We start from the raw sequence: 69,741 nt of genomic DNA, 5'->3' as shown, positions 1-69,741 counted from the left end.
CTAATTGAATCGCGTAATTTATATTGTTCCTCCATCGTCTCTTTTCATCGGTCACCAGGTGCTACTACGTTTTTCATACTGACTGATCTCGTGTTCGCGGGTTACTTTGGTCTCTGATTATTCGGGGAAAAAGCGAGACGATGAATTTTTCAGCGACTCGGAGCCATGCGATCGACGTATCCTCCATGCATCTTGGTAATTGACGATCGTCGAATCGATCGTACGCGACACCGACATATACCGTTATAAAGCGTCTCGGTCAATTAAGTTCGAACGCATCCATAATGAATCGCCTCTTATCGCGTTTATCGACTTTTTATAGCGGTACCACCGCTCGAAACCATTTATCTTGTTTAGATCTTCTTCATTAAGCATGATCACGGGTCCAACGCAGGAGAACCGATCGCGGGGGTTGTAGCTTCCCCAGAGACACCGTAAGGGGGCACAGGGGACGTCAACACAGTCAGGAACACTTATTTCGGTTTTCCTCATTAAGCACAATGACAGGGTTTGACAACGAGTGCGGCGATCTGGGAATACGCGCGCACTCCCCTTTGGATCGCCGCCGATGATGACGTTGACGGAGCGTGCGAGACGTGTCTCTTGGATCGAAGCCTAGAAACGTTCTCGGCGCCATGGACGATATTGAGATCGGTGTGAATCTCAGCCAACGGGGAAAGATAAACGAGCCGGTTGATCGTGATCGATTCGATTGAACGGTGCTGTTTGTTTTATTAGCCAACAGCCAAGATTATAGATGGTAAGAGTTGAATAATCATCTCGGTTTTTCGTACATACGGCTTCGTAAAAGCCAAAGCCAGAGGTTAGAAACATATGGTCACGTGTCTAAAATCTGTGGGGTTGGAAATATCGCGGTGGTGTTGATGGATACTGTAGGGGGTCGAAATTGCTTTCGTTAGCGACGATCTAAACAGCAGGCTCGACACGATTGTTCTCGTTAGCTGCAGTCTAATTATCTCCCGTTGAACAAGTCCACTATATTACGCTCCATTGTCTAAAAAGCGATTCTCTGAATTTTATCTTCCAACGACCTTCCCCGACCATTACGAAGGAGCTTGTACTTTCTTATTTTGAAGTGGCCACAAATTTCGCGCGCGTTATCGTTATCGCGAGGAGGTAGCGGGAAAATACGAGCAATTATCATATTATTTCCCCGTGCAGGAACAATGCGACGCGTCCGCGGTCTAGGAACAATGGCTCGACCGGAATAACAGTGGAATCGGTCTCTTAACGAGCGGCGACGATACCATCTAGCCGGTCTCGATAAGAAAAACACAAGAAGTGGCGTTTAACGGTATCCAACGGCGAGGTAGCGGCTGGTAATTACAATTTTTCTAGAAATCTAGCGGAAAATCCAGGAGACTTCGAATCGCCGAGTCTTTCGAGAGGGTGATAGAGAGGGAGAGAGAGAGAGAAAGAGAGAGAACTTCTCCGACGACGATCGGTGGCGTGTGCAAAAGGGGGACAGGGCGTAGTGTGGCGGGATGAAACGCGGGGACGATGAGGGAACGAGGGAGAGAGAGAAGTCATTATGATGCAGAAGAGCCAATTTTCTGGGCGGCTTGGCGCGATGCGACGCGATACGCCGCGATGCTGCGCGATTATCATAACAACCGACGATATTATTCCGTCGCCGGATTTACCGTGGGGGCGGACACCGTTCGCCGCTAGCAGCAGTCGAAACGGATTTCACCGATCGGCCGGCTGGCTCTGATGCACTTTTAATGGGTAGCCTGACCACCCTGGAAGATGGATGGCCTGAGAATCGTGTAATCCCGATTTCATCGCCACGATCGATCCTCCAAGGAATCGTCTCGCCCTTTCGTTATACCGTTCTCTCCTCTCATCGTCCATCCACAGACTTTTCTTCGCCTCCATCGGATCGTTTTTTCCGATTTTTGGAGGTCGAAGACGCATGCGGTCCACAGCGTCGGTTGATTTCGTTTGCAGCTAGTGTCCCGTACCGGGATAAAGGGACGATAATGATGGGGTTCAAGGACTGGTTAACGCAGATTAGCGGAGCAATTTGTCACGCTCCGACAGCCCGCCCTCGCGAACCCCCTCCCCGCGTCTATAACCCCCTACATCAGCCAACGGTGAGTTCCTTTCCTCTGTTTCTACGTCGTTTCACCCTCTTCGTCCTCTCCTACCGCGTTATCGGTACCCGGGATTCTTCCTCTTATCTGTCCGCCAGACTCCATTAAATTCGAAAGTCAACTGTGAAATTGGGATTCGGCGCGCGCGGACTCTCAATTCGATCATCGAAAGAAGATAAGCTTTCCGCGGCAGATGCCCGCTCGGATTAGATCGCTTGTTGTGGGAAAGAATTTAATAAACGTGCCAATTTCTACCGTCCTTGTTTCATTCTTGTCTATTATAAATTAGAATTTCTTCTAATCGTTATTCTCGTATCAATCGATCAGTGATACAAAATTTCCATCAATTACGTTCGATATCGAGGTTAGACATTAAGGATGGTGTTTACTTTTGTTGTACGTCCGATCGAATGGTTTCTGGGCTACGCGAGACGCGTTTATTATAAATAAGAACTTATCAATCACTTTTTACCTGTTAATCGATCGGCGGTACAAAACTTGGACGAATTAAGCTCGATATCAAGGTTAGACGCGAACAATGGAATTTGCTTTCTTTGAATGGCTGATTAAATGGTTTCAAGGCTACGCGAGACGCGTTTAAGCGGATCACGACGGAACGAGTCGCGCGAGAATGGTATTAGAGTCTTCTAACGTTGCCTCTGCATTAACTGCGCGACGTTTGACCGGTCTGGTTCCCGTGTTCCCAGTAAGGCGTCTACATCATCACTTTTGTCGGAATCCCCGTACACGCAAATAACTCTGAAACGAGCGAAATTGCAAGACGCATGGAGAACAAGCTATCCTTCTAGCGTCTAAAGTTAGAACGAGGAAGAAGCGAGACAGCACGCGTCACGAGGTTCGGTGAAGAGGAGGCAAGATGTACCCGGTTTACGAAGACGAAAAAATCACTTTCAAGATCATGGGATCTCGCGGGAGACGAGGTCCATATGTCGCTCGAAGAAAAAAGAGCGCCCGCTGGGCCATGTTTTGGCGAACGGTTACAAGGCGAGGAAGACCCGTTCGAGTAAGGAGGAAGCAATAAACATGCAGCTTTGCGGAGAAAAAGCCACCGGAGATTAGGAGACTTTGCGAGTCACTCGAACGCGACAGATTCTTTCCAATTAATCGGTCGCGACGATCTTTCAGACGAAATTTATGAAAGACGATGACGGTATATTATATCTGTCATAGACTGACGTATCGACATTGTCGAGTAGACGATATTCGTGACGACCAATATTCGTCAACTCTATTTAAACGAATCAAATCTCCCTCTTAATTTTCCATACTGGCAGCAACGATATATTTTCTAAGCATACCGATCATCGCACAACGACAAAACAATGTTACAGCTTTTCTTATTCTTTATCCACGAACGTCAAAGAAAACGTAAATATCCAGTCCGAATGGATATCCTAAAGCGGATAATTAATCACCTTCATGCACGCTGTCGGCCCGCCGATGTCGTCGGTGCTGAACACGATTGTGTACGACGCGTCCGCCAGTGAACTTGTTCGGGTCCAGGATATTCTCCACGGAGAATGCCAGGCATCGTTTGTTCGCCTGTACGGTGCTGGCAGTCGTAGTGATGCTGCCGGTCGACGTGCCCGTCGTTCGGGCTGCGTTTCCGGATGTACAGACAGTCATCACCGTGGAAGCAGCGGCGGCATGCGCGGATATGTACACAGGAGCCCCGTGGCCGGTGGTTTGTCCGCCAGTCTGAACACACGAGAAAGGATGCACGCCTCGATTCGCGAATGGGTTAAGGAACTGATCGGATCCGCCGCCCCTGGACGAAGGAGCTGTTAAATCTACCGGACTACTGGGGTTGCTTTCGTCCACTTCGTCTCGACAAACGTCCACTTCAACTTCCTCGTCCTCCTGATAGCTTCCGTTTCTATTTCCAGGATGCACTTCCTCCTCCTCTTCCTCTTGTTCCTCGTCGTCTTCTTCGTCCTCGACGATATTTCTCCTGACGGAGACGTTCCTCTCGTGTTCCCCGTCTTCCTCTTCCTCCTCATCCTGCTCCTCCTCTTCCTCGACTTCGGTGTCTATCCTCTTCTCTCTGGCCGATGACGCGTCCATCTCGTGGAACTGATCCTTGTCGACGGATCGCAGGATCGGCGAGGTCGACGGCGAGTGTTGCTGACGCACGTTGTCGTAGTGCACAAAAGGCTCGCTGGTGCGTACGTGGAGCAACACGTGCCTCCTTTCTTGAGGTGGTAGCGAGAGCCCGGCACGCATATCCGCTTCCTCCCGCGGTAGGACGACCGGTCCTAAAGGCGACACGGTCCTGCCTTCCTGCATCCTCCACATAACCCTCGCGGTTATTCCTCTTTACCTCACCTCTCGATCCTCCATTCCGTCTCGTTGCTAGAAAACACTTCTCCGGCGATTGTTTACGTGCACATCCGCGTCGATCTTTCAAACAGTGTGCAACATCCTGATTCTTCGAGGCATCACTTACACCGACGACGATAATATCACATTCTACTTTCTCAAGTGGATCATCACTAATTCCTCAACTGTCGTTTTACACACCGTTCCCGATCCTTTCGCGAAATACACCGACGGCTCCGGTTAGTATCACGCCTCGAGTTTGTCCACCGAACTGGCCCGCGCACCGCGAGGGACAACCAACGACGTTCACGGATGACCGTGTGGGAGCGAAAAAAGAGGTATCGTCGCGCCGGGGGTCCAAGCGATCAGCGTGGTCGGTCGCGCGATTAGCAGTGTCTTTGGTAGGCAGAAGCCGCACGCGTCCCGTAAAATCTGCTCTCGGGACTTCCACGTAGAGCCATGGTGGCTGAATAGGTGGTATATCGGCGTATTATTAGTAGCGAAGAACCGTCGTAGGAACGTCGTCGCAGCGGAAAGCAACGAACCCTCTGGTGGGGTGTTGTTCCGCCTCGAATAGGCGTGTCCAACCCCTGCTGGCTTACCAGAGTATTCCGGTATGGTTCGAGGGGCGTGCACGTCTGCGTTCCGCGGGGGTTGCGCGCACACACGTGCTACCCCTTGTTCGTGGTGGGTACCACGAGCGATCAGTGTTGGTTCGTATGTGTGTGTTATATGTGTGTGCGCGTGCGTGTGTTGGTTCACGTGCGCGCGAACGTACACGAATACGAAGACGTACTCAGACATCGGCATCGGGACTGAATGGATGGGCACGAACACGAAACGGAGCCGCGTGCAGACGTTTCGCGGCCCCACGAGCGAGCTTTCGCCAGATACTCGGGTATGTACACACAGAGTCTACCTTTCCTCCCTCTCCTACCGTCTATCCAGCCCACTCTCACCCCACTCTCAGTCCGTCCCGCGATCCGACCGGCTAAAGTGGTTTGTCTTTGATTTAACCACCACCGCCGCCGCCACCGCCGCTGCCGCTGCCGCCGCCGCCGCCGACGCTGTCGATGGAGGAACGCTTTTCCCTCCACGCACGTTGCCATCGTTCAACGTTTCCCGGAGAATGTGTGTGGAGGAGTTGCACGCTTTACTCGCTCTCGGTATTCGTGATCGTGAAACGCTGCCGGGTTTGTCGATGATCTTGGTGTGTTCACTGGCGGGGGCGGGGCGCGTGGTGCGCCTCCAGGATCGTTGTGTACAGTAATCGTGCCGGGAGTATAATCGTTCTGGCTATGGTGGGTATCTCCAACTCTATCTCTCTTCTCTCCTTCTGTACTCGTGCACGTATACACGGACGCGTACATATTATACAACGGAGACTCTGTTCCTTTCTCGTTCGCTCTTTCGTCTCTTCGTCCGTGATTCTTTGTTTGGCTCATGGTGGAAACGAGAGTAAACCAGAACCAATACTATACGGTTGGCTAGTCGACCAACCGGTCGACGGGTCGGTCGACCGACCAACCGACCGACGGATAAAGGAACCAGCTACTGCCGTTGCCGTTGCTACTGTCGCCCGTTCACGGTGTTCCGCTAGTGCTGTTGCTGGTGCTGGTGCTGTTGCTGCTACCGCCGCCGCTCTTAACTCGGCGCACGGATATTGTTTACCCGACCATTTAGGTAATTGCTGGCCTACCGCCCTGCCAGCCAATCGAACGTAACCGGCGGATGAGCCTGCAATACCGAGCCCTCCCTCTCCTCCAATCAACTCTCTCTTCCTTTGTCCTCTACGCACGCTGTCTCTGTCTCCTCTTCTGTCGCTATTTTTCATCCTTTTTCTCTCTCGATCCGCCGCATCATCGCGTTGTTCTACCTTGTTTGTCGTTCGATTCGCGTTCATGTTGCAAGCTTCCCTCCGATCATCATCGAATTAGCTTGGGCCCAATCGTTCGACGAGATTGACGCCGCTGCTCTGCCGGCGATGATCGATTCTTTCCACGAAATTGGAGAGACACTCGCGCTCCCGTGGCATCCTCCCACTCTCCTCCAACTCTGTCCACGATCGACCGGATCATTCGATGACCGATCAAGCGAGACGATCGCGATACGTTCTATTAATAGTTTGATCGACGACGATTGAAAGGTTACGCAAACGTTTCTCCGGAGCTAAGGGTCCAATTAATTGGCCCGAGGGATGTTCTGTTTGCCTTAAAATTGCGTAATTCCTGGAATCTGATATTGATCGCTCGTTACAGATTCTGGACGACGTGTCTCGTATTACAGATTCTTTTCAGAAAGCTTTCCTATTTACCAAACCCAAATGGATATTTAACAGTCTCGAAGAAGCATTCCTAAAGCGCGAGCTCGAGCTAAAAATCCGCAGATTTTTAAGCCCTTGGCAAATGCGTGAGATGAAATACATCTTGCTTTGAAACCGCTTTACTAATTAACCGTAAATACCGACGACAGACGAATATAATCATTCCATGGCAAACAGATATAAATTGGTCTATATCTAACCCCAACCTAACCTCAGTCTATAGGAAAATAGTTAAATAATTGAAACGTATATTCCCGAATCCTTGAGCGACGGAAACGAGAGCGGCTGAAAAGCTGGCTCCTCTGATCCGCCGTTAATAAGCTGTAATAATAGGTCGGGGGCAGGCGCGAGTCGGCGACCGCGTCGCGAATCGATAGCATAATGAAGCAGATCAAATATTTATAATCCTACGCGGTCGCTTTATCGGTCGAGTTTTACTTCGGCCGTACAGATGTTCCTGGCGGAACGGGAATCGCGTAATCGCATCGTTTTCGGCGCGTCGCTGGCGCATCGACGGATGGAACGACGAGAGCGATGGTTTTCCAGGCACTGGTAGTTGGCAGCCGCCGGACTAATTTTCGACGCGGCGCTCGCCGCGCTCGGCTAATGAGCATTATCGTAAATTTATTTCGGCCCGGCTCGCCCGGCCACCGCATAAGAACTAACAAATTAATTTAATTCGTAAATGACACGTACGGCGTGCACGGTGCATTTACTGCATTGAATGCCGGCGCGCCGGCTGCAGCTCAATTTGCAGCCGGCCACCAAAGCTTAATTAAAAATTTACACCGACAATGTAGCCGAGCAGCGGCCGCCGCTCACCGTTCCGCACGTGCCTACTCTCCTCGTTGCTCGGTTTAACTATCTCGCTGACAAAAGGCTTTCTTACGAATGTCGACGAATGGAGAAATACAAAGAGTGTTTGTGCATGGCGGAGAAACGAGGAAAGTGAGAGAGGAAGATGTGTCACGGTCGACGTGCGACTTTCAAACGCGTTTTATCATCGGATCATCATGTATGAAGGAATAGAAAAGAACAGGTTGTTATCCATCGAATAGGTTAGGGGACGAAAAGGGTTGCGAGGTCGCAGGTGAACACACTGCCGGATTACCCTACCTGGCAAAGTGATGTGGGTTTAGGCGAGCGTTCCTAATAGTTCTGAAACGGTGCACGAGTCGAGGAGCAAGCTAGGTTGATAGATAGATGGCTAGACCGGCAAAAGGAGGAGCGGAGCGAGAGGGTGGCATAGGGCGTGTGGGTGCTAGAGGAGGATAGATCGATAGACATCGGGTGAACCGGGACAAAGACCGAACGATACCGGTCGACGATCCGCCAGAGAAAGACGTAAATATAGAATAAGAGACGATAGGCGAAAGAGAGAAGGGACGATAGAAGGTAGAACTGGAGGAGAGTCGAGGGGCGGGGGGTAGTTTGGAACGGAGATCGAACAGACCAGCCGTGACCAATTTGCGCCCGTTCGTGCTCCCGATTCTGATCCCGATCCACGATTCGCTCACGTCCACATGCATACACACACACACACGCACACACACACCCATGCAAGCACAAACACATTCTACACTATTTCATCCTGGACATCCATATACACGTACATACACGTATTCGTATACACAAAGATAGAACGAAAACGTAGAGTCGGCCTCGATCTTCCCTACGAGCTGGCCCCTAGCAGGGCCAACGATGCCAAAAGATACTCGTCAGAGAGGAAAGTCGCGCTGTGTTGTCGCTCGTTGTACGCCGGCCACCCCAAAAGTTTCACGCCTATCTGGACCGACGGCACCACTTCTATTCGCGCCACGATAATTGGCCAATTAAAACCGGCCGAGAGCGTTCGAGTTACCTGGCATCCGATAATTATACGGTATCCTCGCGGTGGTTCGACCACGTATCCACGCGACCAAGGGGTGTCAGAAAGGGAGGCAGGGATCCGACCTCCTGGCGAAGGGAGGACTCCGAGCCGGAGGATGGATCCTGACGTGGAAGGAGGAGAAGCAAGAGGGAAACGGAGGCTGCCTACGAACGTAAGGTAAGGGGGTTGGGAATCGACTATTCCGATTACGTGGCTTCGGATTCTGCGACTCTCTTTCTCTCTGCCTGGTTCCTCTCGTTCTCTCTTCGCGCGTGTCCCACCCCTCTTGGCCCTCTCCAGGTCTTCCATCTCGACGTCCTGTCCTCTTCTACGTAAATCAATGCGGCCAGCACGCCCTCTCCTTAACCCTGTGACGCATGACTGGAATATTCCTCGGTTCTCCGCGTTCATCCGCGGTCTGTTTACCCGGACTCGTTCCCCAGGTATCGATATAATGGCGTTCGGCTTCGTGTTCGTGCCCGTTGATTCGATAAGAAGGGTAGCGGCTTGCTTGGTCGTGAACCAGTCTCTGGTCCACTTGATCGACAGCTCGTTAGCCGGCATGTTAATTGATTCGATTTCCTGCCGCGACGGCAAGAGAATTTCCTGGCTTCGTATGGGAATATCTTTTAGGATTTTTAGATTGTTTCGATCACAAAAAAAAAAAAAGAAAAAGAAAGAGCGCTCGAATCTGTATTTAAAGTTGTTTCACGCGGAAATATTGTACGAAGAATTATATCGCCATCTATAATAACGATGGGTTTCCAACACGGCAAACAGAATAGAATTATTTACTTGTTTATTTATAGCTGCGACTACAATACCACGTAATTCACCCTTATAGTCGTTTCATGCATAATTCGAGAATATTCGATCGCTTTCTCAAACGCAAATACCGGGCGTTCCTTAATGCCAATTGGCGCGAGCTCCTTTCGCGTTTGAAATACAATCGAATTCGGTTACACAGGAACGAATATTTAATTTTTTGTCGAACAACACCCTCCGAAAATGAAGAGCAAAACTAATAGAATTGTATCGGCCACGCGATCCGTGATCTATGTCTCATTAAGAATGTCCCAGTTTGATTCATTCCAGAGGCGAGTGATTGATCGTTTATCCCTAATTAGAGATCGGGGAAGTCGTGAAAAAGTAGATGAAATTACGCGTGACACGAGCGGAAATTAGGTTCGTGGCGAACAGAATGATGTATGATCGTTATACTTCAGTAACCTTAGCGACAACTACGTTAAGATACTCGCGGGCCGCTGCTCTATTTCCGATGGAACTTCTTCTACGAGGTAATTATCCTCTTAATTAGAAGCATAATTCCCCGTTGACGTTCCGTGTTCCTTTTGAAGAGGGACTCGAATAAAGAACTAAAAAAAAAAAAAGAAAAAAAGAAGAGGCAGAGGAAAAATGGTAGAAGCGAGAAAGGTGGAAGGTTTTTACCGTTTTTACAGTTTTTGACGTGTTGGTACTTTTGCGGTATCATTTTGCTCAAGCTCGTAATCAGCCGGCACAATGCGGTGACTTTTAATGCGTAATCGCGTAAGCGTTAATTGTTGGTGATTACCGGTTTACAATTAACATTTTCTATAGACTATTGAGCATCGATTGATGTTAATTACTAAGCCCCCCTTTGTTTAATAAAGCTCGTTTTCAAACGATTATTGCTGCGCACTCGACTGACATTATTAGCGGATAGAAACGTAATTGAAAACGCGCCCGCAAGAATCAGAAATTCCACCGATTGGTTAATACTTTTCTTCTGTTCCAACACCTCGAAAATAAAATTCCGTATCCTTCTAAAACTTCCTATTCGCGTTTCAACGAACGAGACGGATGACCATTTCCACGGTCCGCTGGGATAAGAAAAAAAGTCTCTTACCATACTGTTCACCGTACGATAACTCAAATTGGGTCGTCAAATCAAATCGATTAGTCGCTACGATTCAAGCTAATTATTATAACGCAGCTCGTGCACAAATTTTTCCAACGTTCGTGTCAATACCTGCCTCCGGATCTCTCAGCGACGATGTACATTCATGATAGACACGTAAACCTCTTTTTCAAAAAGCTCGATCGTAAATGGATGATTCCTAAATACCTCAAAAAACTTCTAAGTATCCGCAAAAGCGTTAAACCGTATCAACGTCCATTCGGCAAATCCAATCGGATCGAGTCGGAGGGATTAAGCGTATCCGGGACAGGTTGCGACAATTTACGCTTCCCCGCAGAGTCTCGGGCTAGCCAAAGATATTCCAGCGGCCGCGTACCCGGCGTAACGGGAACAATGCCCGTAACGGGGATCATAATGGACCTAATGACGACACAGCTTTCCGGATAATTCGATGTCAAGGCAGGAGGAGGACGATTTCCAAAGGACGCGCGTGCGAAGCGTCGAATAGGGCCCAAAGGAGGTGATTACGCGATGCCTCGTACTCGAATGGTGAACGGCTGGTAAAAGGGTCGCCAGTACATATATAATATATCGCATTAGACGCGGGGGAACGGAGCTCGGGTATCGCTTACGCGTTATTATTGCAGCGATACGACACGCTACGGTGTCACCCGTGACCTCCCATGGGGGCCGCGCACCATATCATATACAATATAGGTACCAACTGTCACACCATCGGCGAGAGGCCGGGGATCCCATGGAAACCGGCTAGGCGTGCTTTATGGTGCGTCAAATTAAAAGATTCCCTCCTTTGCGTTCCCTAACTGCGATCTGATCCACTTGCCCGACTAAACGGGACGAGGAGCGTGTCTTTACGATCTGCGTGCTGATGCTCGACGCAGATCGGCCCGCGGAAGTTCTTGCGCTCGTGATTGAGCCTTAATTCGCGCCCAATGGACCGGCAGCCGCGTGAAACTCGCCCAGAGAATTTTCTAATTCCATGGGACGGGATTTCTTAATCGTCTCCGATTGGGATGAGAGTGTAGCTATTGCGATCGTTGGATGAGCGCAAAGTGACCGAGAAGTGCAATTGCGAATTTCTCGAGAAAGATAGGCTCTTGAAAAAGAATGATATTATTTCTATACCATTCTGTATTATTCTACAACATAAATTCCGAACATCGAGCAAGAATCTTTATAAACTAAATTATACCCAAATGCCGTTCGAATCGAGGCAGCAACCTTTCCTGTTCAATCGTCTATGAGATACGACGATATTTCCAGATCTCCCACGTCGGTCGTTACCGCGATTTATCGACAGCTATGAGATATTCCAACGAATCTGTTAAATTTTTGTTGGCTCGTAAGGTGTCACGAGCATAGATATCGGACCGCGTAATGAATCGGTTCAATAATGCGGCCGATTAGCCTCGAATAGTCGCCAAAATTCGAACGGCGCTCGATTAGTCGACCACTTTGCACGTTTCGCTCGAGAAACCGCTTGATACCGGAGGCGTACACTGTCGCAATCTTCACGGGAGTGGTACAGTGCGTGGTTAAACAGGCCGACAGCTATGAATTTCCGGGCGATGTACCATCTGCCGCGAATTACACCTTGATCCGTCTTAGATCGTCTCGACGAGATCGTACATCGTGAATAACGCACGTTAGCGCATCAAACACACGTGGCCGTTTATTTCGCTTCTTAAAGACGTACGACGAACGCTATTAAATGAGACAAGAGGATGAACACAAAGGGTAAAACGTTTGATGGTGATAATTCGCTGGAATATAATACGCAACTGTATTCGGATAAGCGAGTGTATTCGTCTGCCGGAGTGTAAGCTATTTTTGCGGTTGCCCGCTTTGTAAATAGTTCCTGGCGCGTTTCGAATGCGGGAAATGATACTGAGTTTATAACGAGACGGTACGAGCAATTATTTAATGGCGTAAGCTATGATCATCGGTACAACATGTTGTACAAACTAGACCATCCATTAAACTTCCAACGATCACTCATTCGATAAACGAATAGACTGTAATAATCATGCAAGTACGAATAGTACTCGTCCGAGGGTTTGCTTAAATCTATGGCGACTTCCGACTCTCTTAAACGTCAGCCTGTCAGCTAGTGAAATCTCAAGACTCGCGGACTCGATTTTAATTCATCCACGAAAAAGGAGAATAAAAAATCTGGACGTACGTAGGTACGTAGAAAGTCGACGGAGTCGGTGACGGAAAAAGGCCCGCGGAGTCACCACAAAGGCCACTACACGCGTCTCGTAACTTCCAATTCGTCCGCGCGTCTCTGTGACGCCGCGCGGAACGCCGCGACGCCGGAGACGTCTGAATTCTTAACGACTGTACGCGTATTAACGACGCGGTCGGTGGCAATTTCGCGCGAAACTTACGGCCGCGGCCCATCGCGGCTCGTTAGTAAAAATAATTCCGTTCCTCGCGCCACTGGAGATCAGAAAGCGGCGCGGGCGATGGCGGGGGCGGGACGACGTTGGACGATCTTCGCACGCCGTTGCCGCTCGGATCGAGGGAAAACGGTCGAGAAAGGACGGGACAAAAACGCGAATACGCTGTACACGCGCTGGCAATGTAAACGAACGAGTCTATAAGTCCGCGTCAAGTCGGCCCTGGTGCGAATAAACCCGGACAGTTCTGTCTTAGCCGCACACCACCTCCTTCTCTTCTTCCTACCTTCCCGCCCCCGTTTCTCGACGCGTTCGTTCGGCCCTCCTCCCCGTTGCGTTGGACGTTCGCCTCTTCAAAGTGTCAAGTGACAAACGGTCCCGCTACCGAGTAGGCGTAGTCGTCGGGGTGGATATAATTTGTCAGGAAATCACCCAATTAGCCTCCCAGTTATGCGGCCCAACAGATTTAACCAATTAGTTTAGCTATGCGAGCCCTAATACATTTCTACGCCGCCGCCGGCTACCGACCGCAGCCGCTTCGCCACCTCTATCTCCCCTTCGAGTTCTTCTCTTTTCTTCTCTGCCTCTCTTCTGTGATTCTTCTTGCGATCCTTGTTTTGCCTTTTGCTTCTGTACGGTTTTACGTTTGATCGGTTGGATACACTGCGCGCTGCTTCCAGGCAACGACGAATCGAACGTTCGGTGTGATCGTTCGAGGAGTGAGCAGATATCGGCTGGTTCCGATAGGACAGTGCCGGTGAGAGCTCACGCGTTCTGCACATTCTGAACGCGTTCCACGCGCATCACACCGGGGCCAGGGGAAAGTGGTTAGTATCTATTTATAGAGAGAGCACCGTCGAGCTCTTCTCTCTGTGTTGAATAGCAGCTAAAAGAGAGAAAGGGAGCGAGAAAGTGGGGCTGCTATACAGAGAGTCGAGAGGTGAAGCAATTTGTCTCCCTAATGAGATGTCACCCCATCCGTACGCGTGCAGCCGCGGCCAGTAAGGAGACGGACGGGCCACGGTGAAACCGATCGAGCAGAAATTCTCGGCAACCGTGTCCGTTCTTCCACTTTTTCTGCTGGACGCGATTCTTCCACGGGGTTCTCCGCGATCGTGGTGGTGATTTTTTGACAGTGACCGATGCATCGAGCGGCATCGCCCTTTTTCATCCGCTTCGTCGATCGTGAGAAACGACGATCGAGTTATTTTCGATACATCTTAAATTCTGTTGTCCTTAACAAGTTTGGTTATCGCTATCACCTGTGCTACGTGATTAATCTTCTATACAAAGTACACATTATTAACTGTTTGGTACAAGCGGATACGATACATATTTCGATACGAGCAGTTACAATATTGAACTCATTTTCTAATATTGGGTTTCGGCTTGCTATGTGATTATAGAAATGCAAATAAACAAATGATAAATGTAAATAAACTAGCTGGCAATGTAAACAAACAAATTAGGAACGTAAATAAACAAACAAATTAGAAATGTAAACAAGCATCGCAATAGAAACAGTAAGCGAACGAAGAGTAAAAATGCACGATGTTTAACGTGATAAAAGTTGCATAATCGGATATTAATAGCACTTATAATTGAATAATAGATTTCCTAGCAGCTACACGTATGTGATTTAAGAGTAACGTAGATTTAATTTTAAAGCGAATGAATATATAACCGAGGTGCCTGATAAGAAAAATGAAAGAAACAGATCTCATAGTTCGAATAAAAATATTGTTATTAAAGATTATTAAATATACCGTAAGAAATATTTCTCTATCTCTCCGTTCTTCAATTCGCCGTAGTAACGTACGTGTTAACTGCCTCGACTTCAAAGAAATATTACTTTTGAGTTACTTCTGATTAAGCGACCACGAGACACGGAAAGACGTCTCGGATAAAAAATGAACCGTCACTCTCTCGAACGAAGAAAAACGATTAATACCAGATTATACAAAGTCTAGCACGTCTATATAAAGCCTAAGCTCCCTGAACAAACAGCATGGCGCATAATAACGTTAATGACTGTTCGGTTGCTGTCCCTTGCACCGAATAAACCATTCCACTCTGGAAACCGCCCATGTCGCGGGCTGGGTCGCAAACGAATATACGTTCGAAGCGATAAAACGAAAGCCATGATTTTGTCAGCGACCTAAGACGTTCCGGAAATAAGCGTTTCGATCGCGCGATAGAAAAACGGGACTGGTGGCCGTGTCGTGGCCACCGTTGGAAACCTTTACGTCGACTGGTTTTTATTCACGAGGCAACGAGCCGCGGCGGCCCGGTTTCGTTAAACGCTAGGGGGATTTTTACTGCTCGGTCATTGGAGGGCGGGGGGGGGGGGGTCGTCGATTTTACGCGCTTTTACGGGGTAATCGGCACGCACTGCGACGCCAGCCTCCGAAACGTTTAAGGGCATGAAATCGTCAAATAGTTGTGAAACATTTACCGAAGCGACGGCGAACAAAAGGGGGCTACCAATGGATTTGCGTTCGGTTACGAAAATACGATTAACGTCCGTGAAATATTCATCGAGCTTCCGGTATTTTTTGGTCCTTCGCCGGTATCGTGTTATTGTATTATAATATTGGCGAGTTTACAATTATTTCTGTTGTTTTTTTCTTTTTTTTTCTATTAGATATGAGAAAGACGGAGAAAGAACGTTAGCAAGAACGTTACAAAGCTTCGCGTATTTTCGTCATTATCCCCAGCCAGGGTTTTTTCACCGGTAGCAAATCTCTGGCAGTGCTTTAATCGCGGCCAAGAGAGGTCGATCAAATGGAGTAACACGGCACATGGGTAGAGAAATAGAGAGAGGACGGTCAATGGGACCAGTTGGAGTACAGGATTGCTCTGGTCGATTCTAATTGAATCGTCCTTTGGCCTCTAAGCGATCACAGTTCCGCCCACTGTTGCCGACGAGTGAGACGTCCGACCCTCCCGGCCTCTCGGCTTCTATTACGCGTTTCCAGCCGGAGATTCCACGACTTGTCTTATTTTAGGACGCCATCGAGACTGTTTCTTCTTCTCCCTATTTTTCTCTCTACACGGAAACCTAGACTATTCTTCGTCCTGCGCGATAATTGTTGGAAAATTAATTTCCCGTATCGGGAATTGGCGTGAAACGAGATTCCGTTAAATCGAACGACTTCGATCGAAAGAGAATCGAACGAAACGTAGTTGAAATTGGGAAACACCGTTCGATGAATACCTTCTGTGCACGTTAGACGAAGTGAAAGAATTTGGGTGATTAGGGCGATACATCGATCGCGAATTAAGATCGTTTTCTCTTCCAAGAAGACTCGTACGTCGAATCGGCCTCCGCTTGCCTTCACCCACGCGGACCACAATTGCGCACGAGGTGTCCCGTTCACGCTCTGCTTCGAGCGTTATTTTTAAAAACCGTCCAAGAATTTCTCTCTCGTTCGACGAAACTTAATTCCGTCCTCGATAAAATCCGCTCCGAATCTCCTCCGTTTTTTACACAGCCAACGTCGATTGCGAGAGAGAGAGAGAGAGAGAGAGAGAGAGAGAGTTGTCGAAAGCCACGAGGGGGTAAGTTGCAGGTGCTTCGTGATCGGTCACGCGCTTAAAAACGCTGCCAGCCAATGTTTCGTCCCCTTTTACGATCCAAGTAAGGAGTCTCCCCTTTCGAGAACAAACGGGCCGGCGCGCACGCGTGGGTATTAAATTAATGTAGTCGACTCCTAGGTCGGCGATTAAACAAAGGGTGAAAATTGAGCACCGCGTCCTCCCCGCGGCGGCATCGTGCACGCTTCGAAACGGCGCATCGGCTACACCCACCCTCGGCTATTTCGTCGCTCGATCGCTCGTAACGCGCGCGGCTTCCGGCGTGGACAGCGGCGGTTCCGAGTATCGCGCTGCGCTATTGGCGTGTGTTCGCGTGCTCGTACCTTCACGGACGAGTAATCGTTCCTACACTCGCGTCTCGTTTACTTTCACGGACACGGAGCTCAGCCTGTGTGCGCGATCGTTTTCACAAATACACAGGCTACGAGACCAGTTACCAGTTCGTTCGTGTGCGAGAGTTGGTCGGTGAGAGAAAGGTGCAGCGGGGGTGTGCACACGCGTTTAATATATGTAAACTCGGCCGCGTATGTATATACGCGTCGGTTATACCTATGTACACATCGGCCGACCGCCGTGGGGCGGGCTTCGTTCGTTGAATGCGGTTTAATATTAATGGGAACTGATGATAAGCAGCGCAAACAAGCGTCGAGTCTCCCGGGAGAGATCTGCCTTCTGTTACCCGGGGTGCAGTGGGGCCCCATACACGCGTACACATCCACGTCAACGACGACGGATAGGATGGCTACGACGACGACGACTACGACCAAGATGTCGACCTGTTCCAGCGGACTAACGTTGCGCACGAAAGTGCTCGGCAGCGTAGGGCACACACGACCATCTTCCCGCAGAGTGGTACCACGATCGTTTATTCGTCACGCGCACATACGTGCGCGTAGTAGTCGTACACGGATTGACGACTTCTACACGCACAGATGCTTACAAATGAGGGAGAACTAGTGGGACATCGTTGGACCAAGGGGGAGAAGAGAGAAGGAGAGACTCGTTTGCTGGTACTTACTTTAGTTGCTTCGTCCTTTTCGCCTCCACCCTGTTCTCTGTGGACGCAACCCCCTTCTGTCGTGGCGAGCCTCTCTTCCGTGGCTCTGCGATTGTGCCCCGGCTAACCTATTCGGTTTCGGCGCGAGTGTTTGCTCGGCAAATTAGAAAACGATCGGCGATCGACTCGCCGAAGGGAGCCGAACAACACGGCGGGGGTTGTTTCGTCGATGGGGACGCGCGCGGGACCTAATGCGCTGCTCGAAATTGCTCGCTAATACGTTATAAATTCCCGGCTCGTTTGTTAACATGCTGTCCATTGTGGCTTAACCGTGTGTATATTTTTGTTATAAGGATAAGCAGAACGTACTCGAAGATTGTACGTCAGGGAACTTTGAAGAAATATACGTAATGATTTATCACGGTCTAGGTTTCATTTAGGAATTTCGAGGCCCATTGCCTGCCAAATTTAGGGCGTATTCCCGGCTCTATGGCTTCCGTTATGTTTCTGGTATTCAAGCTCGCCGTGCTGTACACTATCTGTGCTTGATTAAACGGCTCCACGCTCGCCTACAACGGTTATTAGTACGCTCGACTGAGAAACTGCAATTATACTTGCTCGGCAAATATTTCCGTTGTCTGCGAATTAATCGTTTAAGAATAAACGGAAAATTCACAATCATATTCGGTTCAATCCTACGCACGATTCTGTAAACGAGTAATTCTTACGAACAATGAGGAATCCAATTGGAATCCGGAGTCGGACGCGAATAATCGAGCATTGGCAACTAATTTGCGCGACGATCATCGCCGCGACGCTACACGATATCTCGGTGGTGCACGGATATTCTCGTCGCCGCGGCGGAAGCCGCAATGAGAAGTACAAAGCTCCCGCTAGTTTCTGTAGTAGGTGAGAAACGAGGGAATAACGGAGGAGTGAGTGAGTGAGTGAGTGAGTGAATGAGAGAGAGAGAGAGAGAGAAAGGAGGGAGAAACGTAGAGTAAGTAGAGGAAGCGCGGAGGCGGTGGTGAGCGGGTGGGAATAGGGATTCCATTATTTAACCGAGGTAGTTTAGGCGAGTATTAGGGGTTTGAGTTTATGACACCCCTCTGCTGTCCGGATTGCCTATTAATACGATATGAGGCTCGCTGTACGGGCTCGCCTCTATTCGCATCATCGCGCCAGGCGAGAACCTACCCAGAGCACGAATTTTTTTATCACAACGACGTTTCGTATGAATGCGAAAATTCCTTTCCCCGCGACGCTCGATTCGAGCCCGACGCAACCCCCGCTGGTCCGAGTGTATCATCCCCTTTTCACCGGGCCCGATATCTTTATTGCCTGTTTTCGTTCCACGCAATCTCGCTCGGTAATTTATCCGTTCGCTTTTCGCTCGTCCGATTTTATTCGCCGCTGTATCTCACGGATTTTCCGCCAGGGGATTTTCTATTTTTTTCTCTTTTAATCGATCGCCACGGAATCCTCCGGTTCAAGCGCGTTTCTTCGAAAATATTACCTTCCTTTCGAAAGGCAAAGGTTCTCTGTTAAACTAACTCTTGTTGCGTTCGAATCCTGTTTGGAAAGCTGACCTCGATTACAGATGGTTCGCGACTTCGCTTCGTACGACGGTTTCTTTCAGACACAACGCCGATGAACAAAGGAGGGCTCCTCCGCTCGTGGAACAACAAGCTCCGAGTAACTAGATCGAGAGGTTACGGATTCTCTGCTACGGTAACGATCTTTCCTGCGACAGTCATGCTGCGGTCGCGCGATTCAAACTTTACGTAAACGTTTAAAACACCGCCACCAGAGAAGTTTGTACTTCGGCTTATATCCGCGTACAAATTGCCTTTCGCTTAAGAGCTAATTAAGAGGCAGACCCATCCCGTCGGGAAACGATTCTACCGCCTGGCACAAAATATCCCTAAACTGGCGAACGTATCCTGACCCCATGGAATCGGGAACTCGAGCAGAAGGAGCAGCCCTCCTTCTCGTCTACCTATACAGATCGGGTAATCGTTACGACGTACCGTAGACAGATAAGAGCATCGACTGCTTCCGCCTCGATTTCCTCTCCCCTGCCCTCCTTGCCTGCCCTTTCTCTTCCAACTCCCTCGGCCGGTCCATCGGTTCTAGAAAGCATAGAATCCTCTTGGATTCCCCGGAGCCGATTTATCCGCGTATACTCCTAAAGTGGCGGGTGATCCTCGATGAACCGTGACTGGTCAGGATTCTAGCGATTCAGGCTAGAGTACGAGCAAGCTCGAGTCATTGAAAACGTGTTACGTTCGATTTAAGAGTTACGAGCGACCCGGCGTTTAGAGTATGGCGAACGATCGCTAGGGGTCCGATGGTTTTACAGCTTTTTTCCCATTTGATTTTTTACTTAGATTTTTCGGATCGTTCGATCGACGAGTGGTGGTTAAGATCATTGCGGACGAGGCAGTTTCGATGGAGGAAAGATCGGGGACAGCATGGATAAAATGGCAGGCTAGTAAACTGTGAGAAACTCTCAGCTGATCTGGTAAGTAGATGCACTGGGGGATCACGCGATTTAAGGGGCACTTAATTGCGTGTGGATGGTGTGACATAAAGCAAAAGTAAAACGGTACATGCAATCGAAATTGATGATCGTGGAAGTCAATTTATGGCAGAGTTTTCTTCGAAAGTTATACACTGGCGCTCTGAATTATTCGTATTAGTAATCGATACATAAATGGTTTACTTTCCTAAGTTTATTGATTGCGCGAAGTTGATGAAAATAAGTGGTAAATGCTAAGTAAATGTTGAAAAGAGAAAAAAAATAGATTTTCTAATATCATCGTTCTTCCATACTTTTTAATTTCTGGACAAATCCAGAAATTAAAAGCGATATGGCTTGCGAACAAGTCAATTGCGGATGATACTGTAAGTACTTTCTACGCAAAGTTCACAAACAATGTGATTTAAAACGAGTTTTGTCGCAGTCGATAGATACCAATTATTTATATCGCACATGCGACGTTGATTTCTTCCCAAAAACTACTAAGTGTCTAGTGACTTACGAACAGATGTGTACAATATTTCCCAGTTGTCTCTTGGTTTACCGACGCAATTAAAATTCGCCTCGCAAGCTCAAGCACGTTCATTGCCACGCCATTAATTCCTGAACATCCTACTAAAACCAACAAGCGTCCTATCCTCCCTCCACCAAAAATCCCCACAACGATTCTAGCTCTAAATACCTCTAAATATTCGCCGCGTGCTACGACTACTCTAAAGGAGCATCTGATTCTTCGAGGGAGCTACAACGAACGAAAGAAACGGCATGGAAAAGTAGTCGGAAATCGTAAACTGCTCGACACCTCGGCCCTCCTGGACAAATAAGACGGCGAGTGGAGAAGACGAAGCGGCGACGACAACCGCGGCGATGAGTGGGACGACGCGGTTTGGTGGTACGCGTTTCCACTACGCGGCATTCAGCTTGACACCGCTCTCCGACTCGGTTCGCCTTCCATTCAGCCCAAGAGGACGACGACGACGATGCGGGCCTGGTATAGAGAGAGGCAGAAGGCTGAGGGGTCGGGACGGGACAGCTAAATAATAATTCTCACTTAACTAACTCGGTTAACTAGCTTCGCCGCGGCTAATAATAAAGGCGTCGTCGTGAGCACGGACCGGAGCGGTGTGGGTCGAGTCGGCAGAAGAGAGGATCGTTTTCAGAGGGTGCTACGACGTCGTCGAGTCACAGGCGAAGAGCATGGAGGGGAGGGAGGGACGACCGCGGACCGCGTCGAGGTCTGAAGTCAATTTGTCGGAGAATGCGTTGGCAACACGTGCGGCGCTCGACGAGCGTCCCTCTTCTTCTCGCTTGTCCCTCTCGGAACAGAACAGACCGAACGTCCGTCGAAAAACTCTCGACGAGATCTCGACGGCGCGCGGCCTAGCGGCCGGGAAAAAGCCAGACAATTAGCCGGCCGACGAATTTCAACGGGCCCTAGACCAGCAGTCTGCCGCGGAGGAGCAGCCGCAGGGATTTCCAGAAGGACTTCGGTGACATGTGCTCCGAAGCTTAAATCTGCGTCCCTCCTTCTTCGTGGTCCAATTAAGAATAAAATGGAAAATTAAGAGATTCTGGGAAAAACGCAATTTACAGAGACCAACGCAGCGTGTTCTCTTCGAGGAAATACAAACGAATAAACAGACAGTCAGGGATTTAATCTGTTTAACAGATCGATGTGTCAAAAGAAGCCACCCTACACATGGACCAATCTAAAACAAAATACACAAAAGACTATCGGAGAGGGTTGACGGACTGACCACGGGGGTTAAGAAAGAAAGAAAGCCAAAGGCATCGAAAGGTATTTTTTATCGGTCGTCAATCTATGCTCTCATGAGAAGGTGTATCGTGCCTCCCCCCCCCCGCCCCCCACCACACCACATCTCGAGCGGTCCAGGATCGGAGATCCGGGTCGACCTTTCGGTCGTCGGGGGTGCTCCGCAGCCCGCCACTACGTAGGTATCCACTTATAAACACGACCCTACTTACTCTTTCCGTAGTCCTGGCCTCGTAGGACTCGCGTCAGAGCGGTAAAAGGGTAGATAGATACACGGCACGGTATTAGTAGGTATTAGGTGTTGGCCTGGGAAAGGCTGCACGTGCTTGCGAGGAATCCCATCCCTCCTGCGAGTTCGGATAATTCTTTAAGTGCTTCCTTTCCCCCTTCACGTTGCCGCCGATCTCGCCACTCTTACCCGGGGGGGCCGATCCTCGGTCTCGACCTACCCCCTTTCTCGACACCACCCCCTCTTGGAGAAGACCGACGTGCTCGCGGTGCTACAGACTCCAGCTCCGGATCTCTCTATAGATGCGAAGTCGTCGCCTCTTTTTCTATCGTCGTCGTTTGTCGTCTTCGATAGATCGCGAGATCCTCCGCAGCCAGCCAGACGGCTTTCAGCAATTTTACGTGTGTACGACTCCGATTCGGCTTTCACCGCGTTTGAACGCCGGCACCTTCCATCGGAGGCAGGCTCCCCCCTTAATCTTCTTAACGCGAAGTTAAGCATCGCCGAAGCTAGATGCGTCGACTTTAATGCATACGATAATCGGATAGGCTCGAATGGACGTCTAACGCGAGTGCGACGCTCTTCTAGATTAATTATCTATTAGAAGGCGGGCGATAGTTAGCGTGTGTCATCCAAAAGGTGACGAGAAAGAATCCACGAAACGGTGATGTTTCAAAATTTTTGGGAAAAGATTCGACAGCTGACGCGATTAATCGAACGATCGAGAATGTGTATTATGAAGGTAAATTGGTCGCTATTTGCGAATCTATGGTTTCCGTAGGATATTTTCCGCAACTATTTGGCCGATTTACGTATTCTCATTCCAGAGCGACGTGTCCCGCGATAGCGGTATAAATAGAGCGTTACTTTCGCAATTTGAAACGGCAGCTTTCATAATTAGAATAATATTGCCACACGCGAGACTCGTAATTTCCGTAACGCGGCGCAGTCGAGCGGCGGCGTAGTCGGTAAATGACATAATTATCGCTGAATGAGCGCTCGTATCGTGCCGGCGCCCGCCGCCGTGCGGAGCAAAATTACTTCGTAACACCTAGTTTTCCGCTCGGAAGTTCCGCCGCATCCGGTTGACGCAGCGAACGACGAACAAAATAATCCAACACGGAGCACGAGTCGGGCGTTCTGTTCACGGCGTATCGCCTCAACTTCGTCGACAAGGACATCTAGGAAGCCATTAGAAGGGACGACGATGCCAATGCTTCGCGCGGAAAAGTCAACGAACCGTTCGAAGGCTCCTCGACATCTGGATGAAATTAACTCGACCGGCTCTTCCGCAGACAGACTGTCTGCCGCAGCTTCTCGCCTCCTGTGATATTTTTCAGGAGCGAGGAGACTCCCGGTTTCACCGACGAATCGAGGATTAAGCGACCCATTACGTCCGGAGATCTTCTGTTCGCCGACCGCGGATGAACGATTTAAAGAATCCAAAGTGTAAACGCAGGCGAGGATATTCGTAAAAGACGTGTGAATTCGAGGACGGTGAATGGAAGAAGAAGTTGTACAAATTATTCCCGTCGACGTGGAAAAAGTATCTTCTTTGGTTTTCCGATCGATGGCAATCGACATCGTTGGCAGGCTACGCTGACAATGGCGGACAATGGCTGGTGCGGCGAATAAAAAGCGCAAGGTACGCGTGAAACCGGTGAAAAGCATTGAATTCGTCGCGGTGGATTTATAGGTAATTATTTTTCTCGAACGTGTCCACGCGTTCGACGTCCCATAGGGTGAGAGACGCAGAGACGGAGGAGGTGGTGGAGACGGCGATGGAGGTTTTGAACGGGGGTTGTGGACGTGTTTCGTCAAGCGAATATCTCCGGCGAACGAGAGCCACCACTGGGCGTGGAAACTAAAGCCTGATCATGTCGCGGATGTACATTTTCTACGGGATCGTATTCAGAGAACGACGCAGCCCGAGAGATGTGGGGTGTGGAGAACGAGCTGGTGCAGCCAAAAGGGGTGTGGGGGTGTATAACGCGACAATTGTCGGATACGACGATCCGCGCGAATCGCGCGCACAAGGACTTAGCTAGTCCGTGTATATATGTGCGTGAATCCTCACCGCGAGGCCGAGTGGAACAGCAGATCCGGGAGGATGAGTATCGGGTAAGATACACGAGCAAGAATAGGATAGATAGAAGGGAAATGGAAAGGGAAAGAGGGACGGTGAACGACAGTGAGGGCGAGGGGTTGTATAGATACATCCCTGCGGCGGTGGTTTGTAATATTATGATAACCCTCCCTGGCTGCCTGGCTGCCTCACCCCTACCTCGTTTCCCTCCTACGCGGCCCAGGCTGCGCGGCCACCCTCTTTCAGCGGCCATGTTGCCGGGAAATATGATTATTGTTATTATTTGCACCCTCCTTCGACCGCATCCTCCTGACTCCTCACCTCCTCGTGGCAATCCTCTCATCCTACCGCTGTTCTCTCTCCCTCTTTCTGTCTTTCTTTCACCAATTCGTGCCACCATCGTCTACCGTTATGATGCTCGCAACTCGGTCCTCGCTATCCTCTCCCCTTCCCTCTGATCTACCCTCTGATTCCGTTTTCTCCTTTTCTCGTTCACGTTCTCTTTACTCATCCCCTTCGATCAAACTCGATTCTTTCTCCTGCTAGCTCTCATCTCTAGATCCTACGAAGCGACGACTCTTCTCCGCTCGACGAATTGAGAGGAAACGAACGAGAACAAGTCCGAGGCAACTAACCGTCAACGGTGGTTCTGTCTTTATCTTGTCGCATCGCTATCGAGACCTTCTCGTTTACTTCCATGTCTCTTCGTTCTTCCGTATTCTCGTCTCTCTTCCGCGATAGCTTGCAAAACTTTACGATGCGAAATGCCATCTCCGCGTCGCGCCTCTCAACCCCTCCCACCCTTTCCTCCCGTTCCACCTCGTTCCTTCGTCTTTTTTCACTCCCGACCATTTTACTCTGCTTCTTTCTTCTATTCGTTTTATTTTTTCCACGCTTCTTTCTCTCTCCGTCATTTACCTCAGCCGCCCTTTTTCTTACTCGACGCGCAGTTCATCCGCAACTCGTCCCTGCGGAAACGTTTCATCGACCGAGACCATCGTTCTCCTTCCATCCATCCTTGTTTTTTCGCAGCTCTCCTCCGGGCTTTTTTTCACCATCCCCGAAACTTTCCTCGCGTGACTAATATTGAGAAGTATCTCCGCCGGTACAGGAGTAGGACAGCTATCTCGAATCAGCCTGATAAACGGAAACTTTCGTCCGCCTTTAAAAAAAGGGAGGGTGTCTCTTTAAAAGTAACGTTCGTGTACTAAAGTTCGAACCTGTTTTTCGATCTTCTTCGAATATATATATATATACAAAAAAAAAAAAAAAAAGAAAAAAAGAAAACGTGTTCTCCGGGAAATCTAGATTTCAAACTTAAATATCCTTGGCACGTATTCCAAAGTAAGCGTCGCGAGGATCGCGACGACCTGCAGTCCATTTCCCGCAAATTCGACTAATCGTGTTATTCGACTTCATCTCGGTATACGTGTCTAACGCCGACAGTAAGCAGTGTTAAGTGTAACGAGAACCGTGGCGTCATGTAAGAAGGTAAGAAATAAACGAACACCAACGGGGTGGAAGGGAAATGGGTGGGTGGTGGCGCGAATGACGAAGGAACGAACTAACCGTAGGTAGGGAAGAGAAAGAAAGGAAAAAAGAACGATGCAAGGAGGTGGTAGTTTCGGTCTCGTAGTAGTCGCGAGAGTCGTGGTAATAAATGGGCAACACGAGCGCTTATAAGGGGTAGGTAATCTAAAGCTTTCGAGGCGGCAGCGCGGCGGGGAACATCGAGAGAAAGCGAACAGGAAGATGGAAGTTGCGGAGGGAGGAAGAGGGGGTGAACGGCGTGTAGGATGAGAGAAGAACCGGCTGGAGGAGGAGACCATGGAGGAAGGGGGATAAGGGTGGTTACGGTGAGGGTGTGAGATAAGGTATAAGGTGGGTAAGATGGCGGACAATTTGCCGCTCGACTACTCTTGCCCGCACCCCTCCCTCGACGATTCCACCCCTCCCCCTCTGGCCCATGTACCGGGTAATAGATGTTCCTCCTTCGCAACCAACAGAGAAACGTTGAACGCGCGCGCAAGCACCGTTCCCTTCCTCCACCCCTTGCCTCATTCTCCCTTCCTCTCTTTCCTCTCAAGCTACGTTTCCTCTTTCTCCGTCTCTTTCTGTACGAGGAAAGAACCTACCCGCGGCTTTTCCATCCCTTTCGTACTCGACGCGTGCTAGGTGGAAGCGCGCATGAACGTATACGCGACGATGAGAGGAGAATCACGCGTGCACGCGAACAGAGACACGTACACGGCGGAAAGTTGCGGCCGCGTTCGCATATACACGGGAAACTGGCTCCGCGGTATTCACGTTCGTGGTACGTAGGTATTTTAAACGCTCTCCACACCGTCACCTGCCGCCGCCACTGCTCGCTCCACCCTTCGCGCTTGCACCCCCGCCCCACCCCTCGGCCCACCACCGACAACCTACCCGCCAGACCGCACCAGCATGCTCTCTCTTAGCATTCCATCCGCCATCTTCTCACTTAATAAAATAATTACCCCAGGCCAATTAAGCGTTCCCTCCTCTCTCGCCCCTTCGTCCCTACCATCCCATACCTAGCCACTATCTTCGTCGCACCTTTTCTCTTTTCTGTCCCTCGTCACGAGGGTTCGCGTATACTCGCGCGTTCTTGCTCCTTTGAACAACGCGACCTTCTTTGGAGTCGCAAGCTATTTCGTACGGCCGTTACACAACCGTTTACTCGCGATTATTATTTCAAAAAGCCCGCCAAACAGGGTACGATTAAGCCAGGAGAGAATTATTCAGACACGATTACGCGTGCCTCGGTACGTAGTTTCCGATTCGATTCAGTTCAGGTAGAAATGATATTGTGCGCGAAAATGTCGTTCCGACCTTTTTTATTCAAAAGGTTAAAAAGATTATGATCGGTTGTTTTTCGAGTACACGGAGCAGGGGGACCGCGAGGGCGCGCTCGCGTTGTTCCCGCGTTTTATACGCGTATCGTTATTTAACGGCTCGTCACTCGCACTTTTTCCTGTGTACGGGAGAGATTTAACGTGCACCGGCGATAATGCATTTTATATTTATGCACCGGTGAAAATTTAGCATGAAACGACGATGCATTGCTCGTCAGCACGGAAAATCATTTATTGATTTCCAATATAACGCTGTTTTATCTTTCGTATAAATATAATGGTCTTGGTAACGTACCTGATGAATCCGGCACGCCCTATTTTTCATATCTGTCAGTGTTTCTTCTCAGCTCTTCATTTTCCGATCGTTCGCTAGCTGCGTTCAGGTTCTTAAGAAGCGTATATTTTTCAATGACTATTTTCCCAAGTACGTATGACGATCAGCGATACCGATTTAACTCTGTAATTACGTTATCTGTTACATCTTGCTTAGCACTTTCGCAGCACTCTTAGTAACACTATTGCGTTAATTTAAACGGAAAATTCTAAGTTGACACGACGCGGAATATTAACGCGTTCTAACAGTAACGAATCAAAACCCATTAGAAACATTCCTAGTGACATCTACCGGTAACCGCTGGATTCAAACATGTTCTTTAGATGAGATGATGGCACTGTAATCGACCTGAGTCAAAATGTCTGCCATGTCGTTGGTAGCTCGTGTTTTCACGAGACATGTCGCCAATGTTCGTTACAAACCTGCCTCAATATCGGTTCAAGTGCAGCCGAAAAGAAACCAGTGGAATCTTGTGAAAGTTCCAAAACCTGGAGTGAAAGGGAAAAGTTACCGAAGAATCGTCCACTTTGAAGACAAGTATACGGTTAAACCTTTAAATGTTACGAATTTAGGAGGGAGAGATCCTGTTACAGGTGTGTGTTATATTTAAATTTCACTCGTTTTGCTTCGATATTGTTCTCCTTTGATAAGACATTTTCATAATTCGACGAGAAATTACTTTCTCAAAGTTTATATTCCTAACCCGCATATAGATTTTTTGTTTCCGACAGTACAGCTATCAGTCGGTAAAAGAATTTCCTACTACGGTGGAAAATTCGATTAGCGTATATCGAAACCAATGTTACATTTTTCTCATTCATGTTATGTATGATTAAAACAGGAAGATTGGTGGTGAAAGGTATCGGTGGAGGGATCAAACACAAATATCACTGGATTCAGTGGATCAGAGATGGGCCTACTGATCTTGATGAACCTCCAAGAGAAGACAAAGTGTTAGCAGTATTCAAGGATGGTTGCAGAACGTCGTTCGTAGCTTTGGTTGGAAGCGGCTCTAATTTGCAGTACATTCTCGCGACGGAGAATATGAAAGTTGGAGACATAATCCGTACTCATAAAGGCATTCCTGAAAATCATGTCAGAGCCTTTGAAGGAGATGCTTATCCATTGGGAGCGTTGCCCAAAGGGACGATCGTTAATTGCGTGGAAAAATATCCTCATCAAGGAGGTTGTCTCATTCACGCCGCTGGAACGTACGGCACGATATTAAGGAAGGATGGAGAGGATCGCGTGGTCGTTAAAATGCCAAGCAAGAAGGAGTTCAGCATCCATCAAACCTGTATGGCGACTGTGGGTAGACTGTCGAACATCGAACATGGTTCGACGCCAATTGGTAGCGCACAGAAGAATAGGGAACTTGGAAATCGACCGAGAAGCGGTCTGTGGCAGAGGAAGACCGGACGATTCGGCCGAAAAATAAATCCTCCGGGTCCTGTACGGAAGGTCGGCACAGATCAAAAGGATAATACAAAAACTATGCTTGAACTGAATATTGTAGCACTGAATGCTGTAAAAGTATAAATTGCATTTAATAAATGTTACTTTATTGTACCGTTTTATTGTCTCCGTTACTTTTCCTTGGCGGTATTTGGTAGTTACGACGAGCAGTAATTGTAATATTAGCGAATAGCGCTTGGGGATATGTTTGCATATATATATATGTTTGTGTGTTTTTCGATTCTAATAGAATCACTTTTGAGTCGTCAGTGACTTTTATACATAAAAATATCGCGATTTAAACTCTCCAATTCGCGATACGTTTCTTTAATTTTACATATTTTCCCCGATAGCATTTCAGTCTTGAGACTTATTCAAAGGCCTTTATTGTAATACACTGTTCGAAGATTAGGATTTGCGAAGAGCACCTGATCTCGTACATCCGGTTCTAAATCGTCCACCGAAATAGGTACTCGTTGTACGAACAGAGCACAACAAAGAGGAGTGGCGAACGTCAGGCAGACTCCGCAAATTAAAACTTGTATGGGGACGACTGCCCATTTCGCGTTACGTAACATTTGTCGTCGGTCCATGAAATTCATTAGAATGGGCGACAGTACTAAAACAGATATAACATTTTTTTAATTCTCTATTCATACGACAGACTTCCATATCGAATAACAGATGAAAGTAATTTCAATACTTACTCATGCTCGGTGCAGACATAAGAATACGAGACAGAGTAACAGCGGCAATGGCTTTGCTTGCTGCTCGTCTACTGCTGCCGACCTTCGTACCTTCTTCCGTTTGTAATTCGATCCCGTTTTGAAGCTCCGGCATTCTCATGAAGGGAATGTTTACGCAGTTGGCAGCGGCAACTGCTGCGAACGGCACTAATCGACCTACCAAGGGTGGTGCATTCCGTAAAAGTCGATTTAACCCGAGGGCTGTCATCACAGCCCCTCCAGTTGCAATAGCGTAACTTTGTAAAATCGTGTTCATGGGAATCGGACTCGATCCACTGCGGTTTGTGTAATTGACGATCGCGTTGAACGATTGGTTTACCCACTGCCAAATGACGACGTGCGCTGTCGTTCTGAAAAATTATAAATGAAATACTCTAACAAGGTTTGCTACGAGAATATCTTATAAAATTCATCATAACGGATCCTTCCGCTACTGTCCTTGACATGCGTTTGACATCTGCGTCTGCTATGTCGAGCAACGAAGAGTCTTGAGATAAAGTTCCAACACGATAATTGTTTTCTTCTGATATATTCATTGATTCTTCTCTTTCGCTTTTATCTGGTCGCGCAAAAACGTGACAGTCGGTCGCTGTCGTCGGACGTCTGTGTTTGTAATTTGGAATTACACAAGGTGAAAGGTCTAAACGGCGTTTATCGGCGCGTTCGATAAACTCGATCCCGTTTCCTCGAAACTATGTAGTATATATCGCGAGAATTTACGTCAGCAATGAGTACATACTTGTAAAACGTCAACATACAGCCGGTGATCATCATATTCATCGGAACTTGGGCACTCATGCGTCCAATTAGCAACATTTTCTCGCCTGTGTCGGGATGATACGCGCTGTCGTACCGGTATTTGTATTTCCATAACTCGTCCTGTGTCACCTTTAACTGTGCCAGACTATCTCCTTTCCTATGTTAATACAAACGTTATATACGAACATTAAGCGAACAACAGCATAAGCAACCTCTATTAATATATACCATATTCTGATGTAAAATAAGATGTCAGATGTATTATCAACATCATACATATTAACTACCTGTACTTTGTGACGATGTCTCGGGCGTGCTCGAGCTCCTTGGCGCTGAGAAATAGATTCAATGGGTTCGTGACCGTGAGGAAGTGTAGCGCCCTACCCTTGTATGTGCTCTGATCCCAGTATGGCTTCTCGATGTCGATCTTTCGCTCGTCAGCAAATGCGCTGACGTCCTTGTTACTCGACATTTTGCGAGTCTTTTCTGCTCCTCGAACTTGTTCCTCCTCCCACCACCGACACACACCAGTTTCTTTCCTACTCTTCCACGGGCACTCACCCCACCACGCGGTCGTACCGGTTCTATGCAAGTCAGCAGCTCCTGTCCGGTGTTGTTCATCCGTTCCTGAAGTAAGAGAATTCCTCTTAGCGTGATCCTCGCGAGAGGACGCTCAGACGTCAACGGTAGCGGATCTCGCGCCGACGACTGAACGATTCCACCGTTCACAGCGATGTCGTTCCATCGAGTACTCGGCACCTCGTGTCTCGCTCGACTTTTGGTCCACGCACTTCTCTCTCCTCTGCTTCTCACCCCTTCGACGTTGTTATCGATAACGCGTACGCGTGCGCAACCACTGTCCATTATTTCTCGCTTGATCCTTTCGCCAAGAGATGGTGGTGTGTTTATGTTCGGTTCGCAAGTTGAAATTCTGATTTTAGGGTGGAACGGGTTAAATTGAATGGCTTAAAATTTTAGCGAAAGGTATTTTGATAAATTTATAAATTTAATGGAGGGTTAGGAGATTATTTTAATATTTGGGATAGGAGAGTTGGTAAATACTTAAGAGCAAAGATACCAAAGGATAGTCACAATCCTTCTTAGTAAGACTTCAACCCTCCAATAGATGGGGCCACTTTGCTTTCTATTGTTGTAAGAGCAGTTTGAAATATCAAGCGTTCGCGAAAGTTTAAAGTTCATCGTAGAATACGAATGCTTTACTTCGTTTAGATAACACTCCCCACTATCTGGACGCTGCCTTATTCAACAAGTAGGCGTGATTTCGTGTTACTTTACGATTACGCATCGCTTGACGGCAATAAAAACACTGATCGCGTAGCAGTATTATTAACGACCAAGACACGATCAAACAAATCATCCTATTTCTGCATATCCTATTTGCTTTAAACAGAGTCGAGTTAATAGAAGAAAACGACAGACATATGTTGTTTCGAGGGTACATCTATTTTATAATTATTCGCTTGAAATCGAATTCTGTTGCATCAAGTGGCGAAAATCTTGTTTCCCTAGCCTGAGGCATTTTCTAAAAGGCTGGTTTTATAAGGGTTGTTTCTCATCCCAGCAGAAAAATACCAGAACTAGATTCTGTGATTCCGGAAACCCCCAAAAATTGTTCTGTTTGTATATAATAACACATAATTAACAGACGTATGAATTTAGACCGGGTTTTTTACGGTTTCTGACCACTGTGCAAAGCAATTCTTTTCAAAGCAATAACAGTGGCCACTGAAAATTCACACATTCCATGAAAGGAGTAGTGGCCAGCCAATATAACCATCGACCTCGAATACCAGCTTCTTCGTTGTTTTCAGTTTTTTAGATTATCAATTAATAGCTTTTTTCATTTTCTATCCCTACGCTATTACTAGTTTAGTTTGTAGATATTTGATTTATCGACGGGATATGAAAGATATCCGTGCTGCGGTTCACTTTACTAATAGTCGTATGACATCACGTTTCTCACGTTCTTTGCATATGAGACGCGCGTTACAAAAAAGAAGTTAATAAGATGAATGCTCCTAATTATTAATTTCAGGGGGTGCCTATTTCTAGGCCACCGATCCACGAAGGAATGTTTTATCGAATTTATTGCATTCATTACCTAGCCAAAGAAGCATATTTACCGTTCTAGTTGCACTTCATTTTGTACATTTCGAAACGAGGTCGTTAGCGACACGTTGCATCGCCCCAGGTATGCATACGCGTTTGCAACATCGAATCCAGTGTTTTGTTTGATCTAATCAACCTCAGACGCATCGACATTGATTCACCATTTCCCTGTCGTGAGCTAGTTGTCCACTCTGCAACCTACTTCGTCGCCTGTATTCGCGCATGCAACTGAAACCGAAAACGAAAGGCATGATGAGGCGCACGCGGTAACTTTATTCCGTTACGCGCGATTATGTGCGCGCGTTTATATTGATCGCATAACACGGATCTTTAAGAGATACGACTTTTCCCTGTTTAATCATACTGTCCAATTTAATTACGAATCGATTGAATCCCGATCGTTCGTTTTTCCTCAATCCAGATCTGGATTTTTCTCAAAAACGGAGGTATTCAGGACGTAGAGTTTTTCTCACCTTTACACGCGTTTCCGTCAATAGAGAAACAGATCAGTTTCTCTGTATTTACGAGCATTTTTTCGCGAAGACGTTTTACACTTCACCTAGTGGCATAATTCCATTGCCGGGGACGTATCGATGTGAGAACAAAGTCGACCAAGCTGTTATTCTTTTTGTCAGAAGATCAATAATTATTGATGATAGAGTTCAGTACTTTCACCGGAATAGATCTGGCGGCAACGATTCTCGTTCACGATCGCGTTCCAGTGAATCTCGAGAGCAATAATTGCATACTGCCGTAAATCTAGGTATCCTTGGCTTTGTATAAAATAGAGGCTACCAAAGGTGGACGATAAGCGAACCGTAAACGCGGCCTGACATGACGAATCTTCTTTCTTTTTCCCTCGTCTATTTCTAGCCGCAATTTCTACCGATCACTCGAGTTTCCGAAACAATAAAATTATTCGCAAATTATGCAAAGCAGGAAATTACTCCGGTTGGGAGTCTAGAAATTTTATTGTCCACTGCGATTTTTCCTGCGAGGCCGTTTGTTGATTCAAACCTCTATTCGTTCCGTGAAATGTAACCCAGTTGGTTTGACATCAATTTTTATGGTGCTTCGAAGAAATTCTGTCGTTCGTCATTATTTCTTTAAAAAGATTTGTAAGAAGCATATTAAGCATCTTTATTAATGTGTGCGCGTTTTGCTTCATAAAGAGCTTGCGTGGTATATATATACACACACATATATATATTGGCTAACGATTAAGATACACTGTACATATTTATATTATCTTCTGGCAGATAATAAGAAGATAAAGATCCTGTTTCCTGCTCGCTGCCCACATATGAATGGTACGCGTTAAAATAAGACCGCTGTTATGGTGATACCGTTCCAAGGAAGAGGTTTACTATCGCTGTCGATATTTCTTTGCGCTGAGATATTAGCTAATATTTGATCACTATACGTAACTCCCACAATTATTACATAAAGCAGTTATTACTTACTTCACTTATATTACTGGATTCGGATAATCGTTTAACACGTTCAGCACATTATAAATTGTTTATTCAATAGTTATTGTTTATTTATATTTTCTGTTTACATTTCTTTTTTAGCCCTCTGTCTTGTTCACAGATTTGATTTATTTACATTTCTTTATTGCCTTTACACTTGTCTACTTGTTTCCTTTTTCCATATGTCTGTTATGTGTTCATTTGCATTTTTTATTTGAGCCAAATGCATGCCATCATAGGATGTTAACTGCAAAATTCTGCATCATCGATTACTCGTAATAGACGTGAAATAGAATGCATTAATCAACACAATACTGTCGACAGTGATTAACGTGCCTCGAGTTCGAATCCGTGAACTACAATTCTCTTAAGCACACATTCACCGCAATCCTTAAATAACCGACGTTAATGGGCAATTCTGCCTTCCCTCTTCTTTTTCAAGTGTCAAAATAAAATCGAGTCACGATAAAGATCTAACAATATTCTTATTCGTTGTCACGTTGTTATGATATGACCGGTCTGAATTGAATCGAACGTTCGATTTGCAAGGATCGACGATGACCTATCTTCTCGTCGGCCGAGTAGTTGTTTTATTATATGTTCGCTCATTTCTCCTGTTTCCTAGTATCGATTTATATCATATCACATGATTTGCGAAAACCGGGTCAACGAATGATCAAGTTAAACAAATTGCATCGTGAATGTGGCGTGTCTAAGGAATCCGCCCTCCAGGCATCGGTGTCTTAGTTTAACCTGGTCGTCCCTACAATCAAATCTACATACATTTTTTCGAAGCGCACAGGATCATTGATAAAATGTTTGATTTATCAGTAAATTACTTTTTAAAGCTAAGACATTCTTAATCATTAACTTCAAACGGTGTTCTAAAAAAGGTGAGAAATTTTTAAGAAAACTAACCGTTACTATCAGAGTACTTTAAAGGTATTTTCGATAGAGAAATCGTCACCTAATTGACATGATCGAGGATCATTAAAATAATTAAAATTTTAAGGTCAGCAAGATATCAATTTATAGTTGTTATTACGCTATACGGGTAAAATTACCAATATCGACGTACGCGGCATTTTATGTAGCTATCTACTACGTAAATAGTAGTATGGTATGTAAATTATTTTGAGGAGTGATTAACATCGTCTTGACGGTGATGAAAGTTTGTTAATCGCGAAATTTTATTCCGTATAAAATCTATCGGGGACTTCCTTTCCTCTATGAAACTACGCAACTTTATGTTATTAACATATCGCGTAATTAAACTTCTCGATAGTGGGACAGCCGGAGATCTTATCAAAGGATAGAAACTGGATGTGCATGAAAATAGAGAAGCAAGCTCATGGTGTTTAGAGAAATCCAAATAAAAGTTAAAATCGTGCGAATATTCCTTTTGCTTGGGACAAGTCACGTCGCCATCCTAATGCATAAATAAGACCAACGAGTAACTCATTGCGCTGCATTGAGGTCAAAAGAAGAATCATGTCTCCCATAAACCGAGATCGCAAGGTGTAATGCATAAATTAATTCCGATATGGTTCTTGAATTTTTATACTTCGATTTTGGTCTCGTTTTAACAAATAAGATTTTAATGCTTCCAACCCTTACGTGGTTATGGCAGTGAGATGATACGTTTCAGGATAATTTTCATCAAGATAGTTGGGCTGCTATAATTTCTGCAACACCATTAAGACCTATCAGAGCATTGAATTATATGTACTATGAATGATTGTATATATGGCATTTTAAAAATTATTTACGATTAACATATTTTTTTCAAATGTGGATGTTTTATAGTTTATATTATTATATTATTGTGTCCATCGTTAAAAGAAGAATTCATCTCTAAGGATCTAAGAAAAATCTTACCATAAAATTAAAACAATATACATCCTTTCATATTTTAACTAACCCCAAATTTAAAAGTTAGATAAAAGTAGATGGAGAATATTTTCTAAGATAAATGATGCCATGGCCGTTATGTTCTGCATTTGAAGTCTTATAAATAAATGTAAATAATCAGAGTTGATCAGGGAAGAAATATTAGTTACACGTATTAATTATAATATATAATACAAATATAGGTAATTATCTGGTCTGATTAATAAATCAACTTGGTCCAATTAAAACATACGTGACATTCATACGAGACATGTAAACTCGAAATACTTTGAAAAGTAGTACATGTAAATTATATGTAAATGAAAATGTTACGCTTCTTTTGATAAAAGGTAAAAGGGAAGAACTTAATTATCTTATAAGTTCTGTATATACATGTAACGTTGTGAAGATATTTGACTGTGATACCAAAACTAGAGTTCCAAGCACCATTTTCACCTGTTTGCTTTCTTTTTGTTTACTGGACCTCGTAGTTCTTGTTTGGACAATTCGTTCGACAACCATCATAAAATTGAGACAAGTTTTCGAGAATGTTACTGACAGTTAAGAAAACTATGTCACTCATTACGACCAGTTAGATAATCAGAAGTAAGTATCAAAAAGCAACGAGAAAGTAGGCAAAACCTCTGCCTGCTCTCCTTGCAGATCGTCAAACATCGTGATAAATGTTGCAGTTTATTCTTTTTTACCACCGAATGTAAATTTTTTTTCTTGTCTTTCAACTTGTCATTTGTCATAGAAAGCTTGTAGATTAGCAACAATGTATCTTTGCTGACTTGAGTTATTTTTTGTGATATATATATGAAAGGCATTTCTGCATTTTCAAATTATTTCATTCTTATTTTTTTCGGGTAAAATTAATATTTTTAGTCGCCAAGTCTCATGTTAAATGTTTCTGTGCATATCTTATTTCAATTTTCTCACTTCATTAACCCAGTCTCTCAAAGATACGTGTACTCAATCGTAATTCGACTGAAAACGTTTAACAAAACCTCTACTTCAACGACGAAGGGTACTAACCGGTCTCGGAAAGAGGCTGGTCGGGAATCATGTGCAACAATGTATCTCCTTTCTCGTCACATGATGGATGCGTTAAACCGAAGCAGTAGGTTACATTGAGAAGAAGTAGAAGAAGTAGTGGTATGCAAATGTCTATGATTGCTATATATAATGTTAATTAATTAGATCGGATCAGTATCAGCCGAAGATTCGTAGATGCAACTTTGCGTAAGATTCAAAGTTTGGCGAATATCTCCGCAATTACGAACGAAGTCGTTTACTGTACTATAATGATTAATTATCATAGAGTTTGCTGAAATTACTCTACGTTTTAATTACCTTTTTTGATCTATTGTGATAGTTAGTTTCATTATGAGCGTCGTTCGCCGGGTTCGCCATTGCCTTTTCAAACATTACAACGCGAAGAATCAAGTCTCTGTGCAGGATTATCTAAGCCATGGACCGGTACCCCCACCGACCTAAATGTACTACATATAAATGGTCAGGACACCTCGTAACTATCGTCAGAGAGCTTGTGGACTTAATCTTGTCGTCTCGTCTGCATAAACAAGGCGTGGTGCTCCCGTATCTCCATTCATCTATTTCTTCATCTTGTGAATACAATTATGAAAATAAAAGTTCATCGAAAAAATTCCTGTATAAGTTCGGGATAGAGAGGATCGTTGCGTTGACGATCTTTGTTTTTTGGATTTTCATTCGCAGAATCATGAAGTGTATACAAGACGATTGGAAGTTAGGCTGGTTCGAGAGAATTAGCTACGTTTTGTTAGTGACTTTTTATTGTTTTTCCAAGCACGCCTCTGTATTGGCGTTTGATAATTCAACCAATACGTTTGTCGAGAGATCTCGAATAGACTGCAGCCTGCGCAAAGATATAATCACTTGCGGGAAATACAAAGTTGCCAGGTGGCTTCATGACATTGTGAGGGAGAAGGTATGACAGTGATACAGCGATCTTTATTTTGTTAAGTATTTTACCAGATTACAAATGGATAGAAATTTGAACATACGATTAGCTTCTAAGAAATGTCATGCACTATATAGCTCCAAATAGAAGTCCGCGCTGTTAAGCCGCATTGTGCTCGTTATTTCGAAACTTGTCGTAAAAATGAAACAATCTTTTCCACAAGGTGCTTTGTTGTACGGGTAAAGACACTTTTCGAGGAAAATTAGTGGAAGTAGCGTGTAACTGATTGAAACCCGTAACGATTTCGCTGCAAACCATTATTATCATTCGTGTTCGTGCAACAGCGAGAGTATCTACATACACGTTGTATCCACGTTACTTTCGTCAACTTTTACTTTTTAATTAACGCTGTCGGTAATCGAATCGTACAGTCGTGGCCTATATGTACAGTTAATTCAAAACATAGATTTTCGCATCTCGTAACATCAGACGATGTAGAACCACAATAGTATTGTAAACAATCCAATGAAATTATAATTCATTATTTTCATTTTTATTAGGAATACAGCTATGGTTCCCTGCGTATTGTGCGAATCCCATCCATATCTGGACAACCGATACTCCCAAAGTTACCACAGTCACGTGTGTTCAAAACCGATGCGGTCGAGGCCTTGAACTTCGTCAGGGACTGCTTGGAGGATCTGCTGACGAAACGAGCTTTGGTTTACACGGTTGACAACTCTGCCACTGGCAGGAGTTTTGGTAGCGCGCCTATGATCATGGACGAGGATGAACTCATGCAAATGCAAAGCAGAAAATACCCTGCTGGTAATTATATTCTTAATTTTCAGAACTGAGTCTCTCGAATGTAAACCGTGTTTTTAAGAAACGCGTATTTCGACGTTTTACCAGCATTGCAGATAGTTGCATTAGTGAATCTCTGAAATATTTCTGAAATACTGGCTCGCGAATAAATTCATTATCAATTTTCATATCGATGATATTAATCGTTTTATCTAGATAACTGGAGACTTCTGAAGAAGAAAACCTCCATAATCCTTCCTCTCCTAATCCTATTAAACCTATTGAAAGTGAAACTGTTGCTTCTACCCATTTTCCTCGGTGTTCATTTCATCAAGAAGCTACTGGTGCTAGCTTCCATCATTGTTCCCTCGTTATTGGCGCGTCTGAAGATTTGTAAATTCGCGAATTCACATTACCAGGGTTACCCTTATCACATGTGGGGTACGGCCGCTGATACACCCGTCGATTACCCAACAGGTAAATGAACACGATTATATTTTTTGTGTCATGCTTCCTTAATTCAAAGCGATGAAAATTACATCGGTTGTAAGAAGCGATTATAAGAGACTAGGATAACCGAGACGGTCGAAATATCGTCAATATACGTTGAGCCAATGCTCAATGACACAATATTTCTCTCCTTGTCAATCAACTACAGTTATATAACACTCGATTATTCCTAAACGTGGAATTGTCGTATAGAATGCATTTCGATAGCTCATTGATAGTAGTAATTTCAATAATTGCACGTGTTTCTTGGAATATGGAAAATTTGAGTGTTACTCGAGTATGACGATCGCTCTTCCATAAGCACTGTCGAGCTATAGTTGCGTTATTGCCATTTTGGACTTTTCTACCGGGACGAAATTTCAATCGCTCCGAAATTTTCTATTTGAACGAATTATTTATTGGGGAGAGTCAAGAATTACTTTAAATTATTCCGAATTATTATACAATATCTCAAAATATTTCCAAGTATATAAAATATGGGGAAATTATTTTAAATTATTTTAAATTACTATGAAATATCTCAGTGTCTATACAATTTTTTTTTGTTATTTTCATCAGCATACGGTCAAGAGGAGCCATGGTCTCACAGAAGTGATTACATCTCAGCAAACTCTCCTTACATGGGATACCAGGGTTATCGCAATCCCTATGGATGAAGTTAGGGAGCAGGGGAAAACACCACCAATCAACTTCAACTTGCCATTGCATCGAAACTCAAACGGACGAACTACGATTGTGCACCTTCCGCTTTCTTCTCTTAGCAACTTTCGACTGTGTTCTCTACGCATTGGCGGTTTTCTTCTCGCGACTCGCTAATCCCCTTTCTTTATTCCTAAACATCCTAATTATAAAGCGACACACTACAAACGAGTTATATTTAGCAATGATTATCGAGTGCGTTCCTCGTCGCGAAATGACTTTCACACGCCATGCTCGCTACCGCTACAAAATTGGTAATGAGCATCGCCGTACGTAAACGTCGAAATCACGAACACGCGTCTGATGATTTTCTTTTGCAAACTGCAGAAACTGTTCGCGAGTATTGTTGCGTGGCACGCGAGCCTCCAACGTCGTCCGTGAATATTTGTGTACCGTAATCTAATAAAATCGAATTCGCGAACAACAGCGCCTCGCGTGATGTCAACGCTGATCACTTCCGGGCTAATAATCGGAGGGCAGGGTTGAAGCGTGTGGCCTGCTCGAGAATGTACAGACGCGTAGTTTGTATAGTAGCGAGCGATCGTCAGTGACCAGATAGTAGATAACTTTTGTTTAAATAAAGTTATGTATAAAGAAGAATGGAGAATGCTGTTGAAATTATTGACGTGAAATTACATCGCATCGATAATGACAGATTTATTATTTCCTTTAAGATAGGATAAGATAGATAGATTTCATGTTTTATACTGTTTCTTTAGCATGTAATAGTACGGGTTCGGAAAAATCTATCTGAAGGTTAGGAACTTCTTATTCATGCAGGAATGGCCGTGCATTGTTTATTTTATCATAATTATAAGGGCATGTCTCAGTATAACAATGACCTCTGGTTCCGGAACAGTAAGCGTTCTACTAGAAGTTCACACACGCAGATGCAGACTGATTTCCCGCGCTGCTTCTTTCCAGCATAAAATGACATCGATCGTCTCCAGAAATCTTTCCTCCGTTACGATCATCGTTACATATGTAATATCTAACGCAGGCTAAACGTCATTCGTCATTTCCAACGTTCTCCAAGAAATATATATACGTAGTTGCCATTACCCGTTGAAATAACAAAAATACATTCAATTGTTTCACAAGCTTCTAAATTTTCCTCTTCCAATCTTCCAGTGCGAAGTGGAGTCGGGCGATGGTCAATCAATCGGTGCAGGTGAACGGCGATGGTCAAGGTCATTGGAAACTTAAAGGAGGCGCGGCGGTTCTCCGTACGAATGACCTACTGACAGATTTGGACGGTCGCTCCGGCGTGTGACGCGCGCTTCCGCACGCGTGTGCTGACCCATGCACGCATGCACGATCGGGAAGACCGTTATAGGGCCACATACGAGTTCGAGGCGAATGTGGCGCGGCTGTCCTCGCGCTCGACAAATCCGCGGGCGAGTATCGCGCCCCGATCGTTGCATGTGATAGCAGTTAACCATTCGCTGCATTTAATAACAATAATCCAGTCAATACATCGAAACAGTTGGGCCTGCGATCAGTGCGAGATATAGCCGACACGCAGCCTGCACTCGCTGTAACTCGACCGTTACGTTACAACCGACAGGGAACAGAGTATTAACATAACGGCATGCGCTATGTGTACTCTCGATGTTCGATATACCATGGGTTGGTTCGAATGGCGTTGAATTAATCGATACGCGAATCGATGATCGAGAAGGTTGCGTTTGTTGTTGATGTAGATTGAAGCTAGAGGAAGAGCGAACAGAGTTTTGGAGTAATCGTAATTTGGAGGAAGTAAGAAAGAGGAACAGAATCCGAAGCAATTAGAAGTTGGAATGAAAAGTAAACGTAGATTCGAGTGAATCGATAAGAACGATAGAATGTGAAATAAGAAGCGTCGAGGTGAATTCTGTATTCATTTCACGTATAGAGAGTAAGATAGTGAAATCTCTGTTTGCGACAGATATTCAATTCTATTTCGAACGGAGAATGTTAGGTTATTTAGAAATTCGCTTAACTTCCGTATCTAATAAATCGAACAATTTGGCAAAAAATTTATATTTAAAATAAATAATAAGATATAATAATAAGATTAAGACAAAAATAAGGTAAATTTGATATTTGATAAGCAGGGTCTGCTGTTACGTGCTTGGATATTAATTCTCAAGAATTTGTAAGAGAATCTAAGGAATCTGAGAGGCATTTGACCTTAACGCAACGGATTAAGAGGTCTTTCGTTTCGTCTTTAAGGAAACGATTATGGAAGATTGATGCGCGCATGTAAAAGCTGCATGGAGGAATCTGATCGATACAGAGCAAATGATGGAGCACTTTCTAAAACCGGTTGACTTTTTCTCTTTTATAGTACTTACATTTTTCGAACTTTTTCTTACAAGATTGGATTAGTAGAGTTCGCTGCAGGCCCGATATGCAGACACGCGTTTGTAACGTACGATTAGTTTAAAACATGGTCACAACAACAATATAATTTCCTCTTGAGTTATTTCGAATTGGAACTTGCTAACACGTCGATGTTCTAGCTCTTTCATTTCTTTCAAAAGTTAATGAATTATTCATCAAGACTTGTCAAAACTACGAAGCAGTTCATTAATAAATTTTTAAGACGATTTCTAGAAGGTTAATAACCCGTTTCAATTCGCAATTCCACGGACGCGAGTATCTATGAAATTTATTTAATCTTGAATGGCATTTAAGACTTAAATGGATAATAAAAATTTCTTTGAATAACGAGAAGCGTTTAAACAAAATTTAACTGGTTTTGTTTATCGTTTTCTCTCTCTTACAACAAAATGCAGACATAGACAAATGTAGTCTCGTCGCGTGAATCCTTTCTCTCCGTTTGATATCTTCAAACGATTAAATCGCTCAGAAATCTAACCCAAACCACTACAATCTCCGGATGACAGCCGTAGGTGTGAAATTCTTGAAAAAAAAGGGAACGATGTATTTTATCGTGACCCTGTTCTGGAACGAAAACATTTTTACCGGTTAGGTGTACCTGTGTCATCGAACCAGCTTACAATAATGTTTAAGAAATCGAACTGATGCCTCCAGCTTATTAATGAATTATAGTCGTAAGGTAAATAGTGATCCTTAACGAGTTAATGACACTTCCATATTTCATTCGTTTCTTACATATCTTTTGTCGTATATCCTTGTCTAATTATCAAGACTTCGCTTGATTGCCAAGACTTCAAACACTCCGATATCGATCTAACCCAAACCTCTCCGTTATATTATGCTAAACACACTTTGCTTTCTAGATACAATCTACACGATCGGATCTATTTTCTGAGATTAAAATTCTTGCCATGTGTCCAATCGAATTTTCCTTGGCTCGAAGTGAAACACGCGAGTACGATCATCGATTTCGAGGAATAACCGAACCGTCCGTGAATTCGGGACGCGGCCACAGTGAAATCGCCCGTAAAAGTGTGCTCGGTGTATTCGTGTCCAGGCTGTTTGGGCTTACGCACGAGACACCCTTTTCTCCTGATTAACGTCATTAACGTTTATGATTTTTTCCACGTTCGTATCGAACAACGCTCTCTCGAGTACTACTTCAAACGAGCGCGTGATGAAAACGCTGGCTTCTGGATGCAAGATGTTTGCGGTTTTTCTCTGCGCGATCTTTTCGACAGGAAGTAAAATAAAGCCGAAACCGGATTAGCGGCCTACTTGTATCTGAAAATACGCGTGTTAATATTTATGTCGATGGTGCAATGACACGGGAGACACACGAGTTGAATACCGGTGATTTTCCACGACGAGCTTTCCGCGCGAGCTTTGGTGTCATGCGTTTATCGAATTCGATTAGATTTCTCCTTGCATTTGACGTTGCGTCTTTGACAAGCATAATAGTTATTATTGTGTTAGTCGCACCACCTTTTATCTATCGAAATATTTTTAATTACTCGTCATAGTTCGGTGACCCGATCACGAGAATGAACGAACGAATTGGTTACAAACTGACAGATATGACAACGATAAAAATGAAGTATTCTCATCCTTGTTATTACATAGTAATAAACAGATAAATAGGGAAACTCCTTAACCAAATTTAACTGAACTTAGTTTTTAATACTATTTTTACAGTGCGTCGAGGAACAAGAAAAGTATTTTTTAACCCTATATTTCAGAAACAAAAAAAAAAAAAAAGGAATAAAACTTTTCACGATACAATTAGTGGAATTTACGAATAGACATTTCTCTATTAATATGTTTGCTGACAAATAAAACTCAGCCATTTGTGGCGCTATTATGATTTGCATAAAATAATTAATAAAACGCTATCGTTATAATAAGATTGCGGATTTCTATGTATTTGCGGTTGATAATATTTAAGGATATAGGATAATACATAATAAAATATACAAAGTACAGTGCTTGCTAAATTTTTAATAGGCGAAACACATGTCTCCCTAGACCCTTTAGTTATTTTCATAAAAATAGCGTAACTATCCGTAGTCTGGTTACGACATTATGTCGCATCATTGCAAGACTAGAGTCAAAAATTCGTATTGAAATCACAATTAGTACGTATTTCGGCTTCTGGACCAGATCGAGGAGATCAGAAAAGAAAAAGTAAAGAATGGTTCAGATGGAGCGTCATCAGCCGAAATTCCAACCGGTGAAATCGGTCCGGCGGTCGTTAGACCCGCGTCGAATTCAATTGGATTTGAATCAGAGGAGAACGACGACCGTCTACGTGCCAGAGAGAAAGAGACGAAGCGTTTGTGGCGGGAGCGCAACCAACGAATGAACGAACGTGGAAGAGAGGAAGGTAGAAAGGAACGGACAGAGGGACGGACAGACGGATGGCCGGGTAACCCAGATCGGATCAGCCGAGGCGATGCTACGAAGGCTCGGCAGTAGTATCGAGTCGATGGTCGCGCACCATTCCGACGTCTTCATCGTTCCATTCACCAAGGTCTTTACAGTGTTCGATTCTAAACAAAATATCTAAACCTACACGTTCTTCAAGAATTCTTCGATATTTCTACAAGACGATTCCAAAGTTGGTTGCACACTTTCATGTCATTTACGTGTTATAACAGTGAGAATAGACAGTCTCGTGTATCTGGTGTCACTTCAAATGAACGATCATTTTGGGAACCAAGAAGTCAGAGGACCGTGAATCCCCGACTACCAATTAAGCTTCTTGATTTCCGAGAAGAACTCGTTCACGGTAATTATTACTTACTCGATTGACATTTACTCGATTGAGATACCATCTGTCATACGTCTCCGCTATCTCAGTTCAGAGATCCGTTGTACGAGATCGCGTTGCTTTTATTATTTTAGGAGACATCGAGCGAACGTTGCGGACCGAGATGCAGTTATCTTTCGGCAATAAGAGAAGCTAGTCAAGAGAGAAAGAGAGAGAGTTGGTGAGAGAGAGATAGAAAGAGAGATAGAGAAAGAGAGAATCGTGCGAGACAGGTTCCAAGTCGGGGGAACATGGGAGGATCGAGAGACGGCGTGATCTTGCTCATCTTGGCGGTCGCGTGGCTCCAATTGACGGTCGGGGTCGAGGACCACGTGGCGGCCTTGAAAGAGACCGACCATCCAGTACAAGCGGATTCTATCGAAAACGAGGTGTCGTTTAGCAGTGACGAGTTGGATCAGCATCCGCACTTGATGCCCGGTAAACCTTCGAAACTCGACACGAACATTAATCAAATGATACAGACGGACGATAGGTCACAGTATCAGATCGAGGCGACGCGAATGGAGAACGCTACAGCGTTTCCATTGGAGTCGACGGGTTGCCAGGACAACAAGACGACGCCTTGCGCGCGAAAGGATCTGTCCGATCTGTTCGACAGGTTGTCCAGGATCGACACGTACAACGTGACCGACTCGGTGCAGATCATAAGAAATCGGGGCGTCATCGGCAGGAAAGACGAAAAAGGTAACGACCGGCCGGACGCAAGCCTACTCGATAAAGTTCGCCGGTTCGCAAGAGAACACGTAGTAAAGATACGTCTGAACCAGGACTTAATACCCGGTAGAAAAGCTAGAACCTTCTTCAACGGTGAGTCTACGGAACGTGTTCGTGTCACGCTTTCGTAATCTTCGCTCGCACCAACGGCGCATCCGCGGGTTTCGCAGGATCATTGTTTTATGTTGCTATGAACGTTGTTGCCTCTTCCGCGGACCGATTTCGTTTGCTTGTCGCTGTGTTTCCCGCTCGCTGAGGAGTCGTGAAACGCGTTCGAGCTGGTAAAACTGGGTCTTGATTGTAGTTGCTCGCGTTCACTCCTATACAATATTACGTATCTGTATGAAATGAAAGGTGGGCGTATCATGCGGTATCTGCCTATAGTGTTCCTTTGTGGACATGTTGAAAAATTCCTTTACAAATGGACTGGATGGCCAACACCGTCTAGAAAGTAGACATGTTTGCATAGTTTTTCAAGTTGACTTTCCCAAAACAAGAATCACGAGAAGTGAAAGAAACGACGGAAGAGAAGAGTAAACGTTTGACTTGTCAGAAGGTAGAAACCTGCTTTCGGTTCATTTATTTTTACGCCTGAATCTCCAAACTGCCGATTCAGGTTTTGTCCAAAGACTGGTTTCGACTAAATGACATTGCGATCAAGGCCCAAGCACGCTTTTCGAGAAATGTTACACGCAATACACGAAAATACACGCGCCCTGACGCCAACAGGGCGAAGAGTCGCGTAACGAAACGAAGGGACAACACCGCCATCGCGCGTCGACCATACGCTTTTCACACATCACTGATTGGCTTCTCGCTAAAACATGCTAAAAAAAGACGGTTAGCTGGTTCACCGCTGATTGGCAAAACGAAAGATTCGGCTTCATTCGCGACAATTACCAACGTTGCGTAATTTCATTCATTTAAGATCGCCGTGGCAATTCGAGAGATACCTTACATGTATGTTGAATGATTTTTCAGAAAGAGATCTTATGTCTGCCACTGTGTGAAGTAACTGAGAAGGCGAGTGAGAAAGAGAGAGATATATATATACATATATGCTGGCTGCAGCATGGCTTACAGGACTAACCGCAAGGCTTTAATTTGCTGGTACTTTTGCTTTCAGCCATCTTTCAGGGAAAGAGTACCTTTTTAACAGGATTCGGACTTGGTTTTCTAGCATTTGGCCTGAAGAAGCTGCTGCTACCTCTGATCTTTGGTGTACAGATCATTAAGAGTGTTCTACTGGCGCTTTTCCTGCCCAGTATCATCGGAAGTATCGGTAATATCGTCGGTAAAGGTACGTACTTGTACCACTTACTTTAATTGACAATGCGATTCTGTAATTCTAGATATCCAAAGCGTTACACTCATAGTAATCATCTTAAGTTGGTAATTGAAACGTGCGATAACAGATTTAGTTTATCTGTTTGTCTTGTTTCGTAGTCGAATTGAAAAAAATCCGAATATTGATCCAATTTGTTTTGTAGGAGTTTCATCGTTTGCGCAATCATCGCATACCACGGCGCAGCCAGAAGAAAATTTCGAGTTCAAGGATAATTCCGATTTGTACAACGATGACTACCTGACGCGACAGCCGGTAGGAACATTACCAGCCTCTGTAATGTACGATGAAAGTATGATGCAGTCTCAGAAGAGTCCAGAAATCGCATCGAGATATTCCTTCGTCGATCCTAGAATAACCCACGCCAATGCTGTCGCTGATCGTTATTACACTCGCCACGTTGCTGCTCATGGACTTTCTAAGAAGCAAGACTTTAAGGTAATGTCTCTTTTTCTAACAAATTTTCTAATTCGATAAATCATCAACTGTTATGATATTACATTCACTGACGATTTCATTATTTTTCTACGAGATCTTTCAACCTTCTTCTTTTATCTATTTTATTCAAAATTTCTCCAACAAATTTCCTAGTTCAATTAATTGTTAACGTTATACCCATTGAAGATCTCATTTTAACAAATCGTCATTCAGATGTCAAATCTTCAAATTTCGACTTACGATATATAGTAATAATCAACATTTTATCCAGTCTATTCACACTGTCCTACGAAAATACAATGTTCGTGTATCAAAATTTTCACAAAAGTTCTCGTAAAAAATGAACAGGTGTTTCACGAAATTCCAACGAGTTCGCTGCTGCTAACTAACTACGATCCATTCTACTCACCTCTGTTATCTCGCCTGGATGCCGTGTTCTCTCGTCTGGGCCACACAACGGAGGGTTGCAGAGAATACGCCGTTTGTGCGATGTACCGAAGCCCCGCCAGGTACGCACCGTATTCGAATCTGGTCTCAGCACAGCTGTCCAGAGAGCTGAACGAATTAAGAAGGCCCAGTAGCGATAATCCCGATGTTCTGAGGTTCTTCCGGTACATGAAGGCCGCGAAAGACGGACAAGATGGCGTGAAATGCGAGGATGCGTACGCGAGTTGCGCAATTGCACGAGAGGATCAAACTCTCAGGCAAAATCAAGCGATGTTGGCTACCTACCAAGACATCGACAAGCTCGTCCACGCGAGGAAGTTATAAAAAAGAAGATAGAACAGCGAGGATTCAATCCTGGGACTGAATGACCGATTGAAACCAAATCGTGTTTTTATTCGGTTACGTGTGATTCGTTGATTGTCGTTGGTTGTACTTTGGTATACAGGTATCGAGCACTTTGAGCGAGTTTCTGTAGCGATTATAAGTTGCAAAGTACAGTTCTTGAAAATAGTCTGAATAGTAGGTATAATAGTAATTTAGGATATCAGTGAATTTACCTCAACTGTGAATTTTTATTATTTGGCTCCATGGTTCGATCATTTATTCATACGATTACCGAGTATGTAATCTGGATATTTAATAACTCATTAAATTATATTAAATTTTAAAAGTTTTAAATTGTAAAAGATTTCGATTAATTTAAGTGAAATATGAATATCGAAACTTTTGATATTTATGGATTTAACAAGTAGTTCGGAGTGAGTAGTTCGGAGAGCGCTTCCTCTGCGGACGTTGAGATCTCCGCGAGGTCGCTGTAGCGCCTAATTACACACGACCTTCTTACATATATTTTCAAGTTCCTTGCTGTTCAGAATATTCAAAAGATCACTCACCAAGGCTCAAAGATCGCTATTTCTGTACCTGCTTATCTCTGTACACGACGACATATATTGTTACTCGGGCAATTACGTACTCAATAGTCCAAACAAGATCAAAGATGCTTAATGCGAAACAATTTCGTGCAATTAATCGGTCAGAAGGCTGACAACGAAGGAAACAAATAGCAATCATTAGGTCGACCGTGATAACGGTACATGATAGCTGGATTGCTATATATCATTACCGGTATTCGAATGTTACGCTCTTACATAATAGTCGACTTACCATGGTTAGAAGTAGGTCCGACAAATAATACGCGATTAGAGACACGCACGATTTACCAAGAAAGAATTTTATGGTCGTGTATTCGTGGAATTCGATGTTTCGAACTGCCACGTTCGAATTTCCATATAGTGATGCTCGATTATACTTAGTCGAGTAATCATGGAAAATCGTGGTGTCGCGACGTCGACGACGCCTCGATTTTCCACCAATGAAACGCAGTCATTCGCGATTTAGCGGTTTAATTTCAATAACATATCGAATGATTGTAGGACGCGGAACTTAAGACCACGACGTTTCTTTAATTTCTATTTAGTTCCAATGTGCGTCGGTCCACGCTCCGCGGACTTAGATATTTATTTATTAGCCACGAGGAATCGTGATTCTTAATTTATTAATTAATAGTGCGAGGCGTATGAACGCTCACGCACCATTACTATCTATTTATTTATTCGATAAGGATCAGAGACTCGATCCGACGCGGGTCAACGCAATCAATTCTTGTACAGTGCGTGAATAAAACGCTGTGAATGCGCTACGATCTTTTCTTTTTCTTCTAGAAATTGTTCTGTTTACTATAAGCGAGGGAGTTACATAAACTAGACGTTCTATGTGCGCAACTGATAACCTAAAAAATTGTATTACAGTCTTGGTGAAATTTTACTTGCCGCAGAAGCTCGAGGAAGCTGTTACCTGTAGAATGGTTCCAAGAAAGGATGACCGTCAAACAGACGTTCGTGTGAAGACACAAACACACGTACTATGTACGCGTGCGCTGGACACGAGAGAAAACGAAAGGGGCAGAGCGATGACGCACGCTCGATCATGGATTACGAAGGAAAGTTCAACGACTCTGTTTTGTTCGTCGCTCTTGCTCGTCCCTCTTTGTTCAAAACCGCCCGGTTCCGGTCCTATATCCGGGGACCACTTTCACTTTTGATTTTTTTTTACATCATTTTTTTCCCTCTGCTCCCGCGTCAACCCACATCCTTCCCCTTTCACTGTACCCTGTATGAACGCTCGTTCATATAAATGAAGTGGTCAGACGCGAGCGGATGCATCGCATTGCTCTAAGTTCATCCTCCGGTGTTATTAGCTCGTTCTATCCTGCATCTCCGTCGAAAAGGTGAGAATCGTGCTCGCGACTGTAATTTGCGTAGTCTCTTCCAGAATGATATTGATTTGACAGTGCAATTTTGTTGTTGCGGTTGAAGTATGGTCATTGCGGTAGCTTTGTGATAAGGTTAATATTTTTATACCTTTTTTTAGTAAACGAAAAGTGGTTTGGTTTAAAATAATGGAATGAATTATTGAAATTTGTTTCGTCAGTGGAATTTTGTGGTTACTGGGTTGCGGACTTTTATGCACTTAAAAACGTATCTTTACGTAGGTTCTATTCTTTTGGCTTTTTATAAAAATATAAATTTGTATAAATCCCGTAGTCTGACGATCGCACGTAAACTGCTTATGGAGTTAGATTATTATGTAACTGAAATTATAAGAAGATGTAACGTTTACATAGATTAAGGGTTGTAATATCGATATACGAATCAAGTCTTCGATCTCAAGTCTTGGATCTTGCAAAATCCCACGAAATATTAAGGTCTAACGAAGATTAATCCCTAATGATCAAGAAATAACATATCGTTCCCTGTATATTTTACAAATACGCAATTATTTGTAAAACAACAAAGGTTTCCACGAGATCGTTCGACGTATTGTAGAGTCGAAAAAAAATTAATCATAATTACGTTTGGTGGCTGAAAAATTTGGCGCTTGATCAAAGAGAGTGCGTGATCGGCGTAACAAATACTATGAACGCGCGACCGGAATACAAGGTTATGGACCCGGTTCCTTTGAACCAGGACTCCGGATTGGTCCGTCCAGGTAACGGCACTTCGATATCTACCGCGCGGTTACGATCGAAGTTGGTCTCTACCAGACACTCGAGTGCGGTTCGTGAATCACGACCAGCGTTCTTTTTTCCACTAAATCGTGAAACGATGTCGTGCTGGGATCCAGTCGGTTGATGGAGTCTGGTAAGAGATAGCTATCCATTTCTCATTCGAAATTATTCGCTGTACTCTGTTTTTGTTTTTGATTGTGAATCGGACAAGGCGCAGCTATTTTGACAGAACGCGAATGGCGCTACGGTATCCGTCAGTAATTCGTTTGTTCGTTTTGGTTCTTTGTTTCGTGTGAATGACGTATCGAGGGATATTGTTTGACGAGCGTTTCACGTGAAACTAGTGTCGATAAAGAAACGTGACTGCAGGTACAACATTCAGGTGAGAAGCATGCGACTAGTGCAATTGCTGGTAACACACGGTCTGGTGCTGTTGTTGACGCTGTTGGTACCCTGCCTGTCGGTTACCTTCGAGGATGGAACTTCCGATGAGCGCTCCGAAGTGCGTGGTAAGATATTTCATATTTGAAATAAAGAGTGTTTACTTTAAAATTAAAGTAGAAGTTAATTTATAGATATAATTGTGAGAAATATCTGTCGTCAGTTTACTAGAAGAGTGACACGTTTAAAGAATCGTCAATGTCGAGATATCTGCAAAATGAAGTTCAAAAGCAAGCTATTTATTATAATAGCAATACTATAATTATTATATAATAATATTTGAATTTATAATTCTAGAGAACCATGTGCCAGAGCCGCCAGAGCCGCAAGAGCAGGTCGTTTTCAATAAAACGCGTCAAGGTAAAGGGCTTTTCGACTGGATCGGTCTAGGCACAGGACGAAATGTAGATCCATACATAGCGAAAATAAATCAGGGCTGCTTAAACGGCGACCTGGCGGAATGTTTCAAATCTCAGGCTTTGAGTTATTTCTCCGATTTCTTTGATCACTCTCATTACGACCTGAATGATTACGTAAAGGTCGTTAGAATGTCCAGAGACGTGGTACAGGAAGTCAATCGTCGGCCGTACGAATATTCTGGGGAACCAAGGTGAAATTTATTCTAAGAACGTCTACGTAGTTTCCTCTGAGATCGATACGATGCAAAATTTCTCTTTACTAATACTTTTATCATTTCAGGTCTAGCGACTCTGAATGGGATCAACTGATGAAATTCGCTCTTAGAAAGGCGGAAAAATTCGTGAAAACCATGGCTATCGAGTTGCACATCCCTTCCGAAGAAACTGGAGAAAATGAAGTGTACTCTCCACGATTTTTGGATGAAATTGCCGACGAAATTGATACTCTTGAGAATAAAAAAGACTCTCTTTTCTGTGAGTCTATCTCCAACAAAAATTGTATCCCCTTTTTACTTTCAATACTAATTAGTACTATTACTAACTATTATTAATTTTATTCCATTTATATAATATTACACATATACGCATATCATTAACTTCTTTTTTTTTCTCCTAACAGCCCGTCATCAATTGAAGAAACTTTTTCTTCCAATGCTCATCGTACTGAAGCTTTTCAAATTGAAGTTACTCCTGCTTCTGCCTCTGATCCTGGGTTTAGCGTCTTTCAAGAAATTCCTCGGTTTCTTAGCCATTGTGATACCTGGTCTAATTGGATTTTTCAAGTTGTACAAGCCACTCACGCAGAGTTATCATCCACCAGTGTATAGTCAGAGCGGTATAGGTTATCCTTATTACAAGGAAAATTCCAATAGTTATCCTTATCCTGAACAGGATGGCCACCACGGTCTCGAGTATGCAAGTGGATATCACAGAGATAGCAGCGTATCTTTTGGTCAGGATCTTGCTTATCGAGGCTATCGGCAATACCAATCGTAAAAATACTCAATTTTGAAATATTGTTTTACATTGCCTTTCTTCGCTCTCTTTCTTAATGTTAAAGAACCTGATAGTATTACGATATTTGCGTTGATTATAACCATTTCTATCTTTATATGATCGTGTTAAAGTCTTTGAGATAAGAAATTTTGGAAAAACTCTAATTCGTAAGAATTTATATGTAAATTTTCGATATGAAAATTTACGACACAAGCTCTCTTCCTAGATTAGAAATTATATTGTGCTGAGACGCGTTGCCATTTTTGAACAGTCAGATGTACAAGCTCTAGCTGATCAGCCATGTTTTCGGAAACTTTCCGGATCAATGAAACTTTTAATTGATCTATTAAGTTCTGTATATATTACTTAAGTGCGAATGTAGATACTTGTATGATCAGTGGAAAGTACCATTCTTATGTTATACATGTGCTATTATTTATTGTGTACGTCGTTTAGAGCTTTGTAAGCCTAGCTTTATAATATAATTAACTATTATTAATAAATTGAATCGTTTTCTGTACGAATTTCATAATTTGATATTATTATTTATAATTTGGTAAGTATTATCTATAATTCAAAATTATATGATAATAAAATAGAATATTGAATCGTATTTCGATATTAATGTCAACATTAATAAAATTTCAACATTAATTTCGCCAAAAGTATCTACATGTCTTCATATATGTAAAACAATTTCTCTGATAATAACGATGCTTCTGGTTTTCTATTAGTCTGTAGTTGTTTTGGTGTTGCATTACGATAACAATCCAATGAAACGGAAATTGCAATAAAATTGGGTCATTGGACATGAAAAATGAAATCTTGACCAGAGGTGGAGCAATAACATTGTCGATTGCAGTTTTCTTAGCTAATAGGTATAGTGAAACGAAGATAATGAATAGTAGGTCGACGCGAACAAATTCATCGACCTGAATCATTTAATTTTTCAATTCTTTATTTTTGTATTACGTTCATGTGAATTAATGTTTACTTTTATTATAAGATTGTCAAAATTTGTTAGTTTAATCAAAGATATGGTTATCGTTCTATCGAGCATTGAATATATTTCTCAGTGGGAAATCACTCAAGAGCGGTCTTGTACAACGTTCCATAAATATCACATTACCTTGTTACCCCTTTTTCTTCATTTCTACAGCTCATCATAAGTTCTTCGAGCCGGAAGTCGCTGAAAAATAAGGTCATGACATTACTAATATCGTAAAGAAGATCACATTCAGTTTCTGATTTTATAGATCTTGTACATTGATATTGAGGAAATACGAGACACGAAGAGAAGCATGCACTTCTCATAGTTTATTGTTATTCGGGGCTATACTCATAAATAATTAACAGCCAGTCTTCAATGCATGGCCAAATAAAAATCTAAATTCACGACCTTAAAGCTTACTATAAAAACATTGCAAAGTATACCTCAATTAATCATGTAAATATAAAATTCAGACTTCATCTACGATTTCTCTTCTTTTACAATAAATTATCTAATTTTAGATGACCAATTAAAAGTTCAAATTCATTATATTAAAATCTGATATTGAAGGCTCTGTAAAGCGTAGCTGAATGAATTATTCTACGAATAAAATTTCTCTACGTTTCACCCTTCGAGTTAGCAGAAAATAGTGTGTCATCGAAAGCCGTGTTAATTGTCCCATCGATAATATTAATTTCCACGTTGTCGCTTACATTACCATCCCTTCCTTAAGACACAATTTCTCTCGTTAACATTTCCAACGTACTGACAACGGACAAGCAATGGAGTTACAGTAATAATAGTCCCGATCAAACGGTAAGCTCTTCCATTCGACTCTTTCATGTCGATGGACGTTTCAGCGTGGTTCACGCGCCCCTTCCCTCTTTTCTCCGCGCGACAATCCCGTGACAAGCGACTCGAATCGCGTGAAAATCTTGTCGCAAGGATCACGCTTGATTTTTTCTCTCTTTCTTTCCTTCGTACGCTTGAAAAGGAGGAACAAGCATGCACGCGGCAACCGGTTCGATGCGATTCTCACTCGCGATCCAGAGAATCGGATGGAACGGACCTGTTGACCAAGTGGCCTCATTCGATCAGAAGACCGGAAGCGGCCCGCCGTCCTCAGCTAATACACGGAAAACACGGAAAGTCATGGCGTATTGCCTGGCAAAAACAACCGATTTTGCAAACCAGTTTGTACGAACGATGAAATCCCGCATTTCCGTTACACGTGCGACACTCGATTCCTCAGATTCTTCCGGGTGGTCGAAGAGTAACCCGGAGTAACCTGGAGAATTAATCAGAACTAAATGTAGGTTCGACTGAATACAGTTTCTACAATCATCCAAATGTCTTTCTTCTTATGAAAACCGCGAGAGAAGAACACGGTAAGTCACACTTCCCATTTTTCTTTTTTCTTTTTTACAGAGAAGTAATTTTAAAACTTATTTATGTCGTCAATTAATCCCACGTTACTATTTACTTTTGTCGAGTATCTTGAAAAAAGTCGCGATCGTCGTTTCCGATCCGTTTCTGCGGTCGCAACCTCGAGTCTTGAAAGACGACAGATCCGTTCTATTGTTGTTATCGATCCTTTCATCCAGAATTACGATCCAAGTCGCGCGTCAACTATCTGAACGCGTGAAAATGCTCCTAGTTTCACTTTTAAACTACCGACCATCGATACAGGACGACGTCGCTTATACGAATCTCCTTGATTGATATTGACAACTTGAAATCAAGGTCGTTGATGGTCTTTCGATCGAACAGTGGCTATTGTGACCTTGATACACGCATGGATTCGAAGGGGTGGCGCGGAGGGAAGCGAAATTTCCCGTACGGCACGGTCGATCGAGCCGCGGAACCAAGTCGCGCTAAATCGCCGATACGAATGGTAACGTGCGAAGGAAAAAAAATGAGGGAACAAGGTTACCTGGGAGAAAGTTAACGAAACAGGTAGATATCAAAGGCGCTCGAGCAATGCAAATCGACGAGGGATCGCACGTGATCGTTCGTGATTTTTTGTTTGATCAGGCGAAGAATTAAATTCCTCTTCTGTTAGCTAGCCAGCTAGCTAGCTCTGTTCCGGAGAACGGTTCTTCGTCGATGGACTAAGATCTGCGATAGAAGATGTTGAGTGCTTTATGATGTATATGTATTTACGTACGCGTTAGATGAATGAGACTTTGACACGAAAGTGTGCCTGCTTTTACCTGGTAGATTATAATTGATGTACCTTCTGGTTATTCTGGTTCGTTAGTCGAATTTCGCGAGATAGAATGCGGGGCTTTTAGCGTAATAGACATTTCCGAAAGACAGATGTATCGGACACGGTTTTCTATTAGATTGTCGTGGTTGGTCTTGGCAGAGATATTAATCGATGCTGGAAATGAAATATTCCTCCGCATATCTGATGGCATTTCAACGTATAACTGTGTCGGCCTGCATTTTATCACATTGTACTTCGTCTTTTCTTTAATTTTAGTATCGAAATTTTCGTTTTACGTCTCTTATCACGATGAAATCGGTGATATGGAAACAGTATGGAGAAATTTATGACATCTATAAAAGTATATAAAATTAAACACACCATATTGGTTACAACACTCATTAGATAAAACACATCCGAATCTAGGCTCTATTTCTTCATTTCTACTCATAAAGATGTAAATTCGCGTAAGCATTTGTAGTATAATCATTACCGGAGAAGTTTTAAGATGTAAGAATTCGCAGAATGCACGTAAGATGTAGGTGAATATAAAATATCTAAAACGTAGTACTCGTGATGCTATGTAATAGGTGTAGACAATTTTAACCACTTAGGCTTAGCTATCTTCATAAAGATACGAATATGCACGAATATCTAAGTAACGAAAAATATCTATTAGCATAATATTGGCTCTAAATTGAACTTGTGGATTTCTTTGAAAACCGGTCACCCACGCCGTCTGGATAGCAAGACGGCCCCCGGTTCTGACGAATCGTCCGATTGGAATTCGATGTAACGGTCCGTACCAAAACACCTTCCGGGGACTGTGAGATCGAGTCGACGTCGAATAATCGGTTACCATATACGATTCCACGGCGGCATACTTTTCGTTGTTTTTTTAACGCCGGTTGTTTCGTCGATCGGGCCTCCGGCTAGTTTAGGTTTCGTCATTTCTGAACGGTGTCCGAGTTTTCGGCGGCAAGGCGCTGAAAAATGGATAAGAAATATAGAACGACCAGTTGACAACGAGTCCAACGCAATTTCAAGTTTGTAATGTAAATTGCAGAGCCAATGATACTCCAGTGGCTCGTTTTAGATTTCGTAGTTTAGATTTTGACCGCTGGCTTGGCAATCGAATTAAAATTCTATTGCTGGAATTTAGTTTCACTATGTGATTTATCGAGAGGTTGACCGATTATCTTAGCGAATTTGAATATTTGAAAGTTCGGAATATTGGAAAGTTTCAAGTTCGAATGTTTGCAACAGTTAGAGTAATTGATATTTTAAGTAGTTCAACATTGTAACAGTTTAACGTTTGAAAACGTGAAAACACGAAAATTTGGACATTTGAAACACAGATGTAATTTACGATCGATCTACTGTTCGGTAAGAATGATCGTGAATAGACCACTTGTTTGCCGTTCGCGAAAACAACTTGTATTAGGAACCGTCCCCGGTTCAGGAATGAAAAGCGGATATCGTTGTTTTTCCGCATACTTCCTCCCCTTCTCTCTCGCCGATCCGATCTCAACGAGACAAACCCAAGATGAACTCGCGATATCGCTTAGTGATCGATCGATCTCGGCAATAACGTTAAAAACGACTAACTGTTCTTATACAAAACTATAGACGGACATGTAGAAATTCTAGTTCTAGCTTTCTAGCATAATTCTTTCAAATCAAAAAAATGTTTTAATATTCAGGAAATATGTTTAATACACGCGACAAATACCTTTCATTTCTATTATTTATCTCTATATAAATAGAAATGAATCTTCTATTTAAAATTTAATATTCGGAAGTAATGTTTTAGTTCCACGAAAGTTAGGTAATCGAGTTTTTTAATTATTTTTCAAGGATTAAGAATTCTTCAAGGATTTTTTTAAAAACATCCTGAGTCTTTTCTTTCTTTAAGAAATCTTTCTTTAAGAAGCTTTTCTTTCTTTAAGAAATCGGGTGAACAAAGTCACCTGCACAAAGTTGCACTGTCTCACGAGCACACGGGGTTCGAACTTGGCACACTTCGTCACACACGCCTTCTTCCTGGCGTAATTGTTTCTTGTTACGGCACGCGGTGCCGCGATATTTACTTTCTTTACGAGCGTAATATAACGCTGGCCCGTTGCTTTCTAGCGCGTTTTTCACCTCGATTCGAGTTCTCGCTTGCCCGTAGTCACGGAATCGCTTCCGTGCACGTGTCGCGTCATTCTTTTGTTCGTGAATTCATTTTAATTGCCGGTATAGCGAATCAAGAGGAAAAGTCGGGAAAACTGACGAGAAATAAAAAGGTCGAGTCGACGAATTATACGAGTAAAGAGTCCGTGAAATGGCATTGATAAATCGTATTTTCCCCGCGAGTTCCGATTTCAACAGTTGTTTACGCGTCCTACGTGCGTGTTCTACGCTCTCTGCCCGAAAAATCAGTAGGTGAAAAGATGATGAGCGATAATGATCGTTAGCTGAATACCATTTACATCCGGAAAATGATTATGTTTTCAGATTTCCTCCGATATATCCTGATCCATAAATTCATATTCAAGAATAATATATTTAAGCAGCGTACAGTAATCCCAAGTTAACGTTTAAACGATTCAAATTACTACCCGGTTAGCACCCGAATCTTCTTGTGTTAAATTTATCCCTTGAATCTTCTACTAACACTTTTTTAATTGTATGAATATATAATCCATAAATTATGGTCTATAAATTAATATTGAAAAAACAGTTCAAGTACCATAGTCAAGTTAGCGTTCAAGTGATCCAAAGTATCACCCAAGTAGCATTCGAACATCATGGATCAAACCCAGCCTTAAAATACTCTACCAACAACCAAGATTCCAAACAACTATCGTACACTATAAACGTTATTATCAATATTGGACAAACTCATCAATAGCTCAACGCGAAAGATAGTGATCGAGACGTTACTGATAGCATCGACGGATCGTGTCGCAGTTATTGCGCCCGCAAGCGGCTACTCATTCGGCCGCTGGCGTGCGTGCTCCACATCCGTGACACGGTTCTCGCGGTGGGTCGTGGCTGGTCCCTACGCGTCCAGGAATCTGCGCGTTTGTGTACGTAAAACGGCAACAAACGACTCGACGGCGGTCGATCTCCGTCGATGGTGTATCCGAAGGTGTCCGGCAAAGGGGGAACCAGTTTACGGATAAGCGAGCCCTCGCCTTGGGATCTCTCGGGTCGGTGCTCTTTTCAGCGAGATCGAGCCGCGTAGAAGGAGGTAGTGCACGATGGATCCCACCACCGGGTACTGTGTCGACCAGTCAGCCAGCCAGCTCGTATCAAAGGCAAAAGTGGGCACCACCCGCCCCCGTGTGTGTTGTAGATTTCCGCGCCTCCCGTAGGAAGGTGGTGCTTGTGTAGCACGTTTTCGCATACGCAACTTCGGCCTGTCGTCTAGGTATATAAAGTGGTTGGGGCGAGACGACAGGTTCAGAATACTCGCTACGCTCGATCCACGCATCGGGTGACACCACGCCGTCAAGGGACACCTCTGACCAGCGATAAGCTCAAACAAGAAGGGACAGGCAAGAGGTGCCGTCTCTCGGTAGCGTGCCCTCGACTCCCAGCTTCCGTTCTCCTGATCACACGATCGAAACATTGGTGGGTACCTTCATTCCATTCATCTGTACCTTTTTCTTTATTTCTTTATCGTTAATTAAGCAGCTAGTTTTATTCCTTTATGATTTTTGTCTCTTTGTTTTGAACTATCGTGAGAATCCTATATTCCGGCGAATAGAGATAGGTTGTTCGCCTTACTTCGAGTCAATGATGTAGTTAATTAATAATTTAGAAACATTCTTCTAGAGTCAAATTTAGAATCCACTGCTTGTCAAACTCAACAAACAGAATTACCACTGTCAAAGAAGAATCGAATTACTATTTATAACTAAATTGTACGTATTTTTACAGAAAAACAAGATGAAGATTATTCTGTTATTGTTGCCGATCTCGTGGCTGGCTATGTGCCTGGCGACACCATTGGAGAAGCTCGACAAGATTAGCGTGCTCGAGCAGCAGTCTGTGACGCTGACGGATCGGGCCAAGTACGAGGAGGAGTTGCTTCGAAAGCTTAACTCCAAGTGCTCGCAAAACGACATGAGCAGCTGCGTGATGTTAAAGTTGGTTACCTACATGAACAAGCTACTGAAGAAGGCGTCGATCGAGCTGACAGACGATATCGAGATCAGAAAAACCAGCCAAGCCTCCGAGGAGGTGATTACGTTCGAAGCTGGCAGAAGCAACGACGATGAGTCCGAGGTCCTCGACCTTGTCGCGAACAAGGTGTATGCGTTCATCAAGTCTAGAAGTATCAAATGGAGAATTCTACCGGAAGATGACGTAGTTGTTTCCGCTTCGGAGGATGAAAACGGATCGTTGAATCTTGGCTTGTCCATCGAAAGGGCGGACAATATTCCAGTGCAGGATGGTAATAATATTTTTGCTATTCATAGCTAATAGATATTTAGGATGTAAAATTTAAGGTGGTGGTAGAAACGAAATAATCTTTTTTACCATCCAAAAGATTAACGAATCTATTTATAGAGAACTTTTCTTCATACGATCTAAAGACTTTCTTTCATCCGAAACTTTTCCTTTTCATCTCAGATTTCATGAACAAGAGATTTCTACCCTTGACATCTACATCGTTCATCTTGACTTTTACTCTCTGTTTTCTGATTACGTTCAAATACAAATCCTTCGATGTAGCAATCTTGTCACGCCTCGCCAGACTTTATTGCCATAGAAAGTCTTAAGCGTTTTGCCTTCCTCGTGGAAAGTGACATCACAGGCTCATCCAACATCCAACTTTCAGGTCGCGGAAAGAAGAACAATAACATGGGTCCGTTGATCGCGGCGGCGGTGCTGAAGGTCGGTCTGATCGGTGGTCTGGCCTTCAAGGCGCTCGCGTTACTTGTCGGCAAAGCGTTGCTCCTTTCCAAGATCGCTCTTTTACTAGCCGGTATAATCGGTCTGAAGAAACTGTTCTCGCAACAGAAGCACGTGACTTACGAGGTGGTCGCTCATCCTCATCACACTTCCAGTCACACGTTGGATCATGGACACGGGGACAGCTATTCCAGCGGCTGGGCCAGAAGCTTCCATGGTCAAGGTCCGATTTCCGGGCAGACAGACGCTCACGATCTAGCTTACTCGGCGCACGCGAAGTGAGTCGAGGTGTTAGACCCGTGGATTCGAATTCGTGGTACCTGATGACATCGTTTGCTATCTGCTAGACCTTGTCAGATCCACTGATTCTTGCCAATATTCTCTTGCCGTTAGATTTAGTATCTAATTCCTCTCTGTCACTCTTTATTCTATCTTCTTCATTTTTTTTTATTCCTCGTCTCTCGAACTTTACATTCCTACTTGGTCTTTTCTTCTACCTTTTTCAACGGTGATCTTCCTTTCTTGACTGTGGACGGACAATAGACATAGACGGCATGCGACACAGTGTACTTTGGACAAAAAGAATTTAAACAAAGATTTCGATTATTTAATGGACTGCTTAAAATGACACGATGGCATAATTCGTGTGTATTTGTCGTTCTATTGACTTCTAGCGATGAATCGCATACTCACAAGCTATTAGAAAGTCGAATCACGATCGTAGATAACCGACGGACGAACGAGACGCTCCCATAGAGACGGAAAATTACGGACGCGCGAAAACCGACTGCTGCATACTCCCTCTGTAACTATACTTTATTTATCCATTAATTTATGATTAACTTATTCACCTGTTCCGCCATCACTGGATGCAGATTGTACAATAATGTTATGTTTATGTTATATTTTACTTGTATAAATAAATATTTATTGTTTTTTTATAAAACGTGTATGTCTGGTTAATCCTGTGTAAAAAATTAGTCCGATATTTAATTTCCTCTTCTTTTTTGAAAATATCTAAAATAATAATAAACAAAATAGTACTGCATGTAGAAAGATAAAAAAGGTCATTGAATTCTGAAAAAATGCTTTATCTAATTTATTATTATCGCTTCTTGGTAAACGAGTCGTGCGAGTTTTCGTTCTTCGCGTATTTTCATGTAATTTAAAAATCATTGCGAGAGAGACGAGTGACACACAATTCAATTATTTCTTTTCCCAACCAGAAAGGAAAGGTAAGTTGTTAATTATGAACTATTAGCTTGAATTACGGTACTTGTGAGTAGTGATAGAAATTACACGTTTAGATACACGTGTCATTTTATCATTATTTATTACAGCTATTATGCACAGCAATTATGATTAAATCCGAATAAGAACGTGGCAACGGAACTCGTTAAGTAGCTTCGCTAAACAAGATTGCCATTTTTTCTAGGGATCTTAAGAACAAAAAAGGATATTCAATTCGACGCAAGTATTTCATGTTCACATTCTTGAGGTATTTTATACTATCATGAAAAATTAACGAACTAAATAGTTCGTTATCCTTGGTCTGTTTACCGTTTGGAAATCTAAATCGAATCCGTTTGAGAATCTTTATGATTTCACTAATTGACAATTTACCGGTGGAGTGTAATTAAAAATGTAGGAATGTTCATTCAAAACATTTGGATGGAAAACAATCGTCATCATTTATTTCCAGTATATAAAGTACACAGAAAAATCATAACCGTCGTAGAATTTATTTATGTACGATTAGACGTACTATCGACTATATGAAAGTTGAATGGCGTATTTCTAGCTGTTCGATTGTAAAAATATGTCGAATGTCTCGTGGTATTCGTCACGTCGTGCTTCGCTTTGCGGAACTTAGCGGGACTTTAACATCAAGTGTGACGATGGCGTCGACTTATCCTAGAAATTTGATTTAATACCATCTTTTTTTGGAAGCATTTCAAATTTCTAAATCTGTCAATTCACTGAAAATATCTTCTCGATTATTCAAACAAATAATTGCCATTTCCTAGACCTCTAAAAAATAAAAATAAAAATTAGTATTAAAATGATATAAAAATATGCAGGCTTTCCATAACTTTCAAGTGAGGGATTTTTGGAAAAAGTTTAAAAATTACTTTTCAACGTCATCGTGCACAAAATCATAAACGTTCTCAGGCTCCCATACCCCAAATTCTCGACGCCTCGAGGTGTTCCCCACCCTGAGGAATGTCAACTTTCGGAGATGTCAAAGATGATCGGAACGAAGAGAAAACTACAGGAGGACCGCGATGCACAAAGTATCTCTCTCATTCGAATAAGTTGTCCTCGTTTCGCGGTAGCCGCTTTCTCCACCTCGATTGGGAAGGATCGGAAAGGAGATGAAGGCTCGATAAGGGACACTCAGGAGAAAGAATCTCTCTATCCCTTCCTCTCTCTCTGTGACATCAACTTTCGGTTTCGGGTACGGGAGAGAGGTGGCCGTCATCGTTGACCCAGTTACCGATGCTCGTAAGTCGGAAAAAATCGACACGTGGGTCAATCGTATCGTATGATCATGAAAAATGATGAATTAATTTTTCAAATTGGAGATTCAAAGTTTATACGATTTGATCTAACTGTTATATAATCGAAATAGAAAATACGTCTTCCAAACGTCCACGATATACACTTCCTGATTATTTATTAATTATTAAAGGTCGATAATTAAATCAGCCTTGAGTTAATTTTAATAATCTTTTAATCGAAACAAAATGTCACATATTCCGCGTTAAAGGAATTACAAATGCTTGTTGAAAGTTAATATTTTTGCCTGCTTTTGATTATCCCGTGTGATTGCAATTATGATATGTTCCTCGATCGAAAATTCGTGGCCTGGTTTCTTTTCGGAAGCGTGTTTTCGCCGGATTCGGAGAAATTCGTCGCGAGAGGAGAAAGTATCTAGATGTATCGATCGGATCTTCTTATTGCCGACACAGAAGGATGTCGGAGGAGCGTTAATGGTGTCGACGAGTCTGTGAATGATCGATTGCCCCGCGTCGACACACATTTCGCCTATCGAAAGGAGAAAACGTCTCCGCGATAAATTCTAACACCCTCCCTACCACTGCGGTAGATTACAGAAGTTTCTGGAGAAACTTGGAATCGATTAAATGCTGTTAACTTTTTTATCAGAGAAACGGGGACACTCGTGTGCGTGAATTTTATCGAGATAAATTCATATGCTATAGAACCGTAATATTTAGAACTGATGTTACAACGAAATCTATGAACATTTCAAACGAAGATATAAAAATAAACTACTCGTTAATTAAAAATTGCTATGTTGATACATTGAGAAATATAGTTCTAATGATTGAAATTCTAGGTGTATGGAATTTTAAATTGAGAAGACGAAGAGTTACTCTGACAGAGATCATAAGTGACAAAATTTCAAAGGAAATCCCGAACGAATTTCTTGGAAACACATAGTTTTCCAGTATAATTTCATAAACTTTCCATTATTCAAGAATCCAAGGTATACACCTCCAAACTATCGTAAAAGTTTCCCAGTTTCAAGCGGCGGAATCTCGCCTTCGCCCTTGAAGGATCCGCGAAATCCAAGTACGAGAAACGTTCACGCACTCTCCCCATTCCCTCGGTAGCCAATCAATGTGAAAGAAGAAACGAAGAAGAGAAAGAAACGGAGAGAGGAAGAAGACTCGAATCGATCGCGAATCGTCCCATGCGATCGTCGATCGGATTTCAAGGATACACGATCGTCCGTGTGGCGTGGCGTCGTGGCAAGGAACGAGCGAATGATTTCGAACCGGGCCTAGTTATACCTACCAGCCAGCGTTACGTATATGTATACCGTGTATCGTTCGAGCAGCACACGAAGGGAAGTGGAACAGAAGAGAAAGGTATGCGCAGAGATGAACTAGTTTTGTTCGACGATCTGGCCCGGTGCCGATCGAGCCAGACCGATCGTTCCTCCCGCTGGTTCCGTCTGTCGGAACCAGAAACAATCGTCGTTTAGAGTCTCACGTGATTATCCTATTGCATTCACGGTATTACGATGAGTTTCCCGGATGATGGAAAACGGACTTCATGGTTGCTAATATCTGGCGCGGACGCGAGAGACTCGCGTGGCTCTGTCTGTTAATTGCATATTGAAAGATGAACAACGAGCAGGCACGCGCGTATAGAGAGATTCGAAATCGGTCACGTTCTCTTCTGCTCCACTAAAGCACGGAAAGAGGGAAAGGAAGTCGTATCCGGAGACGTGGGGCGGGCGGGGTGCGATATCAGAAGACGCTGATATCTACTGATCTAGAATAAAAGAGACGCGAAGATGAGAGGCATGGGATCCGGCAACGGAGGGAAATCGAGAGGCGAGTGAAAGATGAACGGAGATAGGAAGTGGAGGCGTAAGCTCGTGTTGTGCGAGCTAGTCGCGCCTGCTCGCTCCTTCGCTGAAGCGGCCTCGCAGCCAACCGCGGCGTAACGCTCTAAAACGCTTCGAAAACAAGAATTAAAAAAACACAAGCTACGAGAGGATCGGCCGAGCGAACGAAAAATTGCAGGCTAATGCACACGGCCAACAACACGAATAAGAGAATGGTCTCTGGCCGGTCTCGAGTTGCGATGCTCTCGTTGCTTTTTTTATAATACAATCACCGACCGGCACGTACAACTATATAAATGAGATTTGAAGACCGACGAGATGCAACACTCGGACCTCCGCCGTAGGTTCCGTAGCATCTCTAATCTCTTAGCGTGTGTCTGCCCGCGAATCGTGAAGTTCGATCGATATCACAACAGTTTGTTACTTTAACGGGCATTTTACTAACGGACTGGAAACTTCGAATCGAGGATCGACGTGGTTACGATCGACACTATGGATTGGTTCAGGAGCGCGTCTATACGCGGACAGCAACGTCGTTGTTTGGCCCTCTGTCTGCTGATCGTTTGCCTACTTTCTACCACGAAACAGGCCTACTCCGCGGACGCCAACGATACGAAGGATTCTTTCAGCGGATTTGCGACCGACTGCTCCACAACGGACTCTAAAAACGTATCTGTATCCTGTTACGGAGTCAGGATAGTCAGGAAAATCATGCAACAGCTATTAGAGAAGTCTAGCAAGGAGCCTAACATCGAGATCTTTGATGGCGTTAGTTTGGTCGAGGTACCAGGAACTGGTCCTATTCGTAAAGGAAGGTTCATGAAAGGATTTGGAAATATGGGAACCCTGATGCAGTTTCTGGAGGGAAGAGAACTCAGAATTAAGCTACCAAGCTTCTTGCCGCAAAATATCGAGAGTGCTCTCCAAGAGAGTCTACCGGCTGATCAAGGTTGATTGCAGATTCCATTTTTGGGACGATAATCGTGGTTTTACGGAGTCGGATATTTGACAAATTTTATTTCAATTTCAGCCAGAGCAGGTGGTGGTGGCGGATTTGGAGGCGGCGGATTCGGAGGCGGCGGTGGTGGTGGTGGCGGCGGAAAGAAGGGCGGCAATGGCGGAATAATGCTACTGGCACTGATGATGGGTAAAATGATTCGCTAAATATAATATATTACAATTATTTACAATTATTAGATGAATCTTTGGATACACTTTTATTCTGTAACTTGGACAATTTATAGCTTTTGGAAGAGTTGTAAAAAAAGTATCTTGTCGCTTGTTTGAGTAATATCTCGTAGTCTCTTGTTTCGAAATCTGCAAGTTTTTTGATAGCTAAGAATAGTTTTTCTTTTTCTTTTTAAGCTGGAGTTAAATTCTCGTAATTAATGATACAAATCCGAACATCGATGTTTATAGAACTATCCATATTTAAATTTTGGAATCTAGGCATCAACATTCACAGAGATATTTATCCATACGTAAATCTCAGAATCCAAGTACCAACATTTATATAGGATTATCAATCTACTTTCAGATTTCAGGATACAAACGCGAATCTCTACAGAAATATCTATTACGATCTAAATCTCAGAGTCAAACGCTAAACATTTTAAATTACGCTTTATCCAGTTTCCCGGATCTCGAAAGCTGACTAACTAACAGCATTCTCGTGATTTCCAGGCAAGATGATGGCGGCGCTAGGATTCGGTGCTCTCGGTTTGCTAGCCATGAAGGCGTTGATGGTGTCGGCACTAGCGCTCATGCTCTCGTTGATTGTCGCCGTGAAGAAGTTGGCGAGCAGCCACGACAGCGGCGGTGGACATCACGTAGTCTACGCGCAGGACGTCGGCCACCATCACTATCGGAAGAAACGGTCCCTCAGCGAGGAAGACCACGATCTTCCGTACAGAGGCTACGCGCACCTGTTCGGTGATTCGCGGGTGTCCTGATCCAATCGATCTTCCACACACGTACACAGAGCCGTTCGTCGTAGATCTTCTTCGAGAGTCAAGCCGATACAGTATAATTAAACCGCGTTCGAAGAGACTTTACGAACGTGCCGCGAGATACCACACGAGACAAGGACGGCCATTCTCAACAGTGACAATGACATCGACACGGTAGTAGTGACAGACATGACGGACAGAATGTTAGAAAGTGACGCTTTAGAGATTCGTTTTGCACGTGAAACGCGTATACACAGTATAGTGATGAAAATGTAACGATCGGTTGTGGACCACGATGATTATGGGACGGAAAATCGACGACACGGACGGACGCTGAAAAAACCAAAGTACACCCTGTCGAAGCATGTTTATTTATTATTCTTCATTCTCTACACACTCATCCATTCAGCCTCTTTTGTACTATTTATTTATTGCGCAATCGAATAAAAAGTATCCAACTAATTACCTGACCAAAAGTTCGCGCGTGTGTTCCATTCAACCAAGTCACCCAATCAAGATAGAAAAGAGAGATAGAAAAAATATCTTCGTAAATTCCATCTATTGGAAGAAAATTCGTAAACGAGAACGATGGACCAGATGTGTCGAGGATCTATCGGCCGGTAGGATTTGATCAAGTGTAGGAAAATCGGGCAATGGAATCGGAGCCGATCGAAGTAAGTGTGTCAACGAGTCGCCATACCGTGCGTTGCATATTTCCTTCTGCCTCGTGCTTACGATGCTTGAAGCTCGCGATTAAACTCTCTAGTCTAGTCTATTTCTAATCGAACGAATTAACGAGCATAAAGCGGTAAATAAACTTTGTGCGAAGAATTCTTCCTGACCGCTCGTAATCCGGATGTCCGTGTTGGTGGGACGGTTGTGGGTAAGCGTGTCTCGCAAGTAGCACGACGCGATTGTGTAAGAAATCGTGCAAAGTGAAACGTTCTTCGAGGAACTGAAGCCTTTAAGAGCAGTGTAATCCGTAGTGTGATCGCAATTACCATAAGCGTCGGTATTAGATCAGCCAGATGTTAATTAATGATATTCGTGTATCGATTTAATCGTTCGCACCTACTTAACTAAACAACCGTGAATATCGTTTATCGTTCTTGCGATTCGATCGTATATACGAATACGATTATTCCTTATCTGGCATTTTAAAAAATGTTCCATAAAAATTGACCCGATTATTGGTTTGGACGATCAGTTCCTATTTTTGGAAAACTCTTCGTGACGCAAGTTTCGATACGGACTGTTTCCTCGCAAGAGAAATAGCGACGATCGAAACCGCTCAGCGGTCGATCGAGAGAATCGGCGCAGTTTCACAGAGCTCCTCTTTCTATGCAACTTCTCCTCCCCACTCGGGGTAACCTGTTCCCCTACTCGACGTGATTTTCTTCAAACTAGGCTCGTTCTCCGCGTTCTTCTCCTCGATGGAGATCTGGAGGGAGGAAAAGCGTGTTCGTGGGCCGAGACCCACTGGCACACATTCCGGACGCTTCCTTTTTTACGTCTGAGATATCATAAAACGGGGGAAACGCGCTGGTAATCGACTCAGATCGCGCAGTGATCGCTGCGCAACTCACGGATGATGAACCGATGGCGGAAATGCAGCCATTCTTCGTCCCGTCGATGTAATCTTCTGCTATTAATATTGAAATTTATTGCTATATAAATTTCTCGAGAATTTCTTCGTCTATTTAAAGATGGAGCATAATTTATAATTTCCCTCTTTTCCTTATTTTTCTGCTATTGTGGACACCCATAAATTTTCTCACTATTCATCGATGGTTTAGGTATTTTTCTTTTTCTCATTAGGAAATAAGTTACGTACTTCGCTGTCGATTTTGTATGTACATGGAAAATTCCTTCCACTGAATTCCTCGCTCATTTTTATTCACTCGACTACTACCATAAATTGCAATAGATCACGGACGGGAATAAATTTCTTCTCTTCTTGAAATTTTATCTTTACTTACCATACTCGCAAGTTCCTTTGCTTTCATTTTCTTCCTTTTCTTGCATTCGATAAACCCCTGTCGGGCATCTGGCTTTATCAAAATTGGCACGTAATTCTCAGTTTGCTTTCGTTTTCTTTCCCCGCCCGAGGACAGGCAGCGACACGGCGATTAAAGTTTTGTAGCGCCGTAAACTCGAGCGCGACGCGTCTGACGTCAGCTGCATCGCCAAGGGAAAATGAAAGTTAGAACGTTTTCGTGAATGGACCGGCAAAACCGCGAGACTTCTCGTTTCCGAATACGAAAGGAGCGGAGTCAGGTCAATGGATCCAGCAAGTTTCCTCTTCTTAAAATTCTACGCGGCATTTTTATCGATATTACAACATCCAAGAATACTGAACATAAAGAAAATACTATAGTACGAAGGAGTAGTCCGTTATATTCC

General features: G+C 43.9%; 8 protein-coding genes across 10 annotated transcripts in view; 6 read left to right on the top strand and 2 right to left on the bottom strand.

Annotated features, from left to right (window-relative positions):
* LOC100649071 (NK1 transcription factor-related protein 1) overlaps positions 1 to 4,926 on the bottom strand; it is an 8,537-nt gene extending 3,611 nt beyond the window's left edge. The window contains exon 1 of the mRNA XM_012317150.3: positions 3,554 to 4,926. Coding sequence (XP_012172540.2) covers positions 3,554 to 4,433 — 880 coding nt within the window. The 5' untranslated portion in view covers positions 4,434 to 4,926. The remainder of the gene's footprint in view (positions 1 to 3,553) is intronic.
* A 22,816-nt stretch (positions 4,927 to 27,742) lies between these two features.
* LOC100649311 (39S ribosomal protein L2, mitochondrial) lies at positions 27,743 to 28,982 on the top strand. Its single transcript, XM_003401319.3, has 2 exons — positions 27,743 to 28,001; positions 28,250 to 28,982. The coding sequence occupies exons 1-2, from the start codon at positions 27,767 to 27,769 to the stop codon at positions 28,945 to 28,947; spliced, it is 933 nt and encodes a 310-aa protein (XP_003401367.1). The 5' UTR covers positions 27,743 to 27,766; the 3' UTR covers positions 28,948 to 28,982.
* On the bottom strand, positions 28,949 to 31,174 carry LOC100649190 (sideroflexin-1). The gene is made up of 4 exons (XM_003401318.4): positions 30,656 to 31,174; positions 30,349 to 30,525; positions 29,571 to 29,959; positions 28,949 to 29,482 (listed from the first exon to the last, which is right to left on the bottom strand). The coding sequence occupies exons 1-4, from the start codon at positions 30,838 to 30,840 to the stop codon at positions 29,238 to 29,240; spliced, it is 996 nt and encodes a 331-aa protein (XP_003401366.1). The 5' UTR covers positions 30,841 to 31,174; the 3' UTR covers positions 28,949 to 29,237.
* A 6,140-nt stretch (positions 31,175 to 37,314) lies between these two features.
* On the top strand, positions 37,315 to 44,142 carry LOC105666594. The gene is made up of 4 exons (XM_048412369.1): positions 37,315 to 37,832; positions 38,366 to 38,633; positions 38,826 to 39,086; positions 39,678 to 44,142. Exons 1-4 carry the CDS (start codon positions 37,335 to 37,337, stop codon positions 39,773 to 39,775), a joined length of 1,125 nt encoding a protein of 374 aa, XP_048268326.1. The 5' UTR covers positions 37,315 to 37,334; the 3' UTR covers positions 39,776 to 44,142.
* A 533-nt stretch (positions 44,143 to 44,675) lies between these two features.
* Positions 44,676 to 49,676, top strand: LOC105666595. Of its 2 annotated transcripts, none has more exons than XM_020866901.2 (5): positions 44,676 to 44,991; positions 45,108 to 45,717; positions 46,874 to 47,047; positions 47,238 to 47,530; positions 47,879 to 49,676. In XM_020866901.2, exons 2-5 carry the CDS (start codon positions 45,264 to 45,266, stop codon positions 48,299 to 48,301), a joined length of 1,344 nt encoding a protein of 447 aa, XP_020722560.1. In that variant the 5' UTR covers positions 44,676 to 44,991; positions 45,108 to 45,263; the 3' UTR covers positions 48,302 to 49,676. The 2 variants fall into 2 exon arrangements, with proteins under 2 accessions (XP_020722560.1, XP_020722559.1); XM_020866900.2 differs by having other exon boundaries at positions 45,108 to 45,840; positions 46,928 to 47,047.
* A 449-nt stretch (positions 49,677 to 50,125) lies between these two features.
* On the top strand, positions 50,126 to 53,424 carry LOC100649428. Of its 2 annotated transcripts, none has more exons than XM_048412925.1 (5): positions 50,126 to 50,264; positions 51,414 to 51,553; positions 51,783 to 52,095; positions 52,185 to 52,378; positions 52,524 to 53,424. In XM_048412925.1, exons 1-5 carry the CDS (start codon positions 50,194 to 50,196, stop codon positions 52,898 to 52,900), a joined length of 1,095 nt encoding a protein of 364 aa, XP_048268882.1. In that variant the 5' UTR covers positions 50,126 to 50,193; the 3' UTR covers positions 52,901 to 53,424. The 2 variants fall into 2 exon arrangements, with proteins under 2 accessions (XP_048268882.1, XP_012172541.2); XM_012317151.3 differs by lacking the exon at positions 50,126 to 50,264 and adding an exon at positions 50,959 to 51,177.
* Positions 53,425 to 59,444: 6,020 nt separating this feature from the next.
* LOC125386362 lies at positions 59,445 to 61,871 on the top strand. Its single transcript, XM_048412316.1, has 3 exons — positions 59,445 to 59,721; positions 60,031 to 60,547; positions 60,935 to 61,871. The coding sequence occupies exons 2-3, from the start codon at positions 60,040 to 60,042 to the stop codon at positions 61,288 to 61,290; spliced, it is 864 nt and encodes a 287-aa protein (XP_048268273.1). The 5' UTR covers positions 59,445 to 59,721; positions 60,031 to 60,039; the 3' UTR covers positions 61,291 to 61,871.
* Positions 61,872 to 65,712: 3,841 nt separating this feature from the next.
* LOC105666566 lies at positions 65,713 to 67,799 on the top strand. Its single transcript, XM_012317152.3, has 3 exons — positions 65,713 to 66,338; positions 66,420 to 66,536; positions 67,073 to 67,799. Exons 1-3 carry the CDS (start codon positions 65,882 to 65,884, stop codon positions 67,339 to 67,341), a joined length of 843 nt encoding a protein of 280 aa, XP_012172542.3. The 5' UTR covers positions 65,713 to 65,881; the 3' UTR covers positions 67,342 to 67,799.
* Positions 67,800 to 69,741: the final 1,942 nt, after the last annotated feature.

This window comes from Bombus terrestris, chromosome 15 (assembly GCF_910591885.1).
Source record: "Bombus terrestris chromosome 15, iyBomTerr1.2, whole genome shotgun sequence".
Classification (NCBI taxonomy): domain Eukaryota; kingdom Metazoa; phylum Arthropoda; class Insecta; order Hymenoptera; family Apidae; genus Bombus; species Bombus terrestris.
This window is presented reverse-complemented; position numbering and strand designations above follow the sequence as displayed.

Excerpts from the sequence above, each read along its gene's own strand:
- LOC105666566 (XM_012317152.3), top strand. The coding sequence starts at position 65,882 with ATGGATTGGTTCAGGAGCGCGTCTATACGCGGACAGCAACGTCGTTGT. Across the intron at positions 66,339-66,419 it reads GAGTCTACCGGCTGATCAAG|CCAGAGCAGGTGGTGGTGGC; the intron begins GTTGATTGCAGA and ends TTTCAATTTCAG. Across the intron at positions 66,537-67,072 it reads GCTACTGGCACTGATGATGG|GCAAGATGATGGCGGCGCTA; the intron begins GTAAAATGATTC and ends CGTGATTTCCAG.
- LOC125386362 (XM_048412316.1), top strand. The coding sequence starts at position 60,040 with ATGAAGATTATTCTGTTATTGTTGCCGATCTCGTGGCTGGCTATGTGC. Across the intron at positions 60,548-60,934 it reads CAATATTCCAGTGCAGGATG|GTCGCGGAAAGAAGAACAAT; the intron begins GTAATAATATTT and ends TCCAACTTTCAG.
- LOC100649428 (XM_048412925.1), top strand. The coding sequence starts at position 50,194 with ATGCATCGCATTGCTCTAAGTTCATCCTCCGGTGTTATTAGCTCGTTC. Across the intron at positions 52,096-52,184 it reads GAATATTCTGGGGAACCAAG|GTCTAGCGACTCTGAATGGG; the intron begins GTGAAATTTATT and ends TTATCATTTCAG. Across the intron at positions 52,379-52,523 it reads TAAAAAAGACTCTCTTTTCT|CCCGTCATCAATTGAAGAAA; the intron begins GTGAGTCTATCT and ends TTCTCCTAACAG.
- LOC105666594 (XM_048412369.1), top strand. The coding sequence starts at position 37,335 with ATGGACCGGTACCCCCACCGACCTAAATGTACTACATATAAATGGTCA. Across the intron at positions 37,833-38,365 it reads ATGACATTGTGAGGGAGAAG|GAATACAGCTATGGTTCCCT; the intron begins GTATGACAGTGA and ends CATTTTTATTAG. Across the intron at positions 39,087-39,677 it reads ACCCGTCGATTACCCAACAG|CATACGGTCAAGAGGAGCCA; the intron begins GTAAATGAACAC and ends TATTTTCATCAG.
- LOC100649311 (XM_003401319.3), top strand. The coding sequence starts at position 27,767 with ATGTCTGCCATGTCGTTGGTAGCTCGTGTTTTCACGAGACATGTCGCC. Across the intron at positions 28,002-28,249 it reads AGGGAGAGATCCTGTTACAG|GAAGATTGGTGGTGAAAGGT; the intron begins GTGTGTGTTATA and ends TGATTAAAACAG.
- LOC105666595 (XM_020866900.2), top strand. The coding sequence starts at position 45,264 with ATGGGAGGATCGAGAGACGGCGTGATCTTGCTCATCTTGGCGGTCGCG. Across the intron at positions 45,841-46,927 it reads AGCTAGAACCTTCTTCAACG|CATTTGGCCTGAAGAAGCTG; the intron begins GTGAGTCTACGG and ends TTGGTTTTCTAG. Across the intron at positions 47,048-47,237 it reads CGGTAATATCGTCGGTAAAG|GAGTTTCATCGTTTGCGCAA; the intron begins GTACGTACTTGT and ends TTTGTTTTGTAG.
- LOC100649190 (XM_003401318.4), bottom strand. The coding sequence starts at position 30,840 with ATGTCGAGTAACAAGGACGTCAGCGCATTTGCTGACGAGCGAAAGATC. Across the intron at positions 30,526-30,655 it reads GACATCGTCACAAAGTACAG|GAAAGGAGATAGTCTGGCAC; the intron begins GTAGTTAATATG and ends GTATTAACATAG. Across the intron at positions 29,960-30,348 it reads TGTATGTTGACGTTTTACAA|AACGACAGCGCACGTCGTCA; the intron begins GTATGTACTCAT and ends ATAATTTTTCAG.